This window comes from Miscanthus floridulus, chromosome 18 (assembly GCF_019320115.1).
Source record: "Miscanthus floridulus cultivar M001 chromosome 18, ASM1932011v1, whole genome shotgun sequence".
NCBI classification, from domain to species: Eukaryota; Viridiplantae; Streptophyta; class Magnoliopsida; order Poales; family Poaceae; genus Miscanthus; species Miscanthus floridulus.
Window position 1 is genome coordinate 21,262,317 of NC_089597.1, and position 68,098 is coordinate 21,330,414.

The following is a 68,098-nucleotide window of genomic DNA, read 5'->3' on the forward strand; positions in this document are numbered from 1 at the left end:
GCTCCGAGGCGTGCAGAGTGAAATGAAATTGAGAAGCGTCCTGCCTTCAGCGTTGGTTTCCATAACAAATTATAAAACGTCATCTATTATGTAACGTAGGGAGTATACGACATGGACACTGCCACACTGGTGGTGGACCTGACCGTATTTCTCCAATATAGCGTATTAAAAATTATTTCATTTGTTTCAAAATTACGGTAATGCTCTCTACCGAACGTGCGGTTGGCCGGACGGGACGGACCCACCTGCCCCGTGCCTCGCGCGCCCCACCCGTGCCTCGTGCCTCGCGCCGTGCACTGCTAATGCCTCCCGTCGCATGCGCCTCACGCCGCGCGCTTCGCGCCTCCCGTCCGGACTCTCGCTGCGCACAGCCAAGGTCCAACCTCCGCGCCATGGCATCGAGCTCCGTGCCGTCATCAAGCTCCGCGTCAATGAGCATCCATTGGAGGACAGCAAGTAGATAAGCACATGTTGCAATCGTATGTTTTATGCGTTTCAGATGTATGTTGCATATGTTTCATCTAGATGTTGTAAAAGTAGATCTGATGTTGCATATGTTGCAATGACTATACACATATGTTGCAAGTGTAGTTTCAAATGTTTCAGGTGTTTCAAACGTATGTTGCAAGTGCTTTATCTGGATGTTACATATGTTGCATTGGCTATACATGTATATTGCAAGTGTATGTTTCAAATGTTTCAGCTCTTTCAAACGTATGTTGAAAGTGTTTTATCTGGATGTTGCATATGTTGCAATGCCTATACACATAAACATATGTTGTAAATATTTCATCTGTTTCAAACTTATGTCGCAGCAAATGCTTTATGCTGCAAGTGTTTCATGAGCAGGCGCGACAAGGGCGCGCAGGCGAAGGTGGTCCCCTTGGGCGCAGCGGTCCTCGCATGCGTGCGGGAAGCGAAGCGAGCGTGGCAGAAGGCGCGGAGCACAAAGCTATATCCATAGGCGTGGCAGCCGGCGCGGAGCACGAAGCTGCATCCATGGTCGGGTAGCAGGCACGGAGCACGAGGCGAAGCGAAGCATGAAGCTGCATCCATGGGCAGACAGCAGACGCGAAGCACGAGGTGAAGCGGAGCATGAAGCTGCATCTATAGGCGCCCTAAGGGTATCATTGTTAAAAACAGACGGGTAGCGGGCGCGGCGTCAAGACGTCCGGGCGTTAATCTCTCCATCAAAATGACTACACATCTCATTTTTTAAGTAGTCAAAACCTTTTAAATTTGACCAACTATAGAATCAAAATTACTAATAATTTTTTATACGTAATAAGTATTAGTAGATTAATCGTGATATATATTTATAACAAATTTATTTGTTCATATTATTTCTTATAAGGTCAGTTAAATTTAGAAGAAAAAAAACGATTCTAGAAGCGAGTTATTTTGGAAGGCAGGAGCGGTAAGCAGTCGGTTGAGATTTTTAGAGTGCACGTGCTGTTGAAACTCAGTTAAATTTATTAGAAAAAAAACTTATATATAGATATTTTAGAACGCATGAGCGGTAAGCATTCTTGGGTTCAGACTTCAGAGTGCACGTGCGGCTGGTAAGGACTCTTCTTGCGGCTCGCAAGAGGCAAGCTTCAGTCATCACTCATCAGTCTTCACTGACAGCACGCTGCGACTGCGAGAGTCCAAGAAACGCTGCTGCATCCATGGTGGGAGAGGAGGCCGGGAGGAGGGGGATTCCCTCTCTGCTCTATCCATCATCGTACGCTTGCAGCGAAGGGCAGCAGGAGTACATCGTCTCTGACGTCACGCAGGTCAGGCAGGCCCCTTGTGTTCTCTTCCTTCTCTCTCGTTCGTCTTTCTGCTTGCCTTTTCTCGGCTTTCTCTTTCGTCTTCCTGCTTGCCTTTTGGGCTTAATAAGGCCACATGAGAGATTAATCGTTCGTGGGCGACGATTCCTTCAGCTCATTGGGTGGACACCTCTGATCGAGCTCAAGCGAATCGCCGGCAAGGATGGGGTCGATGCCCGGATCATCGGCAAGGCGGAGGCCTACCAGCCTCTCTGCTCCGTCAAGGATCGCTGCGCTTTGAGGTCTAACCTTTTTACTCCTTTTTACCCTACTGGTTAGGGAATTCAGATGGAACTTAAAGTTATCCATTTTCTGGATCATCTGATTCGATTTTTAGCTGAAAAATACTTCATCTGTTCTAAATTGTAAGTCATTTTGGCTTTTGTAGACACATAATTTTTTACGTAGATAAGCCAAAACGTTTAAAAGTTTGGGGCGGAGGGAATATAGCAAACTGGGAAGGGGGAACACAAAAGTCAACTGGCAATCTTGTGCCTGTCCTGCACAAGTCTCCCAAGTTCACATATGTATGGCCTGCATTTTTGCCATGTTCAGAAACACTAGACCCCTAGAGTATTTCATGGTCCTAGGTTTTCTGGATTTATGCTGTAACTTACTACTTGTTCCCTTATTGTTCCTCTGTCATATGATTGTACTAGCAGTCTAGCACAGACTGCACAGTAACATTTCTATTTTCTTCCGAAGAATGATTGAAGATGCAGAGGAGAGGGGGTTGATTTCACCTGGTGTCACAACACTCGTGGAGCCAACAGGCGGTAACATGGGGTTGGGATTAGTCCTCATTGCTATTCGCAAGGGTTACAGGTTCGTTGCAGTTATGCCAGGTCAATACTCGCTCGATAAGCAGATCCTGTTGAGATACATGGGTGCAGAGCTGTATTTAACAGGTAAGATAATTTCCAGGAAGCTACTGAAGCACCTAGTATTATTAGTGGCAGTGTAAATTCAGTGGAATTAATATTGTATGGCCGAACTCCCCTTGAGTGTGACATATGCAGATCCAAGCCTTGGGTTCCCGGGCGTAAGTGCGAAGGTTGAGCAGCTCAAAAAAGAATTGCCCAATGTACATGTTCTTGATCAGTTCTCGAACAAAGCAAATACTGAAGCACATATTAGATGGACTGGTATGGTTACCGAATGAGTTTGGATATGATGTTTTTATTTCAGTACACATGAGTAAGCTTATGCAGACGTCAGACGAACTCATTTCTCCTGAAATTTATTACAGAGTAGTGATAGTTAGTAGTTTCTATCCTATTTAATATACTTTGCTGGAACTGGTACAGGTGACAATGTTGTTTCTACTTTCTACATGATATCATAATACCTTGCATGTTGTTGATGTGGACTGATTGATATACAGGACCTGAGATTTGGAAGGACACTGCTGGCAAGGTGGACATATTTGTAGCTGGTTCAGGCACAGGAGGTACGGTATCTGGTGTTGGGATGTATCTGAAGATGCAAAACCCCAGTATCAAGATCATCTGTGTTGAGCCTGCAGAGAGTCCAGTTGTTTCAGGTAGTACACCATTCAGAAACATCAATTATCATTAATTAGGTTACTATGATCTTTGGAACGAATATGATCTTGGTATATATAGGAAGTTAGGGAGGCAGAGAAAAAATGTGTTATATTGAGTGTTATGCGCTCAGAAAGTATTCCTTTAAGTAGCTAATGTTTCTTTAGAGATACTTCATTTTCCATTCCGGCCTGTTTGGATCCTTAGAATCGAAATCCATTCCAAGAATCACAATTTGGGCCGCATGGGGAACGTACTTGTGTGCTGTTGTTAGTCACATGGTGGAGAGACTTGTATGTTGCACTGCTGCAGGCTGCCGGTGAGTGAGTCGAAGAGCGTGGTATAAGTTGCAGACCAAAAACAGAGTGTGGGGATCGACAAAATTTAGTTCTATCTCTCAGGCATGAATTTAAGACAAGTCTATATCTAAACTTTGGAAAGTTGCGGATGTCAAATTCCAAGCCAAATAGCTTGGTCCGCGAACTAGTTTCCAATTCAAAAAAAAAATGATAGGATCCAAAGAGGGGTTCTCCTGTATTCGCCCTGTTCGTTTGGGCTTGTTTGGCTGATAAACCATGGCTGAAAGTACTGTTGACAGATTTGGTGTGAGAGAAAAATACTGTTCGTTGGCTGAAAAAGTACGGCTTATAAGCCAAACAAGCCCAAGCGAACAGGGCGATTGATGGCCCATCAGTTTTCCACTTTAAAGTCGAATGCTCTATGCCTATTATCAGGCACAGTTGGACGAGCACAGAGCGACGTTTTTCTGCACTGAACAATAACAGTCCATTTCCACACTGAATGATAATGACATAGTATTGTTGTCCTTCAGGTGGTGAACCAGGCAAACACAAAATTCAGGGAATAGGACCAGGATTTGTACCTGAAGTACTGGACAGATCAGTTATTGATGAGGTTGTCACAGTGACAACTGAGGAGGCGATGGTGAACGCGAGCAGGTTGGCCAGGGAGGAGGGCCTTCTTGTGGGCATATCATCTGGAGCGAACTTGGCAGCTTGCTTGAAGGTTTGCAACAATCCTAACTAAAATTTCTTCCATTAGTTGTTACTCCCTCCATTCTAAATTATAAAAAGTCTTGGATTTTTTAGATAGTTTTTTCTATGTACTTTGATATACACTATGTATGTCTAGATATACGGTAACAGGAATATTTTAAAAAAAAACAAAACATCTTAAAATTTGGAACGAGGGAGTATTTCTATTCTGATTTTTTTAGTAAACCTTGAAATGAATGTACCTTTAGGTTGCAGAGAGAGAAGAAAATAAGGGAAAGATGATTGTCACCATGTTTCCAACCGGCGGCGAGAGATACATGAACTCTGACCTGTTTGCTGCTGTTAGAGAGGAGTGTATTGCCATGACATTTTGAATTTGATCCTGTATTCAGAAGAGGACCGTGGGATATTTTCCATGTAACGGCCGGCATGTGTTGCATGTAGCTGATATTCGGTTATACCGCAATGAATTGCGTGATTTTGCTTCAGAATTTATACTCAAGGAAAATGTATGAATTAACTGGAGGAGAAATGGACAACGAACTAATGTGTCCCAGGATTAAAATTTTTAAAATTCTAGAAAATAGACAACGATCTAATTAAGGAGTCCTACGATTATTTCAAATTTGGTTGATCGTATAATTTGCTAAACCAAACAAACTGCCTCAGAATCGGTATGATGTTTTATTTTTTTTAAAGGAAAGAAAAACAGATTTACAGTGAATCTTTATCTTCATACGGTATTTATTCACTCTGTATATTTATAAATCTTTTTTAAAATGGAAGAGAACAGTTATATGCTTGTTTACATCAAGTCTCTAGACAATAAAAAGATACACTAGAGTAAATTTAGAGTTCTCTGATAATATTCTTCATCTCCAATCTATTTCCCCTCAGGATAAAATATTTGCAACTACTAATAAGATCAAAATGAATGTCAAAATCTAGATTCATGACACCATAAATCTTGTTCTGTATTTTTTAATACTTTATGTGTTCTAAAGTTGTAGTCCATGCAGGAACAAGGATTGATGGACTAGTTAATTAACTACTCTCTTCGTTCCAAATTATAGGTCACTTTGGTTTTGTTCTAAGTTAAACTTCTCTGACTTTAACTAAGTCTATAAAAAAGGTGCCAACATTACAACACCAAATTAATGTCTTGACAGTGCATGTCCACGAAATCTGATCGGTAGTCTACCGAGGGGTATACCCACGGTAGTAGATGAATCAGTGAGGGTGCACGTGATACGAACTAGATGGTAATACAAGCACCGAGACACAAGATTTAGACAGGTTCGGCCGTCAGTATGACGTAATACCTACACCCTGTGTTCTGATGTATTGCATTGTATGATATGTATATGTCGATTAGGGGACCACTGTCTCTCCTTATATACTCTGGAGGGATAGGGTTACAAGGAAATTATCTTATTTGGTACTATATAATATCTTGCGGTGCACGTCGACCAGCTGTGCACGCCTTGATCGTGTGGGCTAAGCCACCTCTGATGGTGCGGCCTATGTCTTATCTTATGGACACCGGGGGTCATATCCCCCACAGCTAGTCCCCGAGCGCCTTGTATCATTTGAGCAACGTTGTCTTGAACAAGTCCGAGAACTTTGACGTGAAGCCGATTAGTTTAACTGGTGATCCGAGCAGTGGAAGTCGAAACCGACTAGTTTAACTGATGACCTGGGCGGTGAAGGTCGATGCCGACCAGTTTAACTGATTAGGAGACCTCGGACTTAGCCAAGTAAAGCTTGCTAGAAGGATGTAAGGGGCTCAAGGATAAAATTTGAAAATTCTTCCACTTAGGAGAAGTGTAGCCACTTAGACTCCGTCAATAAGGAGGGTAAATTAAAAAATAAGCACTACATTCACCGCCAGGTGAAGTGTAGCCACTTAGTCCCTGAGCCTGCTGGAAGATAAAGAATGAATCTTGTAGTAGGGTCAAAGAAAAGAAGTCTGAAAGCTTGCCGACGTCATCTGACATGCGCATATCAAGACCCTAGATGTGCTGTCCAAGATCAGCACCCTGATCAGAACAGCATGGAGCATCTTGATAGCACACCGATGAGACGTAGCAAGATTCGACCACCAAAGGAGTCCTTAGCTTAGCTGGCGATGTTTGCACGAAGAATCCAAACACTGAGGAGTCCCTCAGCGTAGTTGGCGATGTCCGAGCACCGAGGGGTCCCCGGCGTAGCTGGCGATGTTCGAGCACCGAGGAGTCCCTGGCGTAGATGGCGATGTTCCGAGCACCGAGGAGTCCCCAACGTAGCTGGCGATGTCCGAGCACCGAGGGGTCCCCGGCATAGCCAGCGATGTTCGAGCACTGAGGAGTCCCCGGCGTAGCTGATGATGAAGCACGAGCGACGAACAATCCGGTCAACTAGTCGACGGCGAAGTGAGCATTGAGTAGAAACGACCGGCGAATAGTCCGATCAACTGGTCGGCGATGAAGTCCATGAACCTAGTGGTTCGACCAGTTGATCGGTGGAGAAGTCCGAGCACCAGGTGGTCTAATCACCTGGACGATGATCCTATAATATAAATATGTAGAACGGGTAGTACATGATGTAAAAATATATGAACTCCGGAAAAAAATCAGCAATGGTGATGAAATAGCGTATGTGCTCGGTGATCAGTTGGTATGAAGATGTATTTATATTTAATACAAACCGCCCGACCAGTTAGTGTGTAGCTGAGTCTCTAGCCCTAGCTAGCCTGTTAACCATAACACGGAGCGCGGAGCCCGTGTGCGTGTAGGAAGAACAAAGCGTCGCTAAGGAGCCGCTGCCAACCACCCATAACACAAAGGGCAGACACTCGTGCATATGTAGGGAGGAGCGAAGACAGGGCCGTCTCTAGGGACATCCGAGCGTCAACATGACTGTTCGAGGGTTCGCCTTAGACTTAGCTATATGTCATCTTTAAGATGGTATACATGAAAGAAAATCGTTTGGAGAGCAAACATGGAGAAAACAGCTCGGAGAAATATTATGGCGATATACAAAGATTGGAGAATATTTAAAAAAATATTAAAGCATGACTTAGCTTTAGACAGAATATCTGGTCGGTAGCGTATGGCGTTATCTGGTTGGTGACGTGAGTAGTTCGCTTAGCGGCTCGCTTGACGGCTAGAACGAAGTTGATCTTGTGTTGGAGTAGGACGGACGTAGTCAGAGCTTGGCGATGTCAATCCGCGTACGAAGACATGCACCGTGGTTGTCGAAGGATGTCGACGCGATCCGCCGAGTTGCCATGAAGGATGTTGATCTTGAGTTTCGCCATCTGGTTCGCCAGGGATCAGCGCGCACAAGCCCCATGGTGGGCGCCACTATCGATGAAATCTGGTCGGCAGTCTACCGAGGGATATACCCACGGTAGTAGATGAATCGGTGGGGGTGCGCGTAATATGAACTAGATGGTAATACAAGCACCGAGACACAAGATTTAGATAAGTTCGACCATCAGTATGACGTAATACCTACATCCTGTGTTCTGATGTATTGCATTGTATGATATGTAGATGTCGACTAGGGGACCCCTGTCTCTCCTTATATACTCTGAAGGGATAGGGTTATAAGGAAAGTATCCTATTTGGTACTGTACAATATCTTGCGGTGCACATCGACCAGTGCCGTGCACGCCTTGATCATGTGGGCTGGGCCACCTCTGATAGTGCGCCCCATGTCTTGTCTTATGGATACCAGGGGTCATATCCCCCACAGTGCACTTACTTATATTCTAGATGTCATTACATATTTTCTATAAACTTGGTGGTATTCTAGATGTCGGTGCGAAAAGTGACCAGCACGTAAATATTTGTAGTTTTGTCGTACGTTGTGATCGAATGTGGCCTAGCACTCAATGACACAGGGTTTATACTGGTTCAGGCAACATGCCCTACGTCCAGTTTGAGTCGGTCGGTGACTTTATTCCTGAGCCTAGGTGCTCGAAGTTTGCTGTGGGGTTACAAACGAGAGGGAATAAGATGGGGGGTGTCAAAGGTCTGGCCGGAGTCTAGACCAAAGAGCCAAGAGTGACGGGAGCTCCAACGTGCGCTAAGTATTGGAACATATGCTCCGTGAGGCTTTAGAGTTCTAGAGCCTAGTAGAGAGAGTCAGAGTGATCCGTCGTCCAAATGAATCGTCGGAATCGGTCCTAGAATCGATCGTCTGTGTTGTCTATCATCCTTTGGGAGAGAGCGCATCCCCTTTTATAGATGAAGGGGATGGCTTTACAAGTGAGAGAAAGAGAGTGTGTGTGCTACCTAGTCTTGTTGCTCACACCATCGGGTACAAGAAGGTTTGTCGGTGGCGACAATACTGTTGACGCCTAGATGCATGTGGTAGGATCCATTGTGTTCTTCTGGTATGGCCAATGTCAGCGCCTACCATACTGTAGGACAAATGTCGGCACCCACAACACTGTTCGTGTTCTGACATGTCTAGAAGGTTGCAAAGCACCCTTCTGACATGGCCTGTCAGAACTGTCCCACAGGTGTGCAGGGTACGGTCCTCGGTATTGCGGTTGACTTGAGCGCCTTGCTTTATCTGCTCCGCCTGATTCTTGGGTCTTTACCGAGCGGGCATCCCTGTTTGGTAGTTCCTAGTCGGCTCCGACCATGCCGGTTGGAGAAGAGCCATAAGCAGATGTTTAGTGTATTCCTAGTCGGAGAAGCGGGTCAGAGTTAGAGAGCGTCATCTCCTCCTTGGCTAGGCCTTCCAGTCGGAGAAGCAGGTCGAAGTCGGAAGCGAGCGTTGTCCCCTCCTTGGCCAGGCCTTCCTGTCAGAGACTGGATCGCTCTTCTGACCTATCGTTTAGGTATCTGGGTCGGCTTAGGAGTTGCGCGTCGTTTGCTGGCCAAGCTTTTGCTGGGAAGCAGGCTCATTAGGGACCCCGGGTTTATGAACCCGACAGGAGCCCCCGAGCCCTCGGGCGATTCGGGTAGAATCATCTGGGGGATTTTTTTTGTTTTGATAGCGGGTGCACGCGAGCGCACCTGGTGGGTGTAGCCCCTGAGCCCCGGGCGATTTGGGTAGAATCATTTGGGGGGTTTTCTGACTTGCCAGCGGGTGCACGTGGGCGCACCCGGTGGGTGTAGCCCCTGAGCCTGCGTCTGACTAGTGAGTTGGTTGGAGGCTTAGTATCTTGGAACTCTTTCCTGGGTCCACAGACTCCTGTGTTTCTGCCATTTGGGGTGTTCATCCATTTTTGTCCTATCCGCGACCTGCGTGGTCGGGTGATTTCCCAAGTTGGTGTTAGGCGACCTAAGCCCCTGAGCCCCGTTGGGCTCGGTAGGGGTTGGTCTAGTTCCGTGCATTACCCCGTCCGTGGTTTCCACAACTGGAGGGGCTGAGCTAATGTCGCTTGCCTCGATGGCTCGAGCGTCGTGCTCGGTGAGCTCGCTAATGGGCACGTTCGAGTGGAATCCGGGTCTGTCATTCATAACAGGGTCAGCATAGCCCTCATGTGGCATTCCACTGCTCCTTAACCCGTGTCCTAGTAGATGCCTGGGTCATTCCGGAGATCAACTCAGGTGGCCCGCTGGCCTCCCCTCGATGGAGATTCTATGGGCATGGCTCGAGGTTAGGATCGAACGAGAAGGTTGAGATGACCCTATCTACTTCTGAGCATATCAGGCGAGGGCCGCTGGGGCTTATCTGTGTTTTCTCCCCTGGCTCTATTTGACACGAGGTGGCCTCAAGCCCTTCTCGGGCCGGCCTTCGAACCTCGGTCGATCGTCGCTCATGTCGAATGAGGCGACTACCGCTTCATGACGCAACATGAAGCGTTGTGATGCAACAATTGCATATGCAATGCTTGGATGTATGGGATGAATGAATGATTTTATGAATGAAAATGGATGAATGGATGATTATATAAAGAAAAGTGGGGGTCAGTAATGTTAGCTCAATGGCACGAGTGACTAGTTCTGGGAGCTTTTACCGGATATGTCAGTGCGGGGTCTAGGTCCGACGTTCATGTTGGGGCTGGTGTAACTTGTGCAAGCATCCTAGTCTTCCGTATCTATCTCTCGGTAGTCGCCTGAGCCGTCCGATCGACTCAAGAAGCCTGTTGGTCTCTTCTCGATAGAGATCCCATCGGTGGGCCCTTCCAAACCCTGCCCGAGAAGGCGGAGGGTCATTTGCGCCTTGTTTCTTGCGCTCGACATGCGGTAGTGGTGGGCCATGCCTAGGCCACATCCCGTCTAACCAGGCGTCGCTTCATTGGGCAGGGTGTGTCCCATCAGTCAGGACACGTCCCATGTCTCGTTTAACCATGCATCGTTTCATTGGGTAGGGCGCATCCCATCAGTCAGGACACGTCCCACCGCATGCCTATCTGCATTGAATAGGGGAAGAGAGATGGTTTTTCACCCTATTCCTTCGCCTTTCTCCAACTGCTGCCTTTCCTCCTTAAATATGGGAAGGGTGGGGGTTTTCGTCCCCTACCTTCACCTATTCTCCACCTGCTGCCTCTCCCCCTTCTTCCTCTTTGCCAAGCGCGTTCATGCGCCACGGCGGTTTCTAAGTGAGAGATAGTAAAGTGAGGGAGAGGAGAACTCACAGATCCGTTCGTAAATCCGAAGTGCAATGTCGAACTGGAGGCCATCCAACATGGACGAGGTGGTGCTGGCTGCCTTCACCGAGAAGGGGATGCTTCCTGTCGAAGGAGGTGGCGCACTAGAGGGCTCCTGCGCTAGGGAAGCTAGTTCCGGCAACCTAGGGCCGAATGAGGTTGTCTCCTTCCTCAGCCTTCCATGAGTGCGGGCTAGGATATCCTACGCACTAGGTTCTTGCGTGGGCTCCTCAATGAGTGGGGCCTAGGAGTTGCAGTACCTCAATCCGACTGGGGTGCTGCACATTGCTGGCTTCATGACCAGTCTACGAGGCATTCCTCGGGATGGAGCCGCACGTGGACTTCTTCTGGTGGATCTTCACCGAGCGAGCCTTGTCGGAGGGGAAGCCTGCCCAGGACCACGCCGGTTGGGGGCTTCACAGTTGTAGAAGAAGCCGAGGCCACCTGAGCTCCTACCCCACGTACTCCCCCTATGACTCCAATCGGGGATGGCATGGGAGTGGATTCTACATCAGGAACCCAGTGAAGGCGTCGTTCCCACCATTCACCGAAAGGAGGCCAGAGAGGCAGGAGAGCTGGTCGTGGGGTCCCGCCAGTCGGCAGAACAAGCTAGAGGTCATCGAGGCAGAGCTCCAGAAGCTAGTGCAGCATGGCCTCGATGGGCTACGAGTGTTCCATACCTTCTTCCACCATCAAGTCACCCCATTGGTGAAGAGGAGGAGGCCGTTGTGGATGTAATCTAGCCCAACAGACCCCGATCGCGCTTCGCTGGAGGAGTTAGCAAAGGACGAAGTCTAGAGCTGACTCGATCAGGTGCTACAACTGAGGGCCCAAGAGTCCCTCGACAGAAAGCCTAGTCCTCTCCATGCCATGAAGCTGTCCAATCTGGTATGATCCCCTCTTCTTATTCCGTGACCTTTTTCTCTTGCTTTCCTTTGTTTTGACTTCGAGTCGTCCATTTTGTAGGGACTTATGGGTTACAGATCTTGGCCGCACCTTCCAAGGGGGGCCAGAGTGTGTGGCTCGGCAAGCTGCCCTGAAGGAGGCAGCAGCCACCAAGAAGAAGAAAACTGAGAAGGCTTGGAGGAGGCACATGAAGGAGATGGAGATCGCCCGGCGGGTGCGGGCCGGTGAAAACCGGAGCGACGCAGAGACTGAGCTCGAGTTGGAGGACCCCACGGAGATGGGTGGTGATGTGAGCATGTCCAAGGATGATGGAGATAGAGGCATCAGCGCAACCTCGGTGGAGCACCGTGCGCCTATGGCCACATCCATCGACGGTGGGAGGGATGTGGAGAGGCACGGTGATGCTCCTACATCGAGGAAGCACACCGTGAGCTCGGACACCACCGTTGAGCGAGAGAGGAAGCGGTCGTGGTCGCCGCATCCTTTTGAGACGTCGTTGCCTTCGCCCCCCTGCTCTGAGCGTGGCGGGGCACATCGGTCGGCCAGAGGAGCATGCCCGCACCCCCGCATCTTTAGGGTCGGTGCGTGAGCATGACCCACAATGGGGAGATGCCCCGTCAGTTGCTTCAATGGGTGCGCCATGAGTCGGCGGTCACGGCGACTTGTGAGCCAATCATGAACTGGCCGGGTCGACACCTCCCTCGGTCGATGTGAGGGGGGCATGGGTCGCTACCCGTGAGCGGTCCTCACTCGACGAGCTCATCGCCAGTGGGTCAGGGCTTCAAGTCCCTACCGCTTTCGTACAGGTATGTATCCATGTTCCTTTTTCGATCTCATGGTTGAGTTTTTTTAGCGCGATTGACCTATACTTATTTGAGAGCGGCCAGGTACTGATGGGACTGAGCATCACCCTGCCTCCCATGCGGGAGGAGTGGAGACCCAGCCTGCAGCGAGTCGCAACGAGCAGGCGGGGAAAGTAGGCTGGCGGCGGTGTGACCTTCCCCTCTGAGGGTTGCGCCCTCCTGGCTAGTCGTGGGCACGCCGACAGCGGCAATAGTGGTGATGGCGGTGATCCTCATGGCGACAGCAGAGGTTGGGTTGGAGGTGACCCTTGCGATCCCTCCTGCACCAGCTACGGCGGAAGAGAGGAGGGAGACTAGGCTCCCTGACTCACCCGGTAGAGGGACGCACGGCTCGCCCTCCTAGTCGGAGCTAGAGGTGTCGGGAGGTGACGTGGCTAGGCCGGAGGCAGAACATCCACCAGTGGGCCGTGAGGTCGAGGTAGTGGAGATCCCCTGCTTCGGCGAGGCAGGTGAGAGGGTGGAGCCGCCGGTCATCCCACCATCGCAGGAGCTGGCGGTGGTCCGGTCGTCGCACGATGTTATGGTAGCTAGATCTTCCAGCGGGTTGGGGGCGACCCACCAGCTGGTGTGGCCCTGCCCTGGCAACCCAAGAAAGGCTCAGTTCATCCTTCACGATGAGGAGGAGGTGGCACTGTGGCACTTCCTAGAGGAGAGCGGACTATCGATGGAGTCCGACCTCGCCTAATCCAAGGTGAAGCGCAAGGAGGCCTTGGAACGGGTTAAGCTCGTCCATTGGGCAGTCTCAGTCGACTTGCCGTGCATCACTGAGGTAAGCCTTCTATGTTTTTAGTGTTTGTCCTCAACTCCTTGGTCTTCCACTGACTGTCTTAGCGTGCTTGCTTCTTGCTTTACAAGAGTTGGAGACAACATCGATCCACAAGTCCTGTTTCCTCTAGGAGGAACATGGTCGGATGGTGCAGGAAGTCATGGTGGGTCACCGAGCTTGAGTGCCAGCTAGAATCTGCCCGTCGTGAGTCCCAAGACCGGGCGGCTGAGGCGACGGGGGCTCGGGCGATAGAACTACTTGCGACGGAACGGGCGACTGCTGCCGAGCGAGGACTGGTGGAGACTAAGGTGGCACTCTAGAAGTCCTTGGATGCTCTATAGTTGGAGTGGAAGGCCCGGTCGAAGGTTGACCTAGAAGTGCTTGCGCTCTGGGGGTAGGTGCTTAGGCGGAGGAGTCGAACGCTCGGCTGCGCGAGAAGGTGACTCGGCAGGAGGAAGGACTCTCCATCCTCGAGAACACTCGCCTCAGTATGTACCTGTTCCACCTTTGGTTGATGCGTCAGTTTTTCCCTTCCTTTACTTCTGAACTTGTCGTCCTTTTTTAGAACTGGGCGTCAAACTTAGATCTCTAGAGCGGGAGCTGGAGATGGCCAAGGCGGCGATCGGTCGAAGCACGGAGGTGCTAGCCAAGTCCCTTGAAGTGTGATGTGCTCTCGAGGGGGACCTCGACTAGATCCACAACATCGCCTAGGTGGTCGTTTCGGAGGTGTTCGGGTTGGCGCCGAGCACTAGCACACTCGCCATCCAGCTAGCGAAGGTCCTGAACGAGGTTTGGGCGCTCATCTCCGATGGGATGTTCTACGGGACATTGGGGGTGCTGACCTCAGTGGTGACGCACCACCTAGGCCTAGACTTCACCACCATCTATAGAGGGTACACCGACGGCTAGAGCGCGGATGCCATCCATGTGCTCGGGGAGAGCTTGGTGCCATGCCCACAGATGGTTGCCAAGCAAGTCTCCACATAGTGGGTGATGGAGGCTCGCCGTGCGAGCATGGCTGAAGGCGTGCGTCAAGAAGACGTTATCCAACCTGTGGATGAGGTGGAGTCCAGGTTGGAAGCGAGAGTCATCCTGCCTCCGACCGATCCGAACATCGCCCCATCGAAGAGCGAGCGGCCCTTATCTTCGTCAGTCGCGCCATCAGCCGATGCCATCGGGCGGCCATAATAGAATTTAGGGTAGAAATAGTCAGCAAATGTAAAGGATAAGTTCATGGGGGAGCCCCCATGTGAACAATTGTTTGTATTCATGAATACTTTTGTTTTGTGATGGAATCACTTGGTAAGGGGAAGCTTGTCCCATTCGTTCCTTGTTTTTACCCTAGCATAGTTTTGTTTTTTATCCTTTCTTTTTCGAACCTGCCCATTTGACCCATAGGCTGCAACCTTAAGAACCCAGGCGTGGCCCGTGAGGCTCAGCTGCTCGTAACCGTAGGTCATGGCGGGGTGTGATCGGTCGAGAGTTTTAAAACAAAGTTACGTAGGGTAATTAAAGGAACGGACTACCCTTTCGTTCGGGTAAAAAGTATTTACTATGTGATAGTAAAAAAGAGAGGTGGTATCACACCCTCATGGCGCCCCCGAGTGACCTGAGCCAAAAGTGTTCGGGCTAGGGTGCTTGTAGAAGCAAACGTTGAATGAAAGAAAGTGGTAAGGCCGAATTTTTAGGGGAAGAAACGACATAACTGTTCGATGTTCTAAGTGTTGGTGAGAACGTTGCCGTTGTCGTCCTTCAGTCGGTAGGCGCCCGGTCGGATCACCTCGATCACCATATAGGGACCTTCCCATGGTGGAGAGAGTTTGTGTTTCTCCTTGGTTGATTGGGTTCTTCAGAGCATGAGGTCTCTGACCTTGAGGATCCTCCCTCTGATTTTTCTTTCATGATACCTGCGGAGAGTTTGCTAGTAGCGAGCGGAGCAGATGACGGTCATCTCACGAGCTTCCTCGAGTAGGTCGACCGTGTCCTATTGAGCCTCCGTGGCTCAGTCTCGATCAAAGGCCTTCACTCTTGGGGTGCCGTGGTCGAGGTCGGAGGGCAATACCGCTTTAGCTCCGTAGGCCAGGAAGAAAGGTGTGAATCCTATGGATCAGTTTGGGGTCATTCTCATGCTCTAGAGGATCACTGGGACCTCTGCAACCCATCGCCCAGCATACTTATTGAGCCAGTCGAAGATGCGTGGCTTGAGTCCTCGGAGGACCATGTCATTGACCCGTTCGACCTGACCGTTAGTACGTGGATGTCCGACCGAGGCCCAGCCGATCCTAATGCCGTATCCATCATAGAAGTCCAGGAACTTCTTCTCGGTGAAGTTAGTTTCGTGGTCAGTGATGATACAATTAGGAACACCGAAATGGTAGATGATGTCAAGGAAGAACTTGACCGCCTCTTCCAAACAAATGTTGGTGATGGGCTTCGCCTCTATCCATTTGGTGAATTTGTCCACTGCTACGAGTAGGTGAGTGAAGCCGCCCGGGCCTTTTTTGAGGAGTCCTACCATGTCGAGGCCCCAGACCACAAATGGCCAGATGATGGGGATGGTTTGGAGCTCCTGTGCCGGCAAGTGAGTTTGCCGAGTGTAGAACTGGCATCGCTCACACCTACGGATGACCTCCTCTGCATCTCGCAGCGTAGTGGGCTAGTAAAAACCTTGGCAAAAGGCTTTTCCGACCAGCGACCTCGGGGCTGCGTGATGTCCATAGATTCCAGCATGGACTTCAAGGAGGAGTTGTCTCCCTTGGTCGGTGGGGATGCATTTCATGAGTACTCCCGACGAACTTCATTTGTAAAGTTCATTACCGAGTGCGATGAATGTCTTGGCGCATCGAGCGATTCATTGCGCTTTAGTCCTTTCTGGTGGAAGAATCTCCTCGAGGAGGTAGGCGAGTAGCGAGGCTCGCTAGTCGATTTAATCGAGTGCTACCACGGCGACGTCAGCGGGCGACGTCGTCATGGAGGCACCAAGGTCAGAGCCCCCAAGCACTAGGTTGGTGTCGAAATGTGTCTAGATCGGACCTTCCAGGATGTGGGCAGACGGCTCGTGAAGGTCGTTGATGAAGACCCCATCCCCACCTGGCAGCCAATTTTGCGAGAAAATCAGCGGCATTGTTGTCCTTACGGGGGACATGGTGTAGCTCGATCCCCTGGAATTTGTCCTCGAGCTTGCGCACCTCCTAGTAGTATGCTGCCATTAGGGGGCTTTTATGAGAGGACTCCTTCATGACTTGGTTGATGACCAACTCCGAGTCACCGCGAACGTACAACCGCGTAGCGCGGAGCTCGATGGCGATGTGTAGTCTATTGATGAGGGCCTCGTATTCCGCAGCATTGTTTGAGGCTGAAAAGTGGAGCCAGATTGCATAGCGGAGCCTACTCCCGGGACAAGTGCCTCCTCGCGAAGGTGAAGCACGCCGAGCTGGTCGGCGACGAAGTTCAGGCTTCCGAAGAGGAAGGTCTGGAACAGCTCGAAGATGGGAGGAACCCACGTCCCAACAGGTGGGAGCGTGGGAAACTCCAGCGAGCCAAAGCGAATCAAATCGCTTGAGCCCGTCATGATGAAGATGGTGGAAAGGTGGGCCATCCGATGACTAAAAGGCCCCGTTCGCTGGTCTGAATTTTGGCTGAAACTGGCTGAAAAACACTGTTCCGGCTGAATTGTTGTGAGAGAAAAACACTGTTCCGACTGAAAAAACAAGCCGAACAAGCCAAATTTAAGACAAGCGAACGGGGCCAAAGCGTGAATGTACGGCGTCCTCCCCACGGACGGCGCCAACTGTCTGTGCGAAAAGTGACCAACACAAAAATATTTGTAGTTTTGCCGTACATTGTGATCGGATGTGGCCTAGCACTCAATGACACAGGGTTTGTACTGGTTTAGGCAACGTGCCCTACGTCCAGTTTGAGTCGGTCGGTGACTTTATTCCTAAGCCCAGGTGCTCGAAGTTTGCTATGGGGTTACAAATGAGAGGGAATAGGATGGGGGTGTCAGAGGTCCGGTCGGAGTCTGGACCAAAGAGCCAAGAGTGACGGGAGCCCCAACGTGCGCTAAGTATTGGAACGTATGCTCCGTGTGGCTTTAGAGTTCTAGAGCCTAGCAGAGGGAGTCAGAGTGATCCATCGTCCGAATGAATCGTCGAAATCGGTCCTGGAATCGATCGTTTGTGTTGTCTATCGTCCTTTGGAAGAGAGCGCATCTCCTTTTATAGATGAAGGGGATGGCTTTACAAGTGAGAGAAAGAGAGTGTGTGTGCTACCTAGTCTCGTTGCCCACGCCGTCGGCACAAGACGGTTTGTCGGCGCCCATAATACTGTTGACGCCCAGATGCATATGGTATGGATAATGTCGGCGCCTACCATACTGTAGGACAAATATCGGCGCCCACAACACTGTTCATGTTCTGACATGTCTAGAAGGTTGCAAAGCACCCTTCTGACATGGCCTGTCAGAACTGTCCTGTAGGTGTGCAGGGTACGATCCTCGGTATTGCGGTTGACTTGAGCGCCTTACTTTATCTGCTCCGCCTGATTCTTGGGTCTTTACCGAGCGGGCGTCCCCGTTCGGTAGTTCGCAGTCGGCTCCGACCGCGCCGGTCGGGAAGAGCCGTAAGCAGATGTTTGGTGTATTCCTGGTCGGAGAAACGGGTCGGAGTCGAAGAGCGTCGTCTCCTCCTTGGCCAGGCCTTCCGGTCGGAGAAGCGGGTCGGAGTCGGAAGCGAGCGTCGTCCCCTCCTTGGCTAGGTCTTCCGGTCGGAGACTGGATCGCTCTTCCGGCCTGTCGTTTAGGTATCTGGGCAGACCCATTAGGGACCCCGAGTTTATGAACCTGACACTAGATGTTATTATATATTTCTATAAACCTTTGACTAAGTCTTAAAAAAAGGTGCCAACATTACAACACCAAATTAATGTCTTGAGAGTGCACTTATTGGTATTCTAGATGTCATTATTATATATTTCTATAAACTTGGTGGTATTCTAGATGTTATTATATATTTCTATAAACTTAGTCGAAGATAGAGAGGTTTGACTTAAAACAAAGCTAAAGTCAAAGTAACTTTATAATTTGGTAGAGTGAGTAATAAATGTTTCTTAAGGGCAGTTTCAATGGTGCATTGACGTTGGTTTCTATCTTTATTAATTAACTTATCAACTAAGCAAATTGCTGATGTGGCAGTAGAATTATTACGGAGAGAGGAGGAAAAATATAGAAACCGTTTCCTGAGCAGGAAACGAAGTCGTCCCGCGCGTGCCGATGCACGAGGAAACGGCGTGATCTGCGTTGGGGAGAAACGGGTCGTTTCCTTCCTTCTTCGCTCGGATCTCCTGCTCCAAGCTGCGCCCTCGCTCCGGTCGCCGGGGGCTACCTGCTGCAGCAGCTTGGCCGCGTGGAGCTCCGGCCTGACTGTCGCCGCCGTGACCCGCGCCCTGACTGCGAAGGCGCCGCCGTGGAGCTCTGGCCTCGCCGCCCTCCCGATGGTGCCGTACGATGCTATGGAGCTCGCTGGCTCGCGGGTCCGCGCATGCTCACGCCATGGACGAGAGGCGGCCCAGCACATGGACGAGTCGCGGAGCTCACGCGCGGCTCGCCGCCGCAAGCGGATCTCGCGCGAGGCCACCCAGCGCCGTCCGCCTCGGCCTCCCGGCGGCTAGCGCTCGTCGTCCGCGCCCGCTCCACTGCCGCGGTGGTGCCGCGAACGCCGCGGAGTCAACCGTGGACACGCAGGAGGAAGGCCGTGCACCTTGGATGATGAGCAGCCAAACGATCCTTCCAGGTGATGGATGAACTCGACCAGAGCTCGGCGTGGAGTGGCTAGTTGTTTCCGTGCTAGCTAGCAGGCAAACGTTCCACTGCTAGCTAGTTGTCTCCGTGCTAGCTAGTTGTCCCCGTCGGCTTCTGCTGCTTCGAGGCGCTCTGCCGCCAGCAGGTCCCCGGCGACGGCGTCTGGTGAGCCTTCCCTCTCCCGGAGCCACCGCTAGACATCGAGAGGGGCAGGTCGGACGCGAGAGAAAAGCCAAATGCGCAGAGGATCCGAAGATGGGAGATTGAAACACAGCGAGTGATTGGGCTAATTTTTATCTAGACTCTAGTACAAATCCATGCAACGAGAAAGATAGTTTCTTGGTGCCATATATACTGTAGAAACGGTCATGGTTTTTTTTTTATTGGAACTGCCCTAAGTAACGTGATTGAACCATAAACTCATAGGTTGGCCACGTATGGTTAGGCTATTGCTATATTGCATGGTACTGTATCATGCACATTGAATGAGTGTCATATAGGATTTGGTTGGCCCCCATTATTGTATGGAGTTAATAAAGAAAGAGACAAAAGTAAAGTTGTATTTGGTTTGGCTTGATTTTCAAAACTTGAAAACCGTGTATAAGCTTTTAGCCCATTAGTGCAAGTATAATATGTAAGATGAATGCTGAGCTGGAGGAAAGAGAAGAGAAGAGAGATGGGAAACTAGCTGTAAGCTTACAGCTAGCTTATGTACGAGAACCAACAAACTTTGTGAGAAGAAAGTATACATATATTAATAGTGAAGAGCTAGCTACTATATGTATATTTGCCAACGTGGAGGAGTGAGAAGGTTCGAAAATCTGCTAGCTAGCGATGAGCTCGTCGCCTATCTCGCTCAGTTTCCAATGGATCTCATGTCTCTGCCTTGCATGACCCACTTCCCTCTGTACCATGCGGGTGGCAATTTTTTCTTTCTTTATTTGCACTTAGCTAGCGATTTCGTATTGATCATTGAGGATGCCCTCAGAGATGGGCAGTAAAGACCCATACAACTATTAGCCTTGCTCTTATCAAGGTGTCCTTAATTAACGACTGACAATATAGTCAACTACTAAAATGGGAAAGTCATCAACGCGGTGGAGAGAAAAACGGGAGAAGGAAGACTCACCATCAAAGAAATAACCTCTTTCACCGTCGGTTATTGATGACTAGCCTCATCACTGTCAGTTGCAAACCAGTGTTGAAAATAATAATCAACAATGGATCCTCATATGAACTGATGATGATTATTGAAAAAAAACAAAAAAAACTGATGTCCACACTGGTAAGCCCGCCACATCCTCATGCCACCACCCGCCGCCGCTGCCAGATCTGAGAGAGGGGGTTAAGGGCATTGAGAGAGAGAGAGAGAGAGAGAGAGAGAGAGAGAGAGAGAGATCTGAGGGAGAGGAGCGTACGGGGGCTCATCGCCGGGTCGTGCCGTTGGGAGGGCACCCGAGGAGCTTCCGCTGGGGGTATCGTAGAGGGAGTCACGGGGGAGAGGGAGTGAAGGAAAGAGGAAGAGAGTAAATGGAAACATAGGAACGTAGAGAGGGGCAGAGTCAATGATAGATCCGTGTGCTCCAAAGTGGCGAACCTAGCCAAGGACGTCGTCGGGGTCATTGGGTTCTGCTCACCATGTGATATAAATTTTCTTGAACTTTAATAGTGTTTTGCTAAAGGATTTATAAATTTTATCAGGGTCGGTGGACCCCGATCCCCCCCCCCCCCCCCCCCCCCCCCCCCCCCTAAATTCGCCCCTGGTGCTCCACGAGCATCCATTCACGTGGTGGCCACATAGACCGGCCTCTCAGCCACCCCGAGGAAGCACAACATACAGAAGAGAAGACATAAGGCAAGAATGGTGGGCGCACACGCAGAGGTCGGATGCGGTGCACAATTTTCACCATCAGCTCCTCTCCTGAATGCTTTTCGACGCCGTTTTGAAATAAGAATCTACGGTTTCACTGTCGGTTTTATTCAGAACCAGCATTGATATATTATCACAAAAAGGTTTTAATAAAACCAATAATAAAAATAGTATTGGTGAAAATAGTTTCAGTAGTATCGTAAGATGACACATTTGGTGAGTTGTACTAGTACCATGCATATTTGTATTTATAAGCATAGCAGCTCTGGAAGGAACTAGTGACCTGATACAATGTACTCTATTGAATTGTACAGGTAAGTCAGGGCTGTTTGCGTGTACCGTGTATAGTTATTGAATTTTACATGCAGTGTCTCCTTCGATGGCACAATTAATTCTGCGACCCCCGTGTGTGATCATGATTGAACTGTTCTTAGTTGCGTTAGAGCTGTCCATATACAGCATCTCCTTCCATATGTACAACTAGATCGCACGTGTAGTCTAGCCATATGACTATATAAACGCAAGCTATACGAAAGAGTTGTGCTACTACTAGATACAATCAAACCTACAAGAAGAACAAGTCGATCGATATCGATAGTTGTGCTCGTCGGTCGTCGTCGTCGTCGTAGCGATGGGCAGGTGCGGCGGCATGGTGTTGTACCTGATGGCAATCTTCCTGCTCGTTGCGCTCTTCGCATCGTCTGCGAAGTGTAAGTATACATCTACGCCCTCCTCAAGCTGTTATTTCAGTTTGAAAAGTCGTCATGCCGTCTCTGGAACATGGTCGCAGATATTTCTGTCTTTTTTGAGAGGTTTTTGTCTTCGTTGTGATTGCTTGGTTTCTCATGTTGAGAGCTAGATGTTTGTCGCAGGTCGTCCTGAGCCACTCGACGACAAGGCGAGCAGCAGCAATGGCAAGGCCATGGCGCTCAACTCCACGGCAACGACGACGTCAGTCAATGGCAGCAGCGGTTCCGGCGACGTGAAGCTGGTGTGGTGCATCATGAGGAACTGTGTGTACGAAGGACGTGGCAACGCCCCCTGCTTCTGCTGCGCGGCCATGAAGCCGAACGCGTGCTACGAAACGAGGGACCAGTGCAACGGCAACTGCGTGTAGCCGCCGCCGATGCCGAGCGACGATGGGAGATCGATCGATCCATCAGCCGTCTGCCGTCGTCGTCGAACGACTAAACAAACAACTGCGTGTTTTTTTTTGTCTTGTCTTATGAAGAACTGTGGTAATTGCATTGTTATATCTTCTCTGATGTACGTACATGCAGTACCCTTGCGCTCAATCAAATAATACCATGTCGATGTTGCTTGGGAAAAATCATCATGCACTAGTGTTTTGCTCGCTCGATGCATGCGCTGTCGTCTCCGGTGCCGCGTTTCCGATGTCGTCAGGAGCCAAAACGAGTGGATAGTTGGACTCATTTGATATTCTATGGCCCTGTTTCGATGAACCTAACTAAAGTTTAGCTACCTAAAATTTTAAAGCTAAATTTTAGCTAGCTGAGTTCTCCGAGTTAAACTTTAGCTGAGGTGTTTGAATCCTTCAGCTAATAGACTCAACTAAATTGGGTTTAGTTGGGTTGAAGTAGCTAAACTCAGTTAAACTTTAGCTAGTCTTTTAGCTGGACCGTTTGGATCTCTAGCAGGTAAATTTAGCTAGCTAAAGTTTAGTTGGTGGATCCAAACATCGCCACCTATATATGGTCTGTTTGGATCCACCCACTATATTCAACTTGTTCACTTATTGGTTTCAGCCAGGGCTTATCAGCCAGCCAACAGTGTTTTCCTCTCACAATAAATCAGCACCAGCCGGGCTTACCAGCCCAGAAACCAACCAACGAACATGTCGATTATAGCTAGCTAAATTTAGTTGTTAGGGGTCTAAACGGCTCAGCTAAAAGACTAGCTAAAATTTAGCTAAGCTTAGTTGTTTCAATCTATCTATTAGCTAAAGTTTAGCTGAGTCTATTAGCTGGAGAATGCAGTAGAACTTTTAGCTGGCTAAAGTTTAGCTTTGAAATTTTAGCTAGCTAAACTTTAGTTGAGTGGATCCAAACAGAGCCATAGATATCAATATACATACTGTCGGTGTTTTGGACCGGCGAGCCGTCAACCGACTAGTGAAAGTGTACTGCGTGCCCCTAATTCTGGATGGTGATGCAAAGAGACACAAGGTTTATACTAGTTCAGGCAATAGGTGCCCTACGTCCAGTCTGAGAGAGCGATCTCGTATTCCTTGCACCGTGGTGCTTGTAGTAGGGGCTTATAAGCTGGGCGAGAGATGGAGCTAGTCCCAGGTCTCTGCGTGGAGCGGCGTGGGTTACTTGAGATGTTGATCTCTTGCAGTGCGGAGGAGTGTGTGTTACATAGCTTTGTGTGTTGCTCGTCCGTGTGTGGTGTCTGTCTGTGAGCCCGTGTCTCCCATCTAGAAGCGACCCCGGTCACTCCCTTTTATAGTCGAAGGGAGGCACGGGGGCGTTACAAGGATTTGCTACGTGGCATTTTGTGAGTAAAGGCAGCATGTCTGAGCCCTACAGCTTGTCACTGTGGTGGCATGGTCGATGGAGCGGTCTTGTCCTCGGTGCACTAGAGCGACGCGCCGGTCACGCCCGATCCTGTGTGGCGTGGGAGGTCCTGTGATGGCTTGGTGCAAGGCATGGCGCATATTGTGGACGACGTGCCAGTCACTGTATGTTGACAACGTAGAGAGCCGAGGCCCAGTCGGTGCAGAGGCCGAACTATTGTGGGGGGGGCTCGGCGGGCACGAGTCCCGAGGCTACAGGAGCCCGGAATCGGATAGCCGAGGCTTGGAGGGAGCTGTTGGTCTTGTACGTTGATTCCGAGGCTACAGGGGCCTGGACTTGACTCTCCATGCCACGCTGTCCTTGGAGCAGGTGGGGTTAGGCAGCACAGTGCAGCACGGGTGTCAGTCGTGAGCACAGCGCCGAGCACAGCGACCGGTAACCCCTGCCCCGTCCTGTCCCAGATGGCATGGCGTCAATGTGACTCCCATCCCGTCGTCCACTCTGCTGTATCGAGCCGTCGTTCGGCTGACGTCGCGGGAGTGGTTGGACGTGTTGGTTGGATGTGACGTCCTCGTCCGAGGCCTCGTGGCACGGGGCCTCGGGCGAGGCGGAGAATTGGTACCTCGTCCGAGCCCTTGCGGTTCGGGGCCTCGAGCGAAGCAGAGAATCGGTTTCTCGTCCGAGGCCTTGCGGTTCGGGGCCTCGAGCGAAGCGGAGAATCAGTTCCTCGTCCGAGGCCTCGCGTGGGGCCTCGGGCGAGTCTGAAATCGTTACCCCCATCTTCCGAGCCTTGCTCGGGGCCCTCGGGCGAGTCGGAAATCGGTACCTCGTCCGAGGCCTTTCGGTTTGGGGCTCGGGCGAGCGAGAATCGGTTCCTCTTCCAATGCCTTGCGCGGGTCCTCGGGCGAGCGTAGAATCGGTACCCACTCGTCCGAGGCCTTGCTGGGGGATTTTGGGCGAGTCGGGAGAATTGGTACCGCGTCCGAGGCCTTGCGGTTTTGGGCCTCCGCGAGGCGGATAATCGGTACCTACCGCGCTCTTCTAGGCCCTTTGGTTTGGGGCCTCATCGAGGCGGAGAATCGGTTCCTCGTCCGAGGCTTTGCGCGGGGCCTCGGGCGAGTCGGAGAATCGGTACCACGTCCAAGGCCTTGCGGTTTCGTTCTGGGCCGAGCCCGCTTCGGGTGAGCCCGGATATTGTTCGAGGTGGGCCGGGCGGCCCAGCCGAGCCTCGGATAAGGTGGGGGTTTGCCGGTGGTTGTCTCTTAGTTTTGATTTTTACAAGGTCTAAGTGATTTTTTCGGCTCTTGCTTAGGGGACCCCCTTTTATGGTACCCGACAGTAGCCCCCGAGCCTCGGGAGAGTGTGAGCGCTCTTCCTGAGGTTTTGACGAGACTTGGCTCACGGCAGCTCCTGGCGGGATGGTATTTCGTACTTAAGGCCTCGGTGGGTGCGCGCGAGCGCACCCGCCAGGTGTAGCCCCTGAGGCCCTGGAGGAGTGGATTTATTCCTCCAGGGGCTTTTCTCATGTTGAGCGAGGGGTTTTATCGCATTTGCCGAGCCCACGAGTGCGAGTTCGGGACGCTGGGCCTCAGCTTGGTTGCAGGAAGAGCCCCCGAGCCTCTGCTCAGAGCAAGAGGGCGATCAGGAGTTTTCCTGTCTTTTTTGTGCGGCCCTCGCGCATCCTTTTCATTCAGAAGGAGGAGTGGAGTATGCCAGGCTACCCTCGGTGGGCGCGAGCAGTGACACCTCCGGTGAGTTGTTATCGGGTAAGTCCAAGTGGAGGCCCGTGCCCCATTCGATAGGAGTCGGCCGGTGGTCCAGAGACGCGCTCCAAAAGTACTAGAGGGCTTCTCTAGTGGGTCCCAGGGCCGTTCGATTGGCCCCGGGGGCTCGGTGCCTTCCTACGGTGGGATCCCATTCAGAGACCTCTCTACCGGTCTCGGACACGACTTAGGGCTTCCCAAGCAATTGCTTGCTTGGTCCTCGGCCATGTACGGGCTCGCCCATAGTCATCCCTGACTTTGTTTGTCCTGGGGCGGCTGTCGAGACCCTCGGGGGCCCAATCTTCGAACCCCTGGACCGTAACAGGCTCGATGCCTTTTATCGTGTTTGCCGAGCCCCTGAGTGTGAGTTCGGGTTGCTGGGCCTTGGCTTGGTTGCAGGAAGAGGCCCCGAGCCTCTGCTCAGAGCAAGAGGGCGATCAGGAGTTTCCCTGTCTTTTTTGTATGGCCCTCACGCATCCTTTTCGTTCAGAAGGAGGGGTGGAGTATGCCAGGCTACCCTCGGTGGGTACGAGCGGTGACACCTCCGGTGAGCTGTTATTGGGTAAGTCCAAGTGGAGGCCCGTGCCCCATTCGATAGGGGTCGGCTAGTGGTCTAGAGACGCACTACAAAAGTACCAGAGGGCGTTCGATTGGCCCCGGGGGTCGGTGCCTCCCTACGGTGGGATCCCATTCAGAGACCTCCCTGTCGGTCTCGGACACGACTTAGGGCATGCTAAGCAATTGCTTGCTTGGGCCTCGGCCATGTACGGGCTCACCCATAGTCATCCCTGACTCTGTTTGTCCTAGGACGGCTGCCGAGACCCTCGGGGGCCTAGCCTTCGAACCCCTGGACCGTAATAGGCTCGGTGCCTAGTTCCTTAGTCCGAAAGGAATCAGGTGGGAGATATTCCCCTTCCGTCGGCTGACAACGGAGGGTGCACCTTTTGAGGCGGTTCCTTGGGGAGACAGAACGGCGCCTGCTGTCGCTGCGGTCGGATGCAACGCGACGTCTGCAGATGGGACATTACTGTGTGCGCGCGGTTAATAAGGAAAAGGTGGACGCGTGGGCGGTTTAGTCGAATCCGGATTAACTGCGCTAGATTTGAGGGAAACTTCCCTGGTTTCGTTGTTCGTCCATTTTGCCCCCTTCCCTCCCTCATAAATACGTGACGAGCCTCGCCCCACCCCTCCTTACCTGCCTACATTCGCCCTTTCTACCCTCGAGCGGTTGCTAAGAATAGAGAGCATCGGGGAGAAGAAGGGAGAAGGGGAGGAAAGGAGAGAGAGAGGGATAGCGAGAGCATGCCTTATCATCGTAGCCGCATTCTCCACCGCACCCATGGTCGGCGGCGCTGTTGTCATCTAGGCGGATCCTTGGGGTCCGTCCGACGTGTCCGCGGCGATGCTGCAATCGCTCGTCGACGACGGCCTCCTCCGCCCAGTTACTGACCCCAACAGACTGGAGTGGATTGCTCCGGGGGCCGAGCCGAAGCCGAGGCCACGCGATGGCTACATCGTGAGCTTCATGGCCTTCCACGAGCACGGTCTCAGCCTGCCGGCGGACCGGTTCATGCGGGCGCTCCCGCATTACTACGGCGTGGAGCTCCACAACTTCAACCCCAACTCCATTGTGCAGTCGGCCATCTTTGTCGCCGTCTGCGAGGGGTACCTGGCATTGCCCCCCACTGGAAGCTGTGGCTCCACCTCTTTCGGGCGGGGCTTACCACCAAGCTGGCGGGCACGATGGGCACGCGGAAGGAGTTGAGGGCCGGTGGCTGCACTCTCCAAGTGCGCCAAGACCGGCAGCCCCTCTACATCCTGGCCCAGCTCACGTCGTCCAACCGTCGCTGGTACAACAGCTGGTCCTACCTCCGCAATGACGATGGCGGGCTTCCCCCCTATACCGGGCGGGTCGTGGAGAGCCAGCCGGAGAGGTGGAGGTACGACGTTCCGATGGTTGATCAACCCAAGCTGCGGCCGCTCCTGGAGGCGCTGGAGAGGCTGGGCAGCCATGGCCTTACAGCGGCTGTGGTCATGGCGGCCTTCCACCGCTGGAGGGTGCTGCCGCTGATGGCTCGGTGACAGCGCCTGTTCGAGATGACACCGGATGAGCCGATCGATGGCGTCCGGTTGTCCATCGTCGCCCTCTCCGATGAGGAGACTCTATGTCGGGTGAGAGAGATGGTGGAGGGGTGGCTGAGGAGCAGTGGTCTAACCCTGTTCTCGATGCGCCCGTCGTGGGGGTACATCTCTCTGGTGAGTCACACGCCGCTGCGGCCCCTGAGGCCTCCTTGCTCCTTACATTTTCGATATGTTCCCTTATTTGTGTTTGCCATTCCTGTAAAGGATGAGGGATGTGCGAGCCTCCCCGCCGCCTGTTCCCGAGGACGTAGAGCGGTGGGCAGCGAACAGGGCGCATGCCGAGGCATACAAGAAGCGGAAGGACGCCGAGGAGGCAAGGCGCAAGAGGAAGAGCCTCGAGCGCGACGAGCTGGAGAAACGTCGTCGACAGCAGAGGCACGACGGTCTCCCAGAGGAGCCATCTCCGTCACCATCGTTGATGGACTCTTCGAGTGATGACGACAAGAGCGAGGCGGGGCGGGGTCCTCTGGACCATCTCCCTGACGTCAGGGGGATGATGTCCAGGGCGTTGGCAAGCGGCCTGGCGTCTCCAGGAGGAGGAGGAGAGGATGCCTCAGGGCTGGCGATCGCCCGCCCCGGGGCCGAGGCCAACACGCCCGAGACACGGGTGTTGGGGAAGCGCGTCATCAGCCTGATGGGCTCGACGGTGGAGGTGGAGCGGGCGACGGTGGGGACGACCCAACAGCCTTCGCAGAGGGTCGAGGGGGCGTCGGAGCCTGGCGAGGGCCGGCCGGTACCGGCGGACACGGGGGCCGCGCAACCGCCGCCGCCACCGCCACTATCGAGGACGAGGGACGTGGTGCAGAAGCTATTGTGTCCCCGTTCGAGGTAAGTGTTTTGTCAATGGAGTTTGCAGCATCTTCCACTCGTTCTTTGGCCATATGCTGACCTCGAGGGTGCTTTGCCTTCAGCCAGAAGCGTCAGGCGGAAGCGCCTGCCCTAGCACCACGTAAGGCGCTCAAGGTGAGCACCAGCTCCACCGCCCAATGGGTGGTGGAGGCGCAATCCGCCATACAGCGTGGCGCGACGTCGGCCAGGGCCGACCCGAAGGAGCCGGTCGCCCAAGGAGAGGCTACCGAGGTGGCCACGAAGCAAGCGGGGGAGGAGGCGCCTACGCCCTGCGAGGCCGAGGCCCGCGAGTCAGATGAAGCTGAGGCGCCCTCAGTCGCTGAGGCCACCGAGGGCGAGGGCGAGGCCCCTAGGACCTCCGAGGCTGAAGCGGCGGAGGTCGGGGCTTCCAGGCCTTCCGAAGCTGAGGTGGCGGAGGCCGGAGCTCTCGGGACCACCGAGGCCGAGGCAGCGGAGGCCGGCGTGGGCGCGGTGAAGCCAGCTGCCCAGGATACGGAGACAGAGGTGGGGCAAGCCTCAGTATCGCCCTTGGTCCAAGACCCGCCGCCGTTGCAGGGGAGCGCCCGGGAGGTGGAGGTACATTCGATCTCCTCCGACGATACTTCCTGGGGGAAGGAGGTGGCGGATGTAACACCCTTGGTGTTACGCCTTAATCAAAATATTAAACCATGTCATGAACATTATGTTTATGTATTATTGCATGTGGTAAATGAGAAATTAAATTTTATTGCACTAATTCTCAAATTGAGCTCTAATTTATTCCTTGTCCAAGTTATCCTTCTAGCACGTCATCTCTCTCCACGTGAGAGCTCCATAGCCACAAAGTCAAATGATAAATTATTGTCATTCACTAATTATTAGCATACCACTTGACAAGATTTTTATCTCCATCAATCTCGCGACGCGCCACTGTCATCTCTCATTGTTCTAATTATCCCGCCTTTACTTCGCTTGCTAATCACCTTACAAAATTATCAGTGTACGACGCGCTGCCACGGCCATAGTGTGTCGCACACGCTACGCATTAATCTCAATCACAAGTTCGGCCGCTGAGCACGCCGCTCGCTCACTGCTCTGCAAACGCAGTGCACGCACCCTTTCCTCACGCGCACTGTAGCTGTGAAGAATTTCCTCACGCAGTGCAGCAGTGACGATTTTCCACACGACAGTACATTTTCAACCGTAGTACTGTAGCAGCGCAGGAATGACTGTCCACACGTGGAAAACACTGTTCACGCGTGGAAAACACTGTAGCTTCACAGAAACACTGTTCATCCGCGGCATCACGTCGTTCCCGCGGTGCTTTGTTACCTTTAAGAAGCTAGTTAGCCACTAACCTTACGACGCGTCGCTGTCGCGCCTTTGCTTCTCCATTCCTGCGTCTCCTGTCTTTAAAAGGATACGCCGAGCTATCTCACTCCGCTGCTCACTTGTTTCTTCCTCTCAAATCAAGTTCTTCTGTTCTTGCCCGAGAGAGCTGCGTCTATCGATTTCTCCCTGAGCTATAATCAGCTGAGGTAGCTAGTTTACAATTGATCTTCTTATTCTCTAATGTTTCCTTGACCTGTGGTCTCCTCCTCCATTAATTCCTTGACCTGCATGAATGAACCAGCACCCCACCGCCAAGCACGTTCAGCCCAAAGCCCACTCCAGTCCTGATGTGCTCGTAAGTCCAAGACCACTCAAAGTTCATCCTTGAATTAATTCTCTCATGACCAAAGACCACACCACCGCACACGGCACGGAGCCAGAGGACAACCCTGCCAACTCGTTTCGTGCTTCCAGACTACCTAACTTGTCATGACCACCCACAACCAGTACTATATATGGTTCTGCTCCGCTCCACGCAGGGCAAGCAATTGCTAAGCTCCCTGGTGTCTCTCATCTTGCATTGCCTCCGCACATCGATCACCGTAGGAGGCACTTCATTCAATTCCGAGGTAGTTAGCCTACAAGAATTCCTTCATCCTCCTTCTCTATTATTTTCTTGACCCGCGGTCTCATCTAGTAATTCTAGACCCACAGTCATGTGCAAGTCAACAAGTTCAATTGCGTGATTAGCCTTCTCCAATAATATCATTTTCTTCATCTCTAGAGCTCATTTGAATTTATTTATTGATTGTGAAATAAATTTTGTTAGATTCCTAAATTCATGATCTATCTGGTAGTGTAATTAGTTCGTATAGTTCAGTGATACCTTTAGGGTTACTTTATTATTTTGAAATGCTTATTATGGTTATTTAGAGAATGAATTTTTATGATGCATGGTAGCTAGTGCACCTTGTTTTATTATATATATAGTAAATTGATATTAACAATAAGGATGCCTTTAGTTGCTAAGATGATACATGAAATGTTTCATACTTGTTTAGTGGGAATAATAGGTAACTTTGTGTATTAGTCATTAGAGTTAGCTTAGTAGCTTGGTAGATGTATTCTTATTTTAAGAGTTGCGGTTGCCTATATATTAATTATTGCATCAGCATCACTGCATGCATATAGAGGACGAGCCACTGGAGATCGTGACCTTCGGCGAGCAGGAGTACGACGAAGTCGTCGAAGAGTATGAGGAGATCCTCGTGCAGGAGGACGTTCCGGAGCCACCCGTCACTGACTTTGCTGACACCGCGCCTGCCCAAGGCAAGCCCCGGTGCATAACCCCTATTTTTAAATGATCACTGAATATATTTATATGATATGCATTTACATTACAGGCATTTTATGGAAGCTACATGCATAAATATATCCACCATGAGTCCTACTAGTACAGGTCGAGTAGCTGCTATGCTCAGGATGTCGGTAGCGTGAGTAACCTGTCGTTACTCGCAAATAGGTGATTAAACTATGATATCATGATGAAATAATGGAAAGGAAAATAGTGACCGGACAGGGATGTGGATTTGGTACTGGTGGGTGTGAGGGGTTGTGTCCTGCGGCCAACAGGGCATAGCCCGGTTACATTTTTCCCTGTCTGTGTCGATTAAGGACCGGTCGTTGCATATGACTCTAGGCAAGTCATAGATTATTGTCCCGAGCACATACTTGGGTATGGGCGCAGGGAAGGCTTGCTGCTCTCTTGTCGTGGATCTGGCTCTTTCCGGACCAACTGATGGGAAGAGGAGGTGGTGGAGGTTCTTGCACCGCACTGAGTCCGAGACTCAGAGGCGGGGGCTTGGAGTCCAAGTTTGGACGGGGACCTGGACACCCGGGATAGGAGAGTGGTGGGTTAGTCCTGCTTGTGCCTGGGGTACAAGCGGGGCGTGTGTCTTTGGGGCACCCAGCTGGGCACATTGATTCGCGAATCGCCGGGTTATCCAGTACGGCTTGTCTGTGGTTTAGCACCGTAGTAAGAACTGGAAGTGGAAAAAGAGAAGGAACAGTATCGATTGCTCAACTCTTGCTTGAAAGTAGAACAGGTGCTTATATAGATTGACTAGATGAAAACTTAATACGGCTAATGATAATAATGTATCAATAAGGACTCACTATTAGTATTGCTTTTTGCTAAAAGAGAACCAGCAAACCATAAAGCCTAGCATATTCCTTAGAGTCGGGAAAGTATTCCCACTATCGGATAAGTCTTGCGAGTACATTGTGTACTCAGGGTTTATTTACCCCTGTTGCAGGTGACGCTTGAGGAGTTCCTTGTGTGGAGGATCCATCTGGTGGGCTCAGACGGAATCCTCATTATCTTATCGCTAGATGTTATCTTTTAATATTCCGCTGTTTATCATTCCGCACTCTGTATTTGGTATTGTAATAATGTACTTTTCAAGAAACTCTAATGTATGAGATAGACTTGTGTTGTAACTCGTTTTCATTATTGGATCCTTGGGAAAAATGTGGATCTTTCGGGTTCTCCCTTGGGGTGTGCCCGATGGACACCGCTCGCTGTAGTTACTTTCGGGGTGCTTAGTGTCTGATGGAAGACGAGCGCCTTCGTAAGTATGCTATTTCAGGTGGTTCTGCCACAGCGGATGCCGAGGCGGCTAGCACCGCGGAGTAGCCAGCTCTGACCTCTGGCGAGGGGAGCTCGGCCCTCATCCGGGTACAACCCGAGCCCCACGGGTGGGATAGCCCCCGTGTCTTGTGGCAAAGTCAAGACGACCCTAAGGGGGAGCCTCTATTCACCCTCGAGGACGCGGCCGAGGGGGGCACTGGGACTCCTTCGAGCAATTCTGCCGTTTGGCGGAGCAGTCGCTGTGGACAGCACTGTCCATTGTGGCTGACGACCTACCCAGTGTTGCCCAGGTACGCGCCTTCTTTTCTTGTGCTGTGTCATCTTTTCCCGAGTTTTCTCGCAGTGCTTGACATCTATTCTGCCTATCCAGGAGCTCAAGGCCCGGTCCCTCAAGTCGTTGTTCCTTCGGCGGGAGAGGGACATCTAGGACCAGCTCTGGCAGCAGAAGGACTTGCTCGCCAATGCCAATGAGCTTCTGTCGGTGCGGAGCACGGAGGTGGAGGACCTCCGCCTTCGCTGTGCTGATATGAAGGCCGAGGCGACTACGGCTTGGGAGCAGGCCGCCCCATTGGCGGCGCGGATCAAGGAGCTGGAGGAGGAGTTGACCCAGGTGGTCGGCGAGCGGGACACCTTCAGGTCCCGGGCCGAACAAGTGGAGGCCTCTACCAAGGCCATCATCGGGCAGCTGGGGGAAGAGCAGGGCATGCACCTGCTGATGAAAGGTGCCCTGGCGGAGGCTCTCAAGGTGGCCGAGGCTTCCCAGGTCGAGGCCTTAGCCTGGAAGAAAAAGGCCGAGGGTGAGTCCCATTGAGCCGCGCCCCTTGTTTTATTTGTTTTTCCTTCGTTCGACCCCTGACTCCCCGATGCGACATAGAGCTGGAGAGGGAGGCTTCCAGGGCGGTCGAGGCCTCTCGGGTTGAGGTCCAAAACTAGAGGGAGAAAGCCGAGGGTGAGTCTCATAGGCTTGCGCCCCTGTTTGGCTTGTTTTTCTTTCGTGCTTCACCCCATCCTGCTTATCTTGGCGCAAGGTCGGAGAAGGAAGTCACCTGGGCAGCCAAGGCCTCCGTCGCAGTGCAGGCAGTGCTCGAGGCCAAGATCCGGGAGCACAATGTGCTGCAGAGCGCCGCCTGTACCGCCTACGAGGCCCTAGAGGTCAGAGGGGTCGAGTCGAGCAGCTCCCTTGGGAGCCGCCTGATCGCGTTGAGCGGTCGAGTCCATGAGCGGCTCCGAGGGGCGCTGCATACGGGTGTCAAGCATGCCCTGGCCGTCGTCTCCTCGCACTACGCCGGCATCAACCTTGAGGCCGTCAGCGATGGTTACGTCATGGCTGAGGATGACGAGAAGGCCGAGGAGGAGGTCATGAAGCTGGTGGTGGCGGCTGAGGCCCCTGGCACGGCGCTGGCCAAGCTGTTCAAAGAGGAGGTGGTTCCTCCTACGCCGATCGCCGATGCTGGCGACCCTGAGCTTTGACCTGGGCCAAAGGGGCCATGTAAATAGATTAGGACTTACATTATTGTACCATAACACTTGTGGCCGTCGAGGCCTTTTTGAAGTACTTATGTGTATACGCTTTTTAATCGTTTTTATTGTATTTCCGAGCCTCTACCCTCTGTCTTGTCTTTGAACATATCTCTTGCAAAAAACTTCCTCGGAGCCTAAGCTGCCCTTTGGGCAAAAGGTGGTGAGGGAGTTGCCGTAGCCCAGAGGCGTAGGCCATCTCGCGGCTCGGCCGGCCTTTTGGCCCTGAGACAGACTTTCGGTCCTTAGGTTTTTTGCAATCAATTTGTCAGAGAACGCTAGAGAGTTTGGCGTAGAATTTTTTTCGAAAAATGACTAAAAATGGTGCCTGGGACTTAGGGGGGTCCGCCCCTTCTAGCCCCCGAGGGAGGCTCGGTTCTGCAGAGGCAGAGCCGAGTCTTGTTCGAGCCCCACGGTGGGCACCTCTGTAGAGGTAGAGCCGAGTCTCCCTTATAGCATTATTGTAACGTCGATCCCCCATCGACGGGCTCGGGGGGTTTCTCGAATAATGTATATAATGCTTGGAAATTTAAGGGTAGAAGCGATGTAGTTGTTCTATGTTCCAAGCGTTGGTGAGGATTTTGCCCTTCTTGTTGGCTAGCTTGTAGGTCCTGGGCTTCAGCACTTGGGCGACGATGTACGGCCCTTCCCATGGCAGGGTCAGCTTGTGGCGGCCCTTATTGCTCTGTCTCAGTCTCAGCACCAGGTCGCCTACTTTTAGGTCTCGGCTTCAAATGCGTCGGGCTTGATAGCGTCGTAGGGCTTGCTGGTACTTGGCCGAGTGTAGCAGCGCAACATCTCGGGCTTCCTCCAGTTGGTCGAGGGCGTCCTTGCGGGCAGTGCGGTTGCTTTGCTTGTTGTAGGCCTGTAGCCTCGGGGAACCATACTCCAAGTTAGTGGGGAGGATGGCCTTGGCTCCATAGACCAGGAAGAATGGTGTGAACCCCGTGGCTTGGCTCAGAGTGTTCCTCAGGCTCCAGATGACCGATGGGAGCAGGCCCATCGTTGTCGTGGCGCCATCGCCTGCTGACCACATCGTGGTCGCCTTGTGCCTCACGTCGGTCGCTGAGGCGGTCGTGCACCGAGGGGGCCTTGTTGGCTCTCGGTGCCCGAGCAGGCTCGGGGCAAATCGAGGCCTCTCTATCCAGCCGAGGCGGTGCCACGAGTAGTTCTGAGGCGCCCCCGCACCATCGAGAGGCAGAACTTTTGGCTTGCTGTACCGCGGCGGTCTCGAGGAGGTCTCAGAGCTCGCTGTGGACCCGTCGCCCCTCCGAGGTAGAGGGCTCGGGCATTGTCCGGAGTAGCATCGCCGCTGCCACGACATTCTAGCCAGCGTGATTGAAGATAGGGGGTTGCTCGCCCCCTTCGTTGTTGTTGATGCGGTGGTTGACGTCGCGAGCCCTCCGCCGGGCTGCTCCGCCATCACCGCAACCCCACTGCTCTTGCTCGAGAGTGTCTCGGAGCTGCTGCAGAAGGAGTCGGTTTTGTTCGACCTTGGCCTAAAGCTCACGGAGCTGCTCTAGGTCTAGGCGTCGAAGTTCCTCGTGGGGCAGGGTTCTCGTTCCGCGCTGCCGAGGGCTCGACGCATGAAGGTGCAGGGTCGCCTGCCCCCTCGTGGGGTGGGAAGCGACTGCCAGCCCCTTTGTCCTCATCGCTCGCGCTCGGCATCCCGAGCTTGATGTTGAAGCACTCGCGAGTGGGATCGTAAGTGCCTTTGTCATCGGAGTCGGAGTAGCCGAAGCAGTAGTCGCTCGCGGTCATGAAGCGGCGCATGGCTTCAGGGTCGCGAAGCCCGGAGAAGTCCGCTCCAGCCCACGCCTTGTCCTCCTTCGAGGAGTCAGCGTGGGTGTGGGTCGAGGTTGTGGCGATGAGGTCGAGGGTGAAATGTTGGTGGTGTCCTGGGGGCTCTGCGTGAGCGAAGGCGTAGGCGGAAGCGTAGGCGGTGGCGGCATTGCTCAACCCGAAGGGGTACGGGGATGGTGTCGTCGCCCGGCTCTGCTCCGCCGGAGTCGACTCCTCAGGAGGTGGTGGGGCAGAGCTTGATGACAGGGCATCGCTGCGCGCCACCGGCGTCTTTCCCTTGCTCAGGCTCAAGCTGGACAGGTCCCCAACCAGGGACTCCGTACCAACAGCCAGGCATGGGATACCGGCAGAGCGCGGTGCGTCGCCCTGAGCTCATGTGGTGTTGGGGTGGTCCCGCTCGCGTCGTGCCTAGCAAGCGCGATGAGAGCGGTGGCCTGGGCGCCGCCTGTGCCCAGGCTGCTGGTGCGCGATGTCGTCGTCGGTCGGTGGGGCTCTGGGTGTGAGGAGTACCATATCGTAATCACATCCTAAAGACATGAACTCTAGGCTCCTGAACCAGATCACCGTGCCAGGACGCAGTGGTCGCACGGGGTTTGCCATCCGGAACTTGTTGGGATGACTAAGCTGACACGCAGTATGGCCCCAACCTGGCGTGCCAACTGTCGGTGTTTTGGACCGGCGAGCCCTCAACCAACTAGTGAAAGTGTACTGCGTACCCCTAATCCCGGATGGTGATGCAAAGAGACACAAGGTTTATACTGGTTCAGGCAATAGGTGCCCTACGTCCAGTCTAAGAGAGCGATCTCGTATTCCTTGCACCGTAGTGCTTGTAGTAGGGGCTTACAAGCTAGGCGAGAGAGGGAGCTAGTCCTAGGTCTCTGCGTGGAGCGGCGTGGGTTGCTTGAGATGTTGATCTCTTGTAGTGCAGAGGAGTGTGTGTTACAGAGCTTTGTGCGTTGCTCGTCCGTGTGTGGTGTCTGTCTGTGAGCCCGTGTCTCCCGTCTAGAAGCGACCCCGGTCACTCCCTTTTATAGTCGAAGGGAGGCACGGGGGCGGTACATGGATTTGCTACGTGGCGTTTTGTGAGTAAAGGCAGCATGTCCGAGCCCTGTAGCTTGTCACTATGGCGGCATGGTCGACGGAGCGGTCTTGTCCTCGGTGCACTGGAGCGACGCGCCGGTCACGCCCGATCCTGTGCGGCGTGGGAGGTCATGTGATGGTTTGGTGCAGGGCATGGCGCATACTGTGGACGACGTGCCGGTCGCTGTATGTTGACAACGTAGAGAGCCGAGGCCCAGTCGGTGCAGAGGCTGAACTATTGTGGGGGGGCTCGGCGGGGGCGAGTCCCGAGGCTATAGGAGCCCGGAAGTGGATAGCCGAGGCTCGGAGGGAGCTGTTGGTCTTGTGCGTTGATTCCGAGGCTACAGGGGCCCGGACTTGACTCTCCATGCCGCGCTGTCCTTAGAGCAGGTGGGGTTAGGCAGCACAATGCAGCACGGGTGTCAGTCGTGGGCACAGCGCCGAGCACAGCGACCGGTAACCCCTGCGCCGTCCTGTCCTAGATGGCATGGCGTCGATGTGACTCCCATCCCATTGGCCACTCTGCTGTATCGAGCCGTCGTTCGGCTGATGTCGCGGGAGTGGTTGGACGCGTTGGTTGGATGTGACGTCCTCGTCCGAGGCCTCGTGACGCGGGGCCTCGGGCGAGGCGGAGAATCGGTACCTCGTCCGAGGCCTTGTGGTTCAGGGCCTCGAGCGAAGCGGAGAATCGGTTCCTCGTCCGAGGCCTTGCGGTTCGGGGCCTCGAGCGAAGCGGAGAATCGGTTCCTCGTCCGAGGCCTTGCGTGGGGCCTCGGGCGAGTCAGAGAATCGGTACCTCGTCTGAGGCCTTGCGCGGGGCCTCGGGCGAGTCGGAGAATCAGTACCTCGTCCGAGGCCTTGCGGTTTGGAGCCTCGAGCGAGGCGAAGAATCGGTACCTCGTCCGAGGCCTTGCGGTTTGGGGCCTCGAGTGAGGCGGAGAATCGGTTCCTCGTCCGAGGCCTTGCGCGGGGCCTCGGGCGAGTCAGAGAATCGGTACCTCGTCCGAGGCCTTGCGGTTTGGGGCCTCGAGTGAGGCGGAGAATCGGTACCTCGTCCGAGGCCTTGCGGTTTGGGGCCTCGAGCGAGGCGGAGAATCGGTTCCTCGTCTGAGGCCTTGCGTGGGGCCTCGGGCGAGTCGGAGAATCGGTACCTCGTCCGCGGCCTTGTGGTTTCGTTCTGGGCCGAGCCCGCTTCGGGTGAGCCCGGATATTGTTCGAGGTGGGCCGGGCGGCCCAGCCGAGCCTCGGATAAGGTGGGGGTTTGCCGGTGGTTGTCTCTTAGTTTTGATTTTTACAAGGTCTAAGCGATTTTTTCGGCTCTTGCTTAGGGAACCCCTTTTATGGTACCCGACACATACATTTCTATAAATTTGGTTAAAAATAGAATTTGGCTTGAAACAAAGCTAAACTTAAAATAGTTTATAATTTTATAATTTGGAATGGGCTGAGTAATAAATGCATCGTGAGTTCCGTGGTTGAAACCATAACTCACTGCAAGGCTAATAAAATATTGCATGAACATCTCCAAGCCTATTTATATAATAGTTAGATTTGCTCAAAAAAATATATAATAGTCAGATCTTCACTGTAAATATAACTTTCTTCTCTCACAAGATTTATTGGAGGTTGTAAACTTACAACTCACCTTGGCTAGCTGTTTTCTCTGTTCTTGTCTTTTTTTTCACCTTAGCATAAAGCTTACTTACAACTTGTTAGTTGTTACTATACTTACACTCATAGGCTCTGTTCGGCTTACCCCATATTCGGCTTGTTCGGCTCTTTTTCAGCAGGAACAATGTTTTTCTCTCACAACAATTCAGCCAGGACAATGTTTTCAGCTAGTTTCAGCCAAGTTTCAGACCAGCGAATGGAGCCATAGGCTGGTCACGTATGATGTCATGCACATTAGATGAGTGCTAAACTATATATGATTTCATTAGCCCTCATTGGTGTATAGAGTTAATTAATAAAGAGAAGAAATAAAGTTGTCTATCTCAATTTAGGCTTGATTTTCAAAGACTAGTAAACTATGTATAAACTTTTAGTCCGTTATCAAGGTGAGGACTAACAAGTACCTATACCGACCCTCATCATCACATAGCATGACTTCACGAAAGGCTAAACCCCTACCCAACTCGGACATGTCGTTCAGGGGCCACGACTCAGGAGGCTACCACCCACTGTTCCTGGGTTCGATTTCACGGCAGCGATCTAGTTGTTCGTCATGGATCGAGATGTGAGTCTCCGGTGGCTTAAGCATTCAAAACATAAGAGATTTATCCTGGTTCGGACCTCTAAGTCCTACGTCCAGCAATAGTGTTTTGCGTGTCAGGAATGCTCAATCGTGGAGTTTACAATCGCGTGCGCACGAGAGAGAGAGAGAGAGAGAGAGAGAGAGAGAGAGAGAGAGAGAGAGAGAGAGAGAGAGTAGGGTAGCGCTATGCTTTTAATCTAGAATTCTAGTGTTCGGTTTCTGATCAGGTAGATCAGTTTACTGATCCCCTCTATAGGAGCCCATGCCCCACCTTATATATTGGAGGGCGATGGGAGTACAAGTCGTATGGCTTTAGGGAATTTCTAGGGTTTCGAGTCCCACTTCTTCGATCCATCACGACGCCAAGCACCGTCCTTCATCTAGTAGTGGGGGAGTGGAGGGGGTGACAACGTTCCAACTGCTCTTAACATCCTCTGCCACCACCTGGAGTTGAGTGTTGTATGCTACTATTATGCCTTCTCCTGGTTTCGGCCTCCCTGTAGCGTTCGTCGCACGCCATGAGTCCGAGCGCATGTAGAGCGAGACTGCCAAGTGGGTCCGGACTCCTCCAGAGAGATGAGCGTGGCGGCACTTGTTGTATTGCGTCAGGCCCCATGCGTGACCCTGTGGGAGTGGTCGAGATGTCTCCGCAAGGGAGAGGGGGCAGAGTCCCGACAGAGCCTAGCACCCTGTGACTCTGCCCTCCTATCAGGTTTTGTGCACCTAACATATTCTAGGAGAATATTCTCAGCATCGATTGGGGATGGGAGCCTAGCCTGGGCGAGGCCAAAGACGCCTGGTGCAGACTTGGCTTAGCCATCGCCCCGGGTGGTCGGGGAATCACCCTAGCCCGGCCAAGCCCCGAGCTCCTGGGCGTGGGGCGCTTCATACGGGGATTTGAGTCCTCTGCCTGCCCTCCTTCCGAGCATCGAGATCTTCCTCGGAGCGGGCCCTTGAGGGCACGAGCGATAGCAATGGCAATGCCATGGCGCTCAACTCCACAACGTCCATCAATGGAGGCAGTGGTTCCCCTGTGAACTTGGTGTTTTGCATCATGACAAACTGTGTCCACATAGGCCGTGGAAACGCTCCCTGCTTCTGCTGCGCGGCCACGAAGCCCAAGCAGTGCTACGAAACGAGGGAAGAGTGCAACTTCATACTACTTCGTGTAGCCACCCATGGGAGATCTCGATTGATTGATCAGCCATCGTCAAATGAGTGCACTATATTAGCTAGGAGGGAAGAACTGATGCGTTGAAGTGTCTAGTTATCTATCGACAGATTTTATGTGCTTAAATTTATTAGATTTTGACCTAGGTGATAGTTGTAGCACAAATCCTAAAGCAGTATAAACGTATAGAAATATAATAGATTTAATAAAAAAAATCTGACAACCGATAAATAGCAAAAGTCTTGTTATCTTATTAAATCCCATCCAAATAATATCATGTCGATCTTGCTTCGGAAATCATCATATCACGCGCTAGTTTCGCTTTCCCCTCAAAAAAATAAATATCACGCGCTATTTTTATTTATTTTTGGATTGCTTGATGCATGCGCTGTCGTCTTGCTTACGACGAAGGCGTGTCGTGTTCCCGCTGTCGTCACGAGCCAAAATGAGGCACGCGCGACCTGTGCTGCATCTGCCTCGTCGTCGTCGCCACTCAGCCGCGAGCGCCTGTCGCCAGCCAACCACCTCCAGCGCCGCTGCGCCCGTCGCAACAGCTGCCAGTTGACGCCACGCCGTCGCTGCCATATTAAGCTGGCGCGCCATGCTAATCTGGGCGTCCCCGCGCACGCGCAGGACTTGCCTCCCTCGCGCCTCGCCGTCGTATTTATTCGCTCTCGCAGGGCGGAGAGCCGAGCTGCCTTGCAAACAAACAAACCCACGTTCGAACGAGAGCCGTCGAATCCAGCAAGCCCCAGCGCAGCTCGTGCGACCGATTCCATTCGTGGTCCGTGCGCGTGCGCGTGCGCGCGTGCGCCACGCGGTTCAGACGTGCGGCGCGGCGCGGCGCTGGGAGCTGGCCGTCGTCTGATCGGAGATCTCATTTCGCCGCCCGATGCTCGCTGGAGGCTGACGAGCGCCGCCGCCTCGCTAATTTGCCGCAGGGAGACACCACCCCAGCCGTCCGAGACCGGTCGGACGGCTGTGCTGGTGTACCAAAAATAGCGAGCGTCCCATGCATGCCGCGCGCTGACGAGGCGTTCGCCCCGGCTCCGCTCCGCTCCACCAAACGAGGATTAGGCGTCGTCGTCGTCGTCGTCGTCGCCCCGTGCCACAGGCGCCGCGCCGGTCGCGTCCAGATCGGTGACCGTCCGCGGCTGGTGCGATGGCGTTGCCCCTGCAGGACGTCGCCGTCCGCGCCGAGCTCCGCGGCAACGCGGCGCCGGCCTCGCCGCCGCCGACGCAGCTTATGGAACGGCTCTCGTCGTCGGACAGCAGCGGCACCGAGGAGGCGGGCGACCCTGACAGGATCCCGGCCGCGGTGTTCGAGCGGGACCCGTCCGAGTCGAACAAGGACTGGAGCATGATGTCCACGGAGTCGGTGTTCGGCCTCCAGGTCGCGCCGTCCAGCGACTTCACCGGCTTCTTCCTGGCGCACCCGGAGCTCATGGACATCGCCACGCCGCCGCGCAGCAGCAGCGCCGCCGTCCTCGACGCCGACGCCAAGGCCGCCCCTGTCGTCTCGCCGCCCTTCGAGAGCATCCCGGAGCTCCCCGAGAGCGCCATGAAGGGAAACTACTCCTTCGCCTTCCCAAAGTACGCACACCACCATCTGCCATTTCGTTGCATACAATACGTTCTTGTTGTTTAAAAGCTGGATCTTCTCGACCAACTGATGAACAAAATCTTATCACGAAGCTTGATAGAGGACAAGAGAAACTACTCCAAGAAGCAGTCTCAGCGGGAACACCAGCCGGAGCCAACAGCACCAATGGAGGCGGCTAAGGCCGCGCCAGCACCGGCGGAAGCTGAAGCGAAGGAGGAGGCGCAGCCGCAGACAAGCAGCAAACCGGAGGCAGCTCCGGTTCCGGGATCGGGAAAGGGCAGCTTGTTCTCATGCTTCCCCTGCTGCTGATAAGCGACCAAAATGCAGTGGCCAGCAGCATGATGTCTCTGTAAATCGCCACTTGGGCGCTATGTAAAATGGAGTGTTTTAGAGTGCGAAGAAATGCAGGGCGTGCAAGTGTAAGGGCAAAGGGTTTCCTGGTACAAAAAATGGCGTTGGGGCAGCAAAGGCTCTTGCAATGCAAGGAAGTATATATGTCGAATTCAGAATGGCTAACTTGCTATACTGGCGGTGCAAACGATCTTTTTATGTACTACTGAACAATTCCAAGTCATTTTTTAAGCTTCTATAATGCCCTGTACAGTTCAGTTCTGAAAGCGTTGTAATGGTCCTTTTATGTATATAAGCAAGGGTATCTACCAGGACTCTAAAAGGCCAGGGATGAGGGTACTTTGGCAACATGACCTGAATCTGAATGCAAACTAGGATCACAGGGACCACATGATTAAGATAAGTTTGACTAAAATGTTACATGGCAGAAATGGTTCCTCTAGCAGAACACAAAATTCAGCAGAGTTCTCTCAGATCAGTTGAGCATGACATGACCTGCAGCGCGACTAAAAGTTTGCAAACAATACAAATTTAAGTGCCAACGATTTGAGCTCTTTGTATCATGTGCAACTACATGCTGAATACCCAGTCAAACAAGGGACAGCAACAAAAGGATGTCTCCTTGGACAATTACAGCATAGTACAGAGAATTCAGAGATGGAATATCACACAGAACAGGCATTCTGATCTAGTAGAACGGTAATGCCAACCACCTGCAAGTAACTTGATGTTTGCATACCATTCAACTAGAAGACCCTACTGCTGGCTGGAGACTGGCGTGCCATCTTCATTCTGTGCAGCTTCGATTGCCAGAGTTTTCTTAGCGACTTGTTTGGGAATATCAAGGTCATCTTGGATGCAACGTTGCAAAGGATGGGATAGAAGAATGCACATCTGACGAAAGAGAACGCGAGCAAGCCCTTGACCAGTCTCAAGAATGTACCCCTCATACTGGCTGACATGGTCAAGAGCATCAACCAAGGCATCATATACCATCTGTGGGCAGTTGTCAGCACTTGGCTTGTCATGGAGATAGATTATGTCAAGGGTGAAATTCTTTGGCTTCACAGGCCACTGATGCTGTGGCTTCATAGAGGAACGGCAGTAGATAAGTACCTGGAATGATTAGAATTGAAGCATTCAAGACCCAAGACACTATATAACTGAAGATATGCAAAGTAAATAACTTCATGCCAAAACAGTGTGCCATTATTAAAAGTAAAAATCAGGAAGATGTTGTCCACAGAAGGAAAGATAGTGATCCGAGGAAAATTAGCACCACGACAATTCAGAGTGGTCCTGCATTTTACATATATTGAAACAAACTACTATTTCCAGAGCACCATAATTAACAGAGAGAGCCATTTATGTTAAATTTACATCACACCTGTGATAACAATAAAAACATTATCAACAATGTTCTAACTTGTAAGTGACCACTTCTACTTGCTGTCCCAATTGGTTACCAGATACTAACATGGAATCAAATTTGCAGGCAGACATAATTTAAAAGCAATGAAACCCTGAGTCCTAGTTACAAAAGGCTTACCACCCTGAGAAGCTGGCCTTGCGATTCTGCTCTTGTCCCTTCATGGTTAGCTGTCATGAAGAGCTGGGTGAGATCAGCCATTGCATATCTTGATTCTGAAGCAGACAGGGAATGGATTGCCTCCGTTGCTGAACCAGCGTCACTGCTGAAGCCCTTCTTCACCTTAAAATTCAAAGGGGACAAGTTGTATTAACCAATATATTATCACATTCCAGAGATACAATAAGCATCTTGACCAATAACTCTCAGAGCAAACTATAGAGCAATAATACATGATGATTGCGGAAATTTGGGGGCGAATATCTCACTCAACTCCTAACTTAAACCCAACCTAAACAGAATCCCCTCTCGTAGATCCCCTTATATCTCGAACTGGGCGCTCAAACATTAATGGTTCCCCACATCACAGAATAAATCCTGATTTCTAGTATTACTGTATGAGACAGCAGGTAGTAACATTTCTGCACAAATAGGAATATTCGTTCCCTAAATTTCTCATCGAGAACTCGAGAAGTGCAAGGAACGCGAAACCCGACTAAATGTTGCCGAGAAATGAAGGGATCAGGTGAGGGGAACCGTGATACCATGGAGAACGCCTCGCCGAGGGAGCCGAAGGCGAAGCGGTGGTCGGGGCACATGGTGAGCTTGCTGTGGACGAAGAGCAGCAGGGCCTGCTTGATCGCGTCCATCCGCCTGACAGCGGTCCGGGGCCCCGCCGCCGGGGCACCCCCGGCGGCCCCCGCGGGCTGCGGCGACGCGGTGGAGGTGGAGCCCGAGGACGCCGCCGCGGCGGCGGACTTCATCTCCGCGCGCGCCTCCAGGTCGACGTCGACGCAGAAGAGGATGTCCTCCGCGGGGAGGCGGCCCGGCGGCAGCGAGTAGCGCGGCGCGGCCGCGGCGTCCGTCGCCATCGGGACAGCAGCGGGTGGTGGGCTGGGTGGGGGAAGGGTGGCTGGGTGGGTTCGGTTTCGGGTTCAGTTCGTGGGTCCGGTCGGGGTGTGTGTGTGCGCTGTAGAACGCGAAACAACGCGTTTCGTTATTATTGTGGGTGGGGTTGCTGTAGAACATGAAACAACACGTTTCGTTATTATAGGCCTCCAAACATCGACTTCGCTAAAACGACCTTTGAAACGTTGTCACTTTGTTATACATAATATTTGATTTTTTTAATCACTTTTCTTAACTAAAATACATGTATTTTGCCATGATGTGACCGTATTGCCCTCAGGGCTTCAATTGACGTGGGATGGGGTTGCTGGCCGCTCATAATTATAGAACGCGAAACAACGCGCTTCGTTATTATAGGACTCCAAACATCGACTTTGCTAAAATGACACTTGAAACGTTGGCACTTTGTTATATATGACATTTGATCTTTTTAATCACTTTTCTCAGCTAAAATACATGTGTTTTGCCATGATGTGACCGTATTGCCCTCAAGGCTTCAATTGATGTGGGATGGGGCTGCTGGCCGCTCGCCTATAATTGCAATTTTCTCTGCCACGTCTGGTTGCAGGAAGAGAAGACGAAAGCCATGACCTTGTGTTTGCCTTTGTCCTGCACAGTGCAGATAACTCTGAACGATTCCTCGTCATTCTCACCGGCTGGAGCCAGAACATGTAACAGATGCCGCGGCGTACCATTGTCTGGGGTGGAGGCCGCCAGTAGGTCATCGGGTATGCGTGGAATCTTGACGTACCGGCGATGCAGGGGGTCGCAGACTACAAAATCCTCGAAGGCGATTGCGGCGGAGATGCGTCGGGAGAGGAGGACGTGGCCATCGCGGGCGTCGCAAGAGCTCCATGCGCGGGGGTCGGGGAGGAAGGAGAAGGCGACGTCGGCATCTTGCGCGAGCGCGTGGGCTTTCGGGGCGGCCCGACGGAGAGGAATTCTCGGTATCCGTATCTGATGAACCCGAGGACCAGAGGGGAGTGGAGGGACCGGAAGCAGCGGACGAACCGGCGGTCGGAGACGATACGGCGGAAGGTGGAGCAGGCGGCGGAGGCGCAGGTGAGGTTGGCCATGTCGTCGAGGCGCAGGAATATCTCCTCCTAGATCTCGTCAGGGAGGACGGTATGCGCCGCCAGCGCTCTGGCAGTACGGTGCGGCACCGCCGTCGATGCCATCCGCGCCTGGCGCCTGCGCGTCGCTGCCTCTCGCTCGCGTCAATTGAAGCCTGAGGGCAATACGGTCACATCATGGTAAAATACATGTATTTTAGTTGAGAAAAGTGATTAAAAAGATCAAATATCATGTATAACAAAGTGCCAATGTTTCAAGGATCGTTTTAGCGAAGTCGATGTTTGGAGTCCTATAATAACGAAGCGTATTGTTTCGCGTCCTATAATTGCAATTTTCTGGGGGAGGCCAACTGGCCAAGATCTGCGGCTCTGTTCGACTCATACATAAGCCAGCCGATAAGTCGGCTGAATCTGTTTTGTTGTGTGAGAAAAATACTGTAGATTCTAACTAATAAGTTGGCTGATAAGTTCAAGCGAACAGGGCCGCAGAAAGCGCTGGCTGCTAAACCAGAAAAGGAAAAAAAACTTGGGGGTTTTGGATGAGAAAAATACTATAGTGTTTTCTTCAATGTTTGCTATATACACCGAGGTAAAACACTCCTTGCTGTTCACACAACGTTGTCGAATAGGCCCTTGCCCCTGCCCTGCCCTGCCTATCGCCGGTGCCAGCAATCCAGCATCGCAGAGGATGTTGCAATAGAGGAACACCGAGAGCGTGGTGGTGAAGCCTGAAACAACTGCTACAGCTGGTCCTAGAACGCCGTGACTCTTTGGGTGTGTTTGGTTGGCCGCATCTTTGGCATCCTGGCCCAACCGGTGCGCATCTCTATATAGGAATCCTGCTTCCAAAAGACGGGCAGCGGATCAGGCCACGCCGCCTGTTAGCCTGCTAACCGTCCGATCTGGCGAACAAGCGATATCGACCGTTCGATCATGGTCTTCACGGGTCTCCTACCCGTTAAGCCACGCAACCGGGCCGTCACGAATGCTCCGGAACCCACTCGACTCGCCCCCTCCGCCTCGGACGGATGCACGCTCGTACTCATGCGTCGCCTCTCCGTGCGGCGCCGCCTCCGTCGTCCCTGCTCCCGCCCTGCCCGAGGCTCGACGATGCCCGGGGCTTGCCACGTCGCCGGGTCGTTCTACTCTGCCACACGCCGCCCGAGGTCCGAGGAGGACGGCGGCGTAGGGAGCCATGGACACGAACAGGCCGCATCACGGCGGAGCGAGGGCCGCGCTCTATGGCGAGGTGGAGCACGGGCCGCGTGGATGGCCGGCGGCGCGGGTCCGTGGAGCTACGAACAGGCCACGGCGTAGCGACGTGAGGGCCACACGGACGGGCGGCGCGGCAGCGCCCTGTCCAAACGCGAGCTCCACACGCCACGCGTGCCTACCGTTCGACAGAATGTCGCACTCAGTCTGAGCTTACTCCAAACACCAGACGACAGCAATGCTCACACTGGCCCATGTGAAGATCCACGTTGCGTAAAGACGGAGGTGCAGCGCCGTTTGACGACCTCCTAGCTTTTGACACCCATTCACTACTCCTTCAACCTCCTGCGTGCCTGAGCAGTCAGCAAGAACATGTTCACACACGAAGGTAATTTTTTCCCCTTTCAAGTCCTACTTGACAGCGCAGGGCAAGATCCATATAAAATTCCACATTTTTAGATAATGAAACAACTTAATTGCGAAGCTTTGTGATGAAACAGCCGAAGTATAGTGACCACTTGATCTTCTCAATTTGGTTTTCATACTATGCTCCTCAACATTTTAGCATATGCTACATTTTTCTTCCATCTGAGTTTGTGGAAGAAAAAAGTTCTATAGGGTTTACCTTTTCTAAAATCTTAGCAAAGGGCTTCCATACTCATGTAAGATTCTTTCTTATAGGCACTCATCATATTGGGTATTATCATTTGTTTATGTTCTAGGTGAGTCTGCAGCTGCAATACCTACAGGTGCTTAGTGAGGGCTTACTACCATGCTTGCTTAATAGGGTTACATAATTATATATAGATAAAAAGTAAAACTTATTTTATATGATTTAAGATATTTTAGTAATATGAAAGCAAAAAATACATACTTATACCTTTTACTACACATACAGTTCAAATAATAGGCTCTAAAATAGCAGCTCATGTATGTCAAGTTGTTGCTTGACATGTGATTATGCTAATCTCATTGCTTTGATTAATGGTTAGTTCTTTGCTACTTGTAGTTGGGAAAATACAGGTTACAGCCAATTTTTTTGATATGACTTCAGTACCAGCCTCACAATAATGTGCATCCAGAAATATTGGAATAAAAAATATGGTTTTTGCTGTAGTAGATCCTAATTTGACATCTAGAAAGTAATATTGCACTTTATACGAGTAGATTTTAGTTATAGAAAATCCTACAATGATGCTATTGGAAAATAAAATAAAATATGAACAGTATGCTGGTAGGGTTCGAACCACTGCACAGTTCTTCGGTTGTTCTGAAGTTTACCGCTTAGTTTCTTTATTAACTCTATCCTTTCTCCAAATTCATAACCATTTTCATCAGCACATGTTAGATATGCAATGCAAAGAAAATATAGCAAAAGAAAGAAAAATATAACAGAAGTATCAAGAAAAAGCATGAAGAACTTTAGAACAGGACAAACTATTCATCCAAGAAGAAAGACTATTGCTAAGAGAGGACTTGAATCTATATAGGTGTAGCTTTGTGGCATGTAGAAAATAAAATTTCCAGGTACTACTTATTTTCCATTGAATACAGAGCTCTTGAGAACAAACGTTAACTAGCAGCAGCTAGCAATACACAATATTCACAAACACCCTACACTTGTGCACTGTTCATAATCTTGTTGCTGAGATCAGGTGAGAATCCATCTAATGATTTGTTCATGAGCCTGTTTTATACTTCTTAGGTTGATTTAATGCCAATTTCTTGGTTTCTTATCTCTTACACTGCACGTGCATGCGATGGATACACACCATGTACTCAGTGGTTTGTCTCTGTGGAATGATCTGCTGACTAATAAACAAACTAAGTAACAAACAAAACAAACATGCATGTCAGCAGCTAATTATAGTTAGTTCCATTAATATTTATTTTGATCAAGTTATGTAGTAGACCCAAGATACTTTATGATATTTAATTAATTGTAATGTGACTCAAGTAATCTTAGTTCAAAATCCATGTCTCAAAGTGAACACTTCTCAGCCCACAAGATGCCTTCTCTTGGTGTTCATCAGGCTGTTCTTCTACGAATTCAGATGACAAACTTTTTTTTTCCTTTGTTCAATTTTCATCACTCAAGGTCAACTTGTGATTACGATGCCTCCCATTTCAAATATATCGTGTTTGGGACAAGCTCGGTAGTTGATGCCTTTCGTGAAGGTTTGAAGCACTGCTCCTAGAAATCCAAGGTCAGTGTGTAATGCAGTAAATCCATGTTAATTATTTGACAGAATTGTTGCTTGCTTTATTAATCTTTTATGCTTCTGTGTCATGCAGGATCAACAGAATTACTGAGCACAATTGTGGGTGCTAAAGAATATTACACTAATGATTTCCAATAGCCACTTTGAATATACTCATATGAATATAAGCTTCCTCTAATATCATTTCCTTATACCTTGTTTGCTAAGTTCCCAAAATGTAAACCATGTTGGCATTTGCTAAATTCTAGAAGTTGCACGGGTAATTCATTGCTGTAACTTATCATTTATATTTTATTATGAACAAATAGACGAGAAACCAGAACAAAGCTCATCACATTTTATGAATTATGACTGTGCACTCTATAAGGAAGCTGTAGGCTCTCAGTTCAGCTGGACACTTATAATCTGTTATAGATTCATTTTCTTTTCAGTGGACCACATGTGTCATTATAAAATATATATTCAAGAGTTGGGTAAGTTCTATGTTTTTTTTTCACTTGTGGCTTGGCAATTGGTGTCAGTTCCTAGATATGTACTGATTTGCATCAAGAGTTTTATAGATGTAAGTACTCAATTATAGATAGGAAGTTGCAGGCTCTCAATTTAGCTGAACACTAAATCTATTTAGTTTGGGTTGTCACCTCAGCCATGCCATCAATTTATTCTTCACTATAAGTCATGACAATAATTCTTAAAAACTTCACCAAAAACTCAATTTCAGATCAGCTACATTTGCCCAACTAAAGCTCATGGATTCACGTCTTCATCAATCTTGTATTGCTCCTTCATTTTTGTGAAAAACTATTATCGCTGATTTATCTTTGTCATGGGATGGAATATATTCCTATCACATTAGACGAGAAGATGTCTAACACCTAGAGCTTCCTATTGAGCTTCAGTACTCTATTGTTTAACCATAGGCTAATAAAATCACATGGGTTATCAAATGGCATGCTTCCAAATATGCTTCCAAAGAAGCCCGTTTGGATGGCTGCTTCCACTGTTCAATCTCGACTCCGCTCGTGAAAATATACGGTGCCATCCTGGCCCGAGAGCGAAGCCTGATTCGAGCTTCACTCATCCTAGCCCGACGGATGCAAAGCCGCGGACACGCCGGAGACTCCCCTTGAGTGTTAGGGTTACTCGCTACTCCCTCCCCTCCGTCACCACACACCACCCTCACCGCGCCGCTCTCGTGCTCCAGACCGTGCCGCCCTTTGCTCTCCAGACCGTGCTGCCCTCTCCTTCCTTCCTCCGTCCGGCGCATGGGCGGAGCCACAAGAGGGCCATAGGGGGCTGCGGCCCCCCCTTGGTCAAGGGAGTTTTCTGAAGAGCGAAACGTGAGCAGCTGCGACGTACGTTATTAAGTGCAATACGCTTGAGTGAATTCTTCGTCTGGTGCTGTCCCAGCACCTCTTGCCGAACTCAGCACACGGTGCTTCGATTAAAAAATTGGCTTGCACTGCTGTCGGTGTTTTGGAACCGGGGGTCCCTCAACCAACGAGTGAATTTGTGCTGCGTGCTCCCGATTCCGGATGGTGGTGCAAAGAGACACAAGGTTTATACTGGTTCAGGCAATCGAGGCCCTACGTCTAGTCCGAGAGATCGATCTTGTATTCCTTGCACCAGAGTGCTCGTAGTAGGGGGTTACAAGCTAGGTGAGAGAGGGAACTAGCCCCAGGTCTCGGCGAGTGTGGTGCGGGCTGCTTGAGGCGTTGTTCCCAAGCAGCGTAGGAGTGCGTGGTTCTATCGGTGTGTTCGTCTTTCTGTTCGTTTTTTCCCTAGAAATGGTACCGGCTACCCCTTTTATAACCACAAGGGGGAAGCCAGAGGTACATGGGAAGGCTACTATTTGCTGACGTATTCTGCTCCCTGGAGCAGCGCGACGTCGTGGGAGTTCCCGTCGGTGTCTAGTCGGTATGGTCTCCAGGCCGGCGACATGCTGCGCTCCTGTACATTTGTTGACTTGGTGAAGTGCCGAGGCCTGGGGACTGCTGTGGTCGGTTGTGCCGAGACCTGCTGTGCTGAGGCCGAGACCCGCTGTGCCGAGGCCTGCTGTGCCGAGGCCTGCTGTGCCGAGGCCTTTGCAGACGGCAATGCGGGGTCTTGGCGGCCATCGTCGTAGTTGATTTAGGCGGAACAGCGCGGAACGTGCGTCTACAGGATACGGTACCCTGTATTGTCAGCAAGGGATGGTAAAAAGGCGATTTGACCGTTGTCCCGTCGCTCCTGTCGCGGTACACTGCTGATCGTGGCTTACGTAGTGGGTGCAGCTGGGCGCATTGATTGGATGCGACAGCCTGCTAGAGCGACTTTTGAGGCGGAGGCGACGAGGTTGCGGGACGAGCCCAGCCTCGGACGAGGCGGAGCATGGCCAGCTCGCCTGAGGCCCTACCGGGAGTCTCGGGCGAGGCGGAACTCGGTCAGTTCGCTGGTCCCGAGGTCACAGGAACCCAGTTCTGACTCCCCACGTCGCGTTCGTCCTTGGTGCAGGAGTTTAGGCAGCACAGTAGCCGGTAACCCCTGCACGGTCCCGTCGTGGATGGCAGGGCGCTGACGTGCTGGTCTGTCACTTCGCCGTACTGTGTCGTCGTGTGGTTGTCGGAGTGGTTTGAGCGCCTTGATTAGATGTGATGTCCAGCCAGGGTAGTCTAGTCAAAGCGGTGGTCGCGGGGCTGGTGGCGAGCCGGCCTCGCGCGAAATAGGAGAATCGCAGACTTTGGCGAGGAGGCCTCGGGCGAATCGGACAATCGGTACTTCTTCTGAGGCCTTGGCGAGAGGGCCTCGGGCGAAGGGGCCTCGAGCGAATCGGAGATTTTTGGCTGAGACCTCGTCTGTCTTATTGGTTCTTGCTTTTAGGGTCTAAGCAGTCTTTTTGGTTCTTGCTTGGGGTACCCCTTCTCACGGTATCCGACAGTAGCCCCCGAGCCTTGGGGGAGTGGAGGCACTCCCCCTGAGGTTCTGACGAGAATTGGCTCTTGATAGTTCCTGTCGGGATGGTGTTCCGTATTTAAGGCGTCGGTGGGTGCGCGCGAGCGCACCCGCCGGGTGTAGCCCCCGAGGCCCTGGAGGAGTGATTTCACTTCTTCAGGGGCCTTTTCTCTTTCGAGTGAGGGGTTCACATTGTGTTTGTCGAGCCCGTGGATGCGAGTTCGGATCGCTGGGCCTCGACGATGCTGCGGGAAGAGCCCCTTAGCCTCTGCCTGGAGCAAGAGGTCCGTCAGGGGTTCCCCCGGCTTTTTGTACGACCCTCGTGCTTCCTTTTCGCTCGGAAGGAGGGGTGGAAGATGCCATGCTACCCTCGGGGGGCGCGAGCGACGGCATTTCCGGTGAGCTGTTATCGGGTAAGTCCGAGTGGAGGCCCGTACCCCGTTCGCTGGGGGTCGGCTAGCGGTCCGGAGACGCGCTCCAAGAGTACCGGAGGGTTTCTCTAGTGGGTGCCGAGGCCGTTCGCTGGGCCTCGGTGGCTCGGTGCCTCCCTACGGTGGGATCCCATTCGGAGACCTCCCTGCCGGTCTCGGACACGACACAGGGCGCGCTCGTACAGGCTCGCCCGTAGTTGTCCCTGACTCTTTTGCCCTGGGGCAGCTGTCGAAACCCCTGGGGGCCCAGCTTTCGAACCCCTGGACCGTAACGGGCTCGGGTCGCTTGTCTTTATCTTGGGTGCAGGAAGAGCCCCCGAGCCTCCGCACGGAGCGAGAGGGCGGTCAGGGGTCCTCCCGACTTTTTTGTCCGTCCCCCGCCCGTCCTTTTCGCTCGGACGGGGGGGCTGTTTGCCGAGCCCACTCAGTGTGCGAGCCTGAGCCGCTGGGTCTCGGCAAAGTTGCAGGAGGAGCCCCCGAGTCTCTCGCACGGAGCGAGAGAGCGGTCAGAGGTCCCCTGGCTTTTGGTTCGCCCCTCGCGCGTGAGGGTCTGACTGCCGAGCCCCCCTCGGGTGCGAGCCTAGGTCGCGGGGTCTCGGCGTCTTTTGCAGAAGGAGCTCCCTAGCCTCTGCACGGAGCAAGAGGGCCGTCAGGAGTTCTTCCGGCTTTTTGAACGACCCTCGCGCTTCCTTTTCGCTCGGAAGGAGGGTTTGTTTTGCCGAGACCCCTCGTGTGCGAGCTCAAGTCGCTGGGCCTCGGCAACGTTTTGCAGGAAGAGTCCCTTAGCCTCTGCACGGAGCAAGAGGGCCGTCAGGGATTCTCCTGACTTTTTATTCGACCCTCGCACTTCCTTTTCGCTCGGAAGGAGGGGTGGAAGATGCCACGCTACCCTCGGTGGGCGCGAGCGACGGCATTTCCGGTGAGCTGTTATCGGGTAAGTCCGAGTGGAGGCCCGTACCCCGTTCGCTGGGGGTCGGCTAAGCGGTCCGGAGACGCGCTCCAAGAGTACCGGAGGGTTTCTCTAGTGGGTGCCGAGGCCGTTCGCTGGGCCTCGGTGGCTCGGTGCCTCCCTACGGTGGGATGCCATTCGGAGACCTCCCTGACGGATCTCGGACACAACACAGGGCGTCCCAAGCGTTTCGCTTGCTTGGGCCTCGGCCTCGCGTAGGCTCGCCCGTAGTTGCCCCTGACTCTGTTGCCCTGGGGCGGCTGTCGAAACCCCTAAGGGCCCAGCCTTCGAACCCCTGGACCGTAGCGGGCTCGGTGCCCAGTTCCTTTGCCTGGAAGGAATCGGGGGGGTTATTTCTCTCCCTACGGCTAATTAATGGCAGGCGCGTCTTTTGAGGCGGCTTTTTCGGGGAGGCGAAACGGCTCCTGCTGCTGCTGCGGTTGGACGCGACGTGGCGTCAGCCGACGGGACGTACCTGCACGCGCGATTAACGAGGAGGGAGTGGGTCCGTGGGCGGTAAGACCGGATCTGGATAACCGCGCCGGATTTTTTGGGGGAAACTTCCCCGATTTCGTCGCCCGGCGGTTTCGTCTTGTCCCTGCATAAATACGCAAAGGGCCTCGCCCTTCCCCTCCTTACCTTTTCGCGTTCGCTTTTGCTGCCTCCGTGCCGTTGTTGAGAGCATAGAGCGGGGAGGAGAAGGGCGAGAGAGAGAGACTGAAAGAAAGAGGGAGAGAGGTTACCGCCGTAGCAGCGTCCTCCGCCGCGCAATGGCTGGTGGTCCCGTCATCCTCCCGGCGAATCCCTAGGAGCGGTCTGACGTCACCGAGGAGAAGCTGCAGTCGCTCGTGGAGGCCGGTCTTCTTCGCCCGATCACCGACCCTGACGAGCCGGAGTGGATCGCTCCTGGGGAACGAGTCGGAGCCGAGGCCGCGCGACGGCTACGTGGTGAGCTTCGTCGTCTTCCACGAGCGAGGCTTCGGGTCGCCGGTGGATAACTTCATGCGGGCGCTCCCGCACTACTATGGCGTGGAGCTGCACAATTTCAGCCCCAACTCCATCGCCCAGGCGGCCATCTTCGTCGCCGTCTGTGAGGGGTACCTGGGGATCGCTCCCCACTGGGAGTTGTGGCTCCACTTGTTCCGAGCGACGTTCACCACCAAGCCGGGGGGAACGAGGGGGGCTCGGAAGGTGCAGAGGGCCGGCGGCTGCACCCTTCACGTGCGCCAAGACCGGCAGTCCCTCTACATCCCGGCCCAGCTGTCATCGTCCAACCGTCGTTGGTATGACGGCTGGTTCTACCTCCGCAACGACGGCGGAGGACTTCCCCCTTATACCGGGCGGGTTGTAGAGAGTCAACCAGAGAAATGGGGGTACGGCGTCATCAAGGCCGATCAGCCTAGGCTGGAACCGCTCTTGAGGGCCTTGGGGAAGCTGCGTGACCACGGCCTTTCGGCGGCCGTGGTCGTGGCGGCTTTTCACCGCCGGAGGGTGTTGCCGCTGATGGCCCGGCGGCGGCGGCTGTTCGAGATGACCCCGGGCGATTCGATCGTCGGTGTCAAGATGTCCGCCTTCGCCCTTACCGACGACGAGACCCTGCGTCGGGTGAGAGAAGCGGTGGACGGGAAGCCGAAGATCGACGATTTGATGCCGTTCCCGATGCGCCCGTCGCGGGGGTATGTCTCGCTGGTAAGTTGGATGTTGTCGAGGCTTTCGCGGCCTTCTTGTTTTTCGCCTTTTTTGGTCTGTTGTCTTACTTCGTCGTTCTCACAGGGGATAAGAGACGTGCGAGGCTCCCCGCCGCCCGTTCCCGAGGACGCCCGGCGGCGAGCCGCGAACAGGGCGCGCGCCGAGGAGGAGAAGAAGAAGAAAGATGCCAAGGAGGCGAAGCGCACGAAGAAGCTCCTCGCGCGCGAAAAGCTGGACGCCCATCGCCGGCGTCAGAAGCTCGACGGTCTCCCGTTGGAACCGTCTCCCTCGTCGTCGGTGTCGGATTCTTCGAGCGATGGCGGCGGGCGCGAGGTGGGGACGGCCTGCCTGGGACACCTCCCCGACATCAGGGAGATGGTACCCGGGGCGCCGGCAAGGAGCCTGACGCCCCTAGGAGGAGGAGGAGGTGTCCCGGGGCCAGTGGCGGCCCGTCCCGGGGCCGAGGCCGACACACCCAAGGCGCGGGTGTCGGAGGAGCGTGCCGTCAGCCCGATGGGTTCGACGGTGGAGGTGGAGCGGGTGACGGTGGGGGCGACCCCATTATCTCTGCGAAGGGTCGAGGAGGTGCCGGGGTCCGACGGAGGCCAGCTGGCACTGGTGGACACCGAGGCCACGCTGCTGCCACCACCGCTGCCGTTGCAGAGGAGGCAGGCGGTGTCGAAGCGGCTGCATCCCCGTTCGCGGTAAGCGTCTTCTCTGGTGGAGTCCATAGTACTTCTTGTTTGCCCCTTGGTTGCATGCTGACCTTGGGAGTGTCTTTTCTTCCAGCCAGACGCTTCTGGTGGAAGATCCTCCCTTGGCGCCCCGTAAGGCGCTCAAGGTGAACGTTAGCTCCTCCGCCCATCAGGCAGCGGAGGCGCAGGCTGGCGTGCGACGCGGCGCGGCGTCGGGCGAGGCCGTTTCGGAGGAGGCGGCTGCCCAGGAAAAGGGGGCCGAGGCGGCCGCGGAGCGAGTGGAGGAGGAGGAGCCCATGCCTCGCGATGTTGTGGGTCTTGGGGCGAAGGAGGCTGGGGCGTCTGCTATTGCCGAGGCCATTGAGGGTGAGGCCGGAGCCCCCAAGACCTCCGACATCAGGGCGGTGGACGCCGGGGCCATCGAGGTAGAGATGGCGGAGGCCAGAGCCCCCGGGTCCGTCGAGACCGAGGCGATGGAGGTGGAGACGGGGCAAATTTTGGCGCCGCCCCTGGTTCAGACAATCTCGTCTGATGATTCTTCCCGAGGGAAGGAGGCGGCGGACGTCGAGGCGGCTAGTACCGCGGAGCAGCCAGTCCCAGATCCCGCCGAGGGGAGTTCGGCTCTTGTCCGGCTACGGCCCGAGCCTCGTGGGTGGAACTTCCCGCGTGTTTTCTGGCGGAACCGGGCTGACCCCGAGGGGGAGCCCGTGTTCGCCCTTGAAGATACCGCAGAGGGGGGGCATTGGGGCACCCTCGAGCAGTACCGCCAACTGGCAGTGCGGTCGCTGCAGACAGCGATGACTATTATGGGTCAGGACTTGCCCGGTGTCACGCGGGTAAGTACTTTCCCTCTCTCGTGCCGCGTTGTTTTCTCTCCGAGCCCCCTCGCAGTTTTTGACGTGCGTTTTTTGTTTTGCCTCCTTAGGAGCTCGAGACCCGATCCCTTGGGAAATCGGTGTTCCTGCGAAATGAGAGGGATATCTGGGACCAGCTCCGGCGCCAAAAGGGCCTGCTTGCCGATGCCCAGGGGCTATTGTCGGCGCGGAGTGCGGAAGTGGAGGACCTCCGCCTTCGTTGTGCTGACATTCAGGCCGAGTTGGCCACGGCTAAGGAGCAGTCCGCCCCTCTGGTGGCCAAGATCAAGGAACTGGAGGAGGAGCGAGACTCCTTCAGGCTTCGGGCCCAAGAAGCGACGGCCTCTGCTAAGGTCACAGCCGGGCAGCTGGGTGCGGAGCAGAGCGAGCATCAGGCGACGAAAGTCGCCTTGGCAGAGGCTACCAAGGCGGCCGAGGCCTCTCGGGTCGAGGTCTCAGCCTGGAAGAGCAAGGCCGAGGGTAAGTTCCGCTGAACCATGTTCCTTGCTCCATTTGCTCTGGTTCGCGTTTGACTCCTGACCCCTCGTCGCGACGTAGATCTGGAGAAAGAGGCCTCCCAGGCGGCTGAGGCCTCCGTCGCAGCGCAAGCAGCGCTGGATGTCGAGGTCCGGGAGCACGAGGCGCTGCGCAGCGCTGTCCGGACCGCCTGCGAGGCTCTGGACGTCGAGGAGGTCCAATCAGCTAGCTCCCTTGGGAGCCGCCTGATTGCGTTGAGCGGCCACGTCCGCGAGAGACTCCGAGGGGCGTTGCACACGGGTGTCAAGCGCGCCCTGGCCGTCGTCTCCTCGCACTACGCCATCAACCTCGAGGCTGTCAGCGACGGCTACGTGTTGCCAGAAGATGACGAGGAGGCGGATGCGGAGGTCGTGAAGCTGTTGGAGGCGGCCGAGGCACCTGGCACAGCGCTGGCCCAGTCTGTTTGAAGAAGAGGTGGTCCCTCCCGCGCCAGCCGCCGATCCTTGAGCTTTGATCCTGGGCCAAAAGGGGCCATGTAACCGGATTGAGTTAGTTGCCGTATCGTGACGTTTTTGTGGCCGTCGAGGCCTTTAAAGTATTTGCGTATGTGGGTCTTTTAACCGTTTCTGTTCTACTTCGAGCCTGTGCCCTCTGTCTCGATCTTGGGAACCCGTAAAGAAATTCCTCAGGAACCTTATGCCGTCCTTTGGCGAAGGGTGGTGAGGGAGCTGCCGTAGCCCAGAGGCGTAGGCCGTTCTCACGACTCGACCGGCCCTTTGGCCTCGAGACAAGCTTTTGGTCTTTGGGTTTCTTGTGAAGGTCCCGTCGGAGCGCGAGAGAGTTTTGGCGTAGAAATTTTTTGAAAGACCATTAACAAATGGTGTTCGGGACTTAGGGGGTTCCCCCTTTCTAGCCCCCGAGGGAGGCCCGGCTTTGCAGAGGCAGAGCCGAGTCTCCCTTATAGCGCTATTGTGACGTCGAGCCCCTATTGATAGACAAGCTCTCTGTACAGAACTTCCTCGGAGCCTACGCTGTCCTTTGGGTGAAAAGGTGGTGAGGGAGTTGCCGTAGCCCGGAGGCGTAGGCCGTTCTCACGGCTCAGCCGGCCTTTTCACCTTTGAGACGATCGTACGGTCCTTGGGTTCTATACAATCGGCTTGTCTATAAGGGGGGGTTTCTCGAAAAGTTATAACAACTAAGAACGCTTCTTTATTGCATTTCGAGAAACAATGTAAACAACGTTTGGAATTTTAAGGGTAGAAACGACGTAGCTGTTCTATGTTCCAAGCGTTGGTGAAGATTTCGCCCTTCTCGTTGGCTAACTTGTAGGTCCCGGGCTTCAGCACTTGAGCGACGATGTACGGCCCTTCCCAGGGTGGGGTCAGCTTGTGGCGGCCCTTGTTGCTCTGCCTCAGTCTCAGCACCAGGTCGCCCACCTTCAGGTCTCGGCTTCGGACGCGCCGGGCTTGGTAGCGTCGTAGGGCTTGCTGGTACCTGGCCGAGTGTAGCAGCGCGACGTCTCGGGCTTCCTCCAGTTGGTCGAGGGCGTCTTCGCGGGCAGTGCGGTTGCTTTGCTCGTTGTACGCCTGTAGCCTCGGGGAACCGTATTCTAAGTCAGTGGGGAGGATGGCCTCGGCTCCATAGACCAGGAAGAACGGTGTGAATCCCGTGGCTCGGCTCGGGGTATTTCTTAGGCTCCAGATGACCGACGGGAGTTCGGCAAGCCATTTCTTGCCAAACTTCTTCAACTGGTTGAATATCCTTGGCTTAAGGCCTTGTAGGATCATGCCGTTGGCACGCTCTACTTGGCCATTCGTCCTTGGGTGTCCTACGGCCGACCAGGCCACCCGGATGTGGTGGTCGTCGCAGAACGTTAGGAACTTGCGACCGGTGAATTGTGTCCCATTGTCAGTGATGATGGTGTTAGGAACCCCGAACCTGTGGATGATATCCGTAAAGAACAGCACCGCTTGCTCGGATTTGATCTGAGCGATCGGACGAGCCTCGATCCATTTGGAGAATTTGTCGATAGCTACCAGCAGATGGGTATAGCCCCCGGGTGCCTTCTGCAGAGGCCCAACCATGTCCAGCCCCCATACAGCGAATGGCCATGTGATGGGGATGGTTTGGAGGGCTTGGGCCGGGAGGTGCGTCTGTCGAGCGTAGTACTGGCATCCCTCGCAGGAGCGTACTAGCCTCGTGGCGTCGGCCACCGCCGTTGGCCAATAGAAACCTTGGCGGAAGGCGTTACCCACGAGCGCCCGAGGCGCCGCGTGGTGCCCGCAGACTCCCGCGTGCAAGTCCCAAAGTAAGGATTGGCCAGCCTCGGTGGTGATGCATCGTTGGAGAATACCGGATGGGCTACGCCTATACAACTCGCCGTCGCAGAGGACGTAAGTCTTGGCGCGTCGCGCGAGCCGCCGGGCTTCGGTTCTGTCAGCAGGAAGCTCTCCCCGAACGAGGCGATCAAGGAAAGGGACTCGCCAGTCCGTTCCTTGGTCGGCCTTGGGAGGCTCTGCGTCAATCGCCATGGCCTCGGGCTTGGCTGGCGAGGTCTCGGTGGTAGAGGGGGCCTCGAGCCCTGCGGTGGGCTCGGTCGATGGGCCTTCTTCTATCGCCGAGGCGTAGTCGACGGATGGCTTGTGGAGGTCTCTGGCGAAGACGTTCGGGGGAACCGGGGTCCGTGCCGACGCCATCTTTGCTAGTTCGTCTGCGGCCTCGTTGAACTTTCGAGCGACGTGGTTGAGTTCGAGGCCGTCGAACTTGTCCTCCAGGCGACGTACTACCGTGCAGTACGCCTTCATTTTGGGGTCATGGCAGCTTGACTCTTTCATCACCTGATCGACGACGAGCTGCGAATCACCCCGTACTTCGAGACGCCGCACTCCAAGTTCGATGGCGATTTGTAGGCCGTTGACGAGGGCCTCGTATTCGGCCACATTGTTGGAGGCGGCGAAGTGAAGCCGGATCATGTAGCGCATGTGTACTCCAAGGGGCGAGACCAGGAGCAGGCCCGCGCCAGCCCCAGTCTTCATCAGAGACCCGTCGAAGTACATGGTCCAGCATTCTGATTGGATTTGAACGGGTGGCAGCTGTGTGTCGGTCCACTCGGCTACAAAGTCGGCCAGGACCTGTGATTTGATCGCTTTCCGAGGCGCGAAAGACAAGGTTTCCCCCATGAGTTCGACAGCCCACTTGGCTATTCTACCCGAGGCCTCCCGGTTTTGGATTATCTCTCCCAGAGGAAAAGACGACACCACAGTCACCGGGTGGGACTCAAAGTAGTGACGCAGCTTGCGTCGAGCCAAGACTACGGTGTAAACCAGCTTCTGGATGTGGGGGTAACGCGTCTTAGTCTCGGAGAGCACCTCGCTGATGAAGTAGACAGGTCGCTGGACGGGTAGAGCATGTCCCTTCTCCTGCCTCTCGACTACTACGGCCGCGCTGACCACTTGGGTTGTCGCGGTGACGTAGAGTAAGAGGTGCTCGCCCTCGGTGGGCGGAACCAGGACGGGGGGGTTGGTGAGCAGCGCTTTGAGCCTGGCGAGGGCTTCCTCGGCCTCGGTGGTCCAAGAAAAGCGCTCGGACTTTCTCAAGAGGCGGTACAGGGGCAGGCCTTTTTCGCCGAGGCGCGAGATGAAGCGGCTTAGGGCCGCGAGGCATCCCATGACCCTCTGCACCCCTTTGAGGTCTCGGATCGGGCCCATGTTGGTCACGGCCGAGACCTTCTCCGGGTTGGCCTCGATTCCACGTTCCGAGACTATGAATCCCAAGAGCATGCCTCGGGGAACCCCGAAGACGCACTTCTCGGGGTTGAGCTTGATGCCCTTCTCTCTGAGACATGTGAAGGCAGTCTCCAAGTCGCCGACGAGATCACCGGCCTTCCTGGACTTGACTACGATGTCATCCACGTAGGCCTCGATGGTTCGCCCGATGTGTTCGCCAAAGACTTGGATCATGCACCGCTGGTAAGTAGCCCCTGCGTTTCTGAGGCCAAACGGCATGGTTACGTAGCAGTACATGCCGAATGGAGTGATGAAAGAAGTCGCGAGCTGGTCGGACTCTTTCATCTTGATTTGGTGATAACCGGAATACGCATCAAGGAAGGAGAGGGTTTCGCATCCTGCAGTGGAGTCGACGATTTGGTCAATTCGTGGTAGTGGGAACGGGACCTTCGGGCACGCTTTATTTAGACCAGTGTAGTCCACGCACATCCTCCACTTGCCACTTTTCTTCCTGACTAATACGGGGTTAGCCAACCACTCTGGATGGAATACTTCCTTGATGAACCCGGCTGCTACGAGCTTCTGCACTTCTTCGCCGATAGCCCTGCGCTTCTCCTCGTCGAACCGGCGCAGGCGCTGTCTTGCCGGTCTGGAGCCCGCCCGGATATCTAAGGCGTGCTCGGCGACCTCCCTTGGTATGCCCGGCATGTCCGAGGGGCTCCATGCGAACATATCGACGTTCGCACGGAGAAAGTCGACGAGCACGGCCTCCTATTTGCTGTCGAGGGTGGCGCTGACCTTCAGTCCCCGGCCGTCGGGGACGGTGGGATCGACGGGGACGAGCTTGACGTCCTCCGCGGGCTCGAAGGTCCCGACGCGCCGCTTGGCGTCGGGAACCTCGTTAGCAAGCTGGTCGAGATCGGCGATGAGGGCCTCGGCCTCCGCGATGGCCTCGGCGTACTCGATGCACTCGACGTCGCAGTCGTATGCATGTTCGTACGTGGACTCGACGGTGATGATGCCGTTGGGGCCTGGCATCTTGAGCTTGAGGTAGGTGTAGTTGGGGACCGCCATGAACTTGGCGTAGCACGGGCGCCCCAAGATGGCGTGGTAAGCCCCCTTGAATCCAACCACCTCGAAGGTGAGGACCTCCTTGCGGTAGTTGGAGGGAGTGCCAAAGCAGACGGGTAAGTCGATGCGCCCGAGGGGTCGTGTGCGCTTTCCTGGCACGATGCCGTGGAAGGGCGCGGAACCGCCTCGAAGTCGTGACTGGTCGAGCTCCAGGAGCTCCAGAGTGTTGACGTAGAGGATGTTGAGGCCGCTGCCTCCGTCCATGAGCACTTTGGTGAGCCGGGTGTTGCCAATGATCGGGTCGACGACAAGCGGGTACTGCCCGGGGTTTGGAACATAATCGGGGTGGTCATCCCGATCGAAGGTGATTGCCTCCCGAGACCAGTCGAGGTACCGGGGGGTGGCCACCTTGACCGAGAAAACCTCCCGGCGTTCCCTCTTTCGCTGGCGCGCCGTGAGGCATGCCGAGGGTCCGCCAAAGATCATGAAAGCGTTGCGTACCTCGGGGAACCCGTCGTCCTTGTCCTCGTTCCGACCGCCGGGGCCCTTCTGCTTGGCGTCGTCGTCGGGGAGCCCGAGCCTGGCGTAGTAACGCCGGAGCATGGTGCACTCCTCGAGGGCATGCTTCACCGGACCTTGATGGTAAGGGCAGGGCTTCTTCAGCATGTCGTCAAATAACCCGGGGCCGCGGGGGCCTCGGGGATTCCTGCGATCTGTTGTGGCGGCATGGACGGCCTCGAGGACCTCCTGCTTCCCTGGGCGACCCTTCTTCTTTCTCTTGGGGACGCGGGTGGGCGAGGCCTGGGGGGCCTCGTCCTTCTGCTTCCCCTTGGCGTCGTTGTTGGGGAAGATGGCCCCAACCGCCTCTTCGCCCGAGGCGAAGTTGGTGGCGATGTCGAGGAGTGCGGCCGCTGTGGTTGGTATGTTCCGGCCCAATTCTCGGACCAGGTCTCGGCAGGAGGTGCCAGAGAGGAATGCTTGGACGATCTCCGAGTCACCGACGCGGGGCAACTCGGTGCATTTCTTGGAGAAGCGCCGGATGAAATCTCGAAGAGACTCGTCCGGCTTCTGGCGGCAACCTTTGAGGTCCCAGGAGTTCCCGGGGCGCACATAGGTGCCCTGGAAATTCCCGACGAAGACCCTCACCAAGTCGTGCCAGTCGTGGATTTGTGCGGGGGGAAGGTGTTCGAGCCAGGCTCGCGCTGAGTCTGACAAGAACAAAGGGAGGTTGCGGATGATGAGCAGGTCATCGTCCGCACCACCTAGCTGACAAGCCAGGCGATAATCGGCTAGCCATAGCTCGGGGTTCGTCTCGCCGCTATACTTTGTGAGGTTGGCAGGTTGCCTGAATCGGGCTGGGAAGTGCGCGTTGCGGATGGCTCTACTAAAGACCCGAGGGCCAGGTGGCTCGGGAGAAGGACTGCGGTCCTCTTCACTGTCGTAGCGACCGCCTCGGTGTGGGTGGTAGCCTCGGGCGGCTCCGTCGTCGTGGCGCCGTCGCCTGCCAACTACCTCGTGGTCGCCTTGTACCTCGCGTTGGTGTCCAGGTCGGTCGCGCACCGAGAGGGCCCTGTTGACCGTCGGCGCGCGAGCGGGCTCGGGACGGACCGAGGCATCTTGGCCTTGGCGAGGTCGTGCCGTGGGTTGCTCCGAAGTGCCTCCGCGCCGGCGGGAGGCGGAACTTTCGGCCTGCTGCACTGCTGCGGTCTCGAGGAGGTCGCGGAGCTCTCCGCGGACCCGTCGCCCCTCGGTGGTGGAGGGCTCGGGCATTGCTCGGACCAGCATCGCAGCCGCTGCGACATTCTGGCTAGCGCGGTTAAAGATTGGGGGCGGCTCATCCCCCTCGTTGTCGTTGATACGGTGATAGACGTTGCGGGCCCTCCGTCGGGCTCCTCCGCCCTCTCCGCGCTCTTGCTGCTCCTGCTCGAGAGTGTCCCGTAGCTGTTGCAGAAGGAGTCGGTCTTGTTCAACCTTGGCTTGAAGCTCGCGGAGCTGCTCCAAGTCTGGGCGTCGATGCTCCATGCGGACGGGATTCTCGTTCCGTGCTGTCGGGGCTTCGGGACGCGGAGGTGTGGCATCGCCCGCCCCTGCTCGGGGCGGGGAATGGTTGCCTGTCCTCTCCTCCTCTTCGCCCGCCCTTGGCATCCCGAGCCCGACGTGGAAGCACTCACGGGATGGATCGTGAGTCCCCTCATCGTCGGAGTCGGAATAGCCGAAGGCAGTAGTCGCCTGCGGCCAAGAATTGGCGCAAAGCCCCAGGGTTGTGGAATTCGGAGAAATCCACCCCGGGCCATGCCTCGTCCTCGTCCGAGGAGTCGGAGTGGGTGCTCAGGTCGAGAGCGAAGCGCTGGCGGCGTTCCGAGGGGTGCTCGTGAGCGGCAGCGTAAGCGTAGGCATAAGAGGTGGCGGCATTTCTCAACCCAAAGGGGTATGGGGACGGGGCCGTCTCCAGATTCTGCCCCGCCGGGGTCGGCTCTTCAGGGAGTGGCGGAGCGGGGTTAGACGACTGGGCATCGCCGTAAGCCACCGGCGATTTTCCTTTGTCCAGGCTCAGGTCAGACAGGTCCCCAGCCGGGGACCCCGTACCAACAGCTGGTCGTAGGATATCGGCGGGGAGTGGCGTGCCGCCCCGGGCTCGCGTAGCGTCGGGGTGGCCTTGCTCGCGCCGTGCCTGGCGAGCGTGGCGAGAGCGGCCGCCCGGGCGCCGCCTGCGCCTGGGCTGCCGGGGCACGACTTCGTCGTCGGACGGTGGGGTTCGAGGAGTGAGGAGCACCATGTCGTACTCATGCCCTAGAGACATGAACTCTAGGCTCCCGAACCAAACTATGGTGCCGAGACGCAATGGTCGTATGTGGTCTGCCATCCGGAACTTGCTAGGATGACGAAGCTGACACGCAGAGCCCCTACCTGGCGCGCCAACTGTCGGTGTTTTGGAACCGGGGGTCCCTCAACCAACGAGTGAATTTGTGCTGCGTGCTCCCGATTCCGGATGGTGGTGCAAAGAGACACAAGGTTTATACTGGTTCAGGCAATCGAGGCCCTACGTCCAGTCCGAGAGATCGATCTTGTATTCCTTGCACCGGAGTGCTCGTAGTAGGGGGTTACAAGCTAGGTGAGAGAGGGAACTAGCCCCAGGTCTCGGCGAGTGTGGTGCGGGCTGCTTGAGGCGTTGTTCCCAAGCAGCGTAGGAGTGCGTGGTTCTATCGGTGTGTTCGTCTTTCTGTTCCGTTTCTTCCCTAGAAATGGTACCGGCTACCCCTTTTATAACCACAAGGGGGAAGCCAGAGGTACATGGGAAGGCTACTATTTGCTGACGTATTCTGCTCCCCGGAGCAGCGCGACGTCGTGGGAGTTCCCGTCGGTGTCTAGTCGGTATGGTCTCCAGGCCGGCGACATGCTGCGCTCCTGTACATTTGTTGACTTGGTGAAGTGCCGAGGCCTGGGGACTGCTGTGGTCGGTTGTGCCGAGACCTGCTGTGCTGAGGCCGAGACCCGCTGTGTCGAGGCCTGCTGTGCCGAGGCCTGCTGTGCCGAGGCCTTTGCAGACGGCAATGCGGGGTCTTGGCGGCCATCGTCGTAGTTGATTTAGGCGGAACAGCGCGGAACGTGCGTCTACAGGATACGGTACCCTGTATTGTCAGCAAGGGATGGTAAAAAGGCGATTTGACCGTTGTCCCGTCGCTCCTGTCGCGGTACACTGCTGATCGTGGCTTACGTAGTGGGTGCAGCTGGGCGCATTGATTGGATGCGACAGCCTGCTAGAGCGACTTTTGAGGCGGAGGCGACGAGGTTGCGGGACGAGCCCAGCCTCGGACGAGGCGGAGCATGGCCAGCTCGCCTGAGGCCCTACCGGGAGTCTCGGGCGAGGCGGAACTCGGTCAGTTCGCTGGTCCCGAGGTCACAGGAACCCAGTTCTGACTCCCCACGTCGCGTTCGTCCTTGGTGCAGGAGTTTAGGCAGCACAGTAGCCGGTAACCCCTGCACGGTCCCGTCGTGGATGGCAGGGCGCTGACGTGCTGGTCTGTCACTTCGCCGTACTGTGTCGTCGTGTGGTTGTCGGAGTGGTTTGAGCGCCTTGATTAGATGTGATGTCCAGCCGGGGTAGTCTAGTCAAAGCGGTGGTCGCGGGGCTGGTGGCGAGCCGGCCTCGCGCGAAATAGGAGAATCGCAGACTTTGGCGAGGAGGCCTCGGGCGAATCGGACAATCGGTACTTCTTCTGAGGCCTCGGCGAGAGGGCCTCGGGCGAAGGGGCCTCGAGCGAATCGGAGATTTTTGGCTGAGACCTCGTCTGTCTTATTGGTTCTTGCTTTTAGGGTCTAAGCAGTCTTTTTGGTTCTTGCTTGGGGTACCCCTTCTCACGGTATCCGACAACTGCTATATATGCGCCTGAAGTCTTTGAACTGCTCTCCTCCCTCCCTCCTTCCCTCCCTGGTCTACGTGTAGGAAGGTGAAAAATGACTTTTTATTTGTTACTAATGCTTGATACTTGATATGCTGGACTTCATGCTAGCTTGGTGCAATATGCTGGACTGAAATTTACTAAGATATATAGCCTCTTTGACGTGGACTGTGGCTAGCAATACCTTCTATTCTAAACGCTGCAACTGCTATCAGGCACTATAGATTTTTTTAGCTCCCATAACAGTTGGCTGCTGCTGCCTACAACAATTGCTATACTACGTAAAGACAATATATGTTTCGCAAGCATTTCTCTTCTTAAAGCATTGGCAGGCATTGTATTGAATGATGTTGGAGCTCATCCACGATGTCATCAAACGAGTTTTACATATGCACAAGCACTTCATCTCATTTTCATCTTACTTGCTGGCTTCTCTTGTTCATAGAGAAGCGCAAGCTGAAAGGTAGTAGCATCTAGTTAGGTGTGGCCCCTCTTGATTTTAGCCGCCACTGCGTGCAGTTTTAATTTGTATCCCAGGCGTACGTCGCCGCATTCAATTTCGTGCACGCACAGGTAGTTGGCCGGAGAGAGCTCTACGTACTAGGCTTTGGTCATTGCCGTGGCTGCAGCCAGGATGTTAGCAGGCAACAACAGGTCACAGGCGGGCGATGCCATGCCATGCCGCACAGGGCGGGAGACCGACGGACATGGCAAACTCTACCTATTATTTAGCTATGTACGATGATCGACAAGTGTTGAACCGCCATGGTTTGTTTATTTATTTCTACACATCTCCGACGACCATATATATATAATGTGCCCGTTAATTCATCACTTAAGTTACACTTTCTAGAAAGACGTACGTGTATTCGATAGGCATATGTAGTATGTCCAAATTTGTCCTTGACGGTCACTTTGTAAAGAGCGCCTAATATTTACTCGATCTGGTAGGAGAAATTAACACAAGTAAGGAAAACAGGTATCTACGTAGACTCCAAACTTCCAAATAGTATAATATTATCCATTGTGAAAATTAAAGGCGAGCGGATCAAGAAACAATAGTAGGGGTTTGTCCTCCTTATTTTCTATATTTAACTTATTCAAAGTTTCAGCGAGTACAAACTTAGAGGAGAGGAGAGATTTCATTTCATGTTTCCAACCAAGGAAGAGGGGGCTTGAGTTCCGACCGACACGGTGCTAAATCCGCCACTGCCTAGCAACCCCCCCTTCCCTCTCCCTCTCTGTCACTCTCTCGAGCCAACCATCTCTAGGTGAGTCCCGTAGGCAAATAGACTATGAGCAATCAGTAAACTCGCCAACTCGGTATCGAGCGGGTGGACCAGATGTTTTTCTCTCTATTAGCCATGATTTACATTATCAAAAAAAAATCCGCTAGCTTCGCGTGACAGTGAACTCAGCATCACATAGACGGCTAATCATCCACCTAGATAAGTATTTGATGTGCACGTATTTCTATTGGCTGCTGGTGGTGGTGGTCTGCAAAGACTTCTATCATTGCTTTTTTATATTCAGAATCACAATGAATCAATGATGATGATGATATATAACCATGTAGCCTTAGTACTGTACTATGTTTTTTTTTTATTGTCGTATATAGCTACGCGCACGTGCAACGACAACTGCACAGCACCTTAGAGCGACAGCCCTGTGA

The 68,098-nt window shown here is 53.7% G+C and overlaps 5 protein-coding genes across 6 annotated transcripts; 4 read left to right on the forward strand and 1 right to left on the reverse strand.

Moving 5' to 3' along the window:
- Positions 1 to 1,546: 1,546 nt before the first annotated feature.
- On the forward strand, positions 1,547 to 4,921 carry LOC136520981 (cysteine synthase-like). 2 transcript variants are annotated; one of them, XM_066514694.1, is made up of 8 exons: positions 1,547 to 1,562; positions 1,630 to 1,778; positions 1,929 to 2,056; positions 2,520 to 2,722; positions 2,834 to 2,959; positions 3,199 to 3,357; positions 4,191 to 4,384; positions 4,623 to 4,921. In XM_066514694.1, exons 2-8 carry the CDS (start codon positions 1,671 to 1,673, stop codon positions 4,746 to 4,748), a joined length of 1,044 nt encoding a protein of 347 aa, XP_066370791.1. In that variant the 5' UTR covers positions 1,547 to 1,562; positions 1,630 to 1,670; the 3' UTR covers positions 4,749 to 4,921. The 2 variants fall into 2 exon arrangements, with proteins under 2 accessions (XP_066370791.1, XP_066370793.1); XM_066514696.1 differs by lacking the exons at positions 1,547 to 1,562; positions 2,834 to 2,959 and having other exon boundaries at positions 1,577 to 1,778.
- A 16,878-nt stretch (positions 4,922 to 21,799) lies between these two features.
- On the forward strand, positions 21,800 to 22,285 carry LOC136520401 (uncharacterized). Its single transcript, XM_066513903.1, has 2 exons — positions 21,800 to 21,878; positions 22,041 to 22,285. The coding sequence occupies exons 1-2, from the start codon at positions 21,800 to 21,802 to the stop codon at positions 22,283 to 22,285; spliced, it is 324 nt and encodes a 107-aa protein (XP_066370000.1).
- Positions 22,286 to 41,288: 19,003 nt separating this feature from the next.
- LOC136521439 (uncharacterized) lies at positions 41,289 to 42,416 on the forward strand. Its single transcript, XM_066515178.1, has 2 exons — positions 41,289 to 41,839; positions 41,942 to 42,416. The coding sequence occupies exons 1-2, from the start codon at positions 41,409 to 41,411 to the stop codon at positions 42,156 to 42,158; spliced, it is 648 nt and encodes a 215-aa protein (XP_066371275.1). The 5' UTR covers positions 41,289 to 41,408; the 3' UTR covers positions 42,159 to 42,416.
- A 298-nt stretch (positions 42,417 to 42,714) lies between these two features.
- Positions 42,715 to 44,696, reverse strand: LOC136521438 (uncharacterized). The gene is made up of 3 exons (XM_066515177.1): positions 44,334 to 44,696; positions 43,750 to 43,911; positions 42,715 to 43,316 (listed from the first exon to the last, which is right to left on the reverse strand). Exons 1-3 carry the CDS (start codon positions 44,658 to 44,660, stop codon positions 42,957 to 42,959), a joined length of 849 nt encoding a protein of 282 aa, XP_066371274.1. The 5' UTR covers positions 44,661 to 44,696; the 3' UTR covers positions 42,715 to 42,956.
- An 11,249-nt stretch (positions 44,697 to 55,945) lies between these two features.
- Positions 55,946 to 57,270, forward strand: LOC136519558 (uncharacterized). The gene is made up of 2 exons (XM_066512945.1): positions 55,946 to 56,735; positions 56,825 to 57,270. The coding sequence occupies exons 1-2, from the start codon at positions 56,196 to 56,198 to the stop codon at positions 57,245 to 57,247; spliced, it is 963 nt and encodes a 320-aa protein (XP_066369042.1). The 5' UTR covers positions 55,946 to 56,195; the 3' UTR covers positions 57,248 to 57,270.
- Positions 57,271 to 68,098: the final 10,828 nt, after the last annotated feature.

Bases quoted from the DNA above. Each gene is read 5' to 3' on its own strand.
- LOC136520401 (XM_066513903.1), top strand. From the start codon at position 21,800: ATGGGCAGGTGCGGCGGCATGGTGTTGTACCTGATGGCAATCTTCCTG. The intron at 21,879-22,040 runs GTAAGTATACAT...TGTTTGTCGCAG, and splicing joins CTTCGCATCGTCTGCGAAGT to GTCGTCCTGAGCCACTCGAC.
- LOC136521439 (XM_066515178.1), top strand. From the start codon at position 41,409: ATGGCGTTGCCCCTGCAGGACGTCGCCGTCCGCGCCGAGCTCCGCGGC. The intron at 41,840-41,941 runs GTACGCACACCA...CTTATCACGAAG, and splicing joins TACTCCTTCGCCTTCCCAAA to CTTGATAGAGGACAAGAGAA.
- LOC136519558 (XM_066512945.1), top strand. From the start codon at position 56,196: ATGCCTCGCGATGTTGTGGGTCTTGGGGCGAAGGAGGCTGGGGCGTCT. The intron at 56,736-56,824 runs GTAAGTACTTTC...TTGCCTCCTTAG, and splicing joins ACTTGCCCGGTGTCACGCGG to GAGCTCGAGACCCGATCCCT.
- LOC136521438 (XM_066515177.1), bottom strand. From the start codon at position 44,660: ATGGCGACGGACGCCGCGGCCGCGCCGCGCTACTCGCTGCCGCCGGGC. The intron at 43,912-44,333 runs GTATCACGGTTC...TTGAATTTTAAG, and splicing joins TCGGCGAGGCGTTCTCCATG to GTGAAGAAGGGCTTCAGCAG. The intron at 43,317-43,749 runs GTAAGCCTTTTG...TAATCATTCCAG, and splicing joins AAGGCCAGCTTCTCAGGGTG to GTACTTATCTACTGCCGTTC.
- LOC136520981 (XM_066514694.1), top strand. From the start codon at position 1,671: ATGGTGGGAGAGGAGGCCGGGAGGAGGGGGATTCCCTCTCTGCTCTAT. The intron at 3,358-4,190 runs GTAGTACACCAT...GTTGTCCTTCAG, and splicing joins AGAGAGTCCAGTTGTTTCAG to GTGGTGAACCAGGCAAACAC. The intron at 4,385-4,622 runs GTTTGCAACAAT...ATGTACCTTTAG, and splicing joins ACTTGGCAGCTTGCTTGAAG to GTTGCAGAGAGAGAAGAAAA.